The following is a 72,089-nucleotide window of genomic DNA, read 5'->3' as shown; positions in this document are numbered from 1 at the left end:
TAATGAAGTTGGGGACTGGGCAGCACATGTCAATTTTAATTACACGTACCCCGTTTAACTTGGTCTGGCGAGTGGCTAGGGTTGCGAACGTAATGCCCTTCACTTTACCAAACTGGGCTAAGGCGTTGCTAAGGGCCTCGTCTGATAGAAAATCAGGGTAACGGTAAACGTTCACATATGTAACCGGCGGCCCGACTGCCTCTACTGGCACCCTCATCCCGTTCACTTCAAATCCTTCCGCCATCATTAGCCTCGTCGCCTGGACAGCATTGCGGAAATTTTGCGCCCCCCATATGTTGCAGTACTAATACGCTGTCGTCACCAGCTGTCTCTTCAATTGCGTCAATTAACTCATCAACAGAGATATCGCCCTCGGGCGCGGAAAACATGAAACAATTCTCCCTCACCGGGAGTTCAAATGGCGCGGCCATTCTGGCGGGCGGACCCCGCAAGCCGCTGGTTGGGCGTGGCTCGTGAGTGACTTGTAACGTGCAGTCGAGCTGCACTCTGGTAGGAAGCGGCTCAGCCGTGGCGGGCGCCGCGCAGGTCCAGGTGGTACCAGGTGAACCGCAGGGGGACTCCGGGACGGCGGGCGTGAACCGGGGACCTTGCACCTCCTCCTGGCATGGGGTAGGCGGGCTCCAGGCAGCAAGGCCCGAGACCCAGGGGCGGCGGTCGCGCGTACAAGACGCTGGTGCCGCGTAGACTTCTTTTGTCGACTTGAAGCCCTGGCTCGACGTCCGCGTGACGTGACCCCGGGTCTCGCGCGAGGCCTCGAGAAGAGACAGATCGGCGAACGGAGCGTCGGCCGTCGATCAACTACTGACAAGCGCCGAAACGCGTCGGCATTTATACTCTTGCCGACGAATGTTCTAGTGTTATCGCTGGCGGTGGCGTAGGTTCCAGAATAATCTGTACAGTTCGCAGAACGGGCGTAATCTTATCAAAATGATCTATACAGTCCAGAAGCTTCTCGAAAACTGCAGGCGCGGTTTGCGCTGAGAATTGTGTAGTGTTTTGGAACGATAACAAAACTTGGGAAATGGAACGTGGCAATATCTAAAAGTAAGTACACAGTATTCCAGCCTATCAACAAGCCCTACGAGGACGACATTAACATCTTTTTCAAAAAGCGAAGGCTGGAACAGGTTAAATAACAAAAATTTCTCGGAGTGTGGTTCCAAGAAAATTTGTCTGAATACCCGTGTTGAAAGTCTCGCATCCAAACTAAGTAAGACTGGTGGGGTATATTTAAAATAAATCTACTTATACCAATTTGGATAAAAAAGATATACTACGCAATTTTTTATTCGCGTTTGAATTATAGTATGCTAGTATGGGCCGCTACAAGTGAGAAGAATTTAAATAAACTAGAAATCTTACAGAAAAAATTCTCCTCCTATTCGATGGTTTTTATGGCAAACCAAGAGAGATGCCTAGCGTTCCACTATTCATAAAACAAGGTGTACTCAAATCAAGACAGGTGTAAGAATATAAGCTATAACTTTACATTTATAAAAATAAATTCCCCACTATTACAGCACAGGAAGGCGCACTGAAATACTCGCTCCGTAGGCAACAATTTCGCGTTCCTGCTACTAGGACTAGATATGATAGAGCCCTAATTGCATACCGCGCCCCACAGCCTATAAATCATTTATGTGAACAATTGCACTTTAACCTGCTATTAACGCAATTAAAATATCACAAAAAACATCTCCTCATTAATTGAGTAAAGTAAACATCATGTTTCCAATAAACTTCTGGCTAAGTTCCACATATACTCTCACCTTTAGGTACAAAACTCGTGTATATACAGTAGTATGTACGTACATATAGGGAGATGTATGTATGAATATATGAGTGTATTATATGAATATATCAATATGTAAGCATGTGTCTTTTCGAATATGCAATGAAAAGAGCTTCGATGTTTAATTCTGTGTGTCCATGCAGCCAATTTTTTTGTATTTATATGTCACCTATTTTTGCTTTTATGCTATTTCTGGGTTCTGTTATTATGCTTGATTGATCGATTGATTGATATACGGGGTTCAACGTCCCAAAACCAACTAATGATTACGAGAGACACCGTAGTGGAGGGCTCCAGAAATTTCGACCCCCTGGGGTTGTTTAACGTCCACTCAAATCTGAACACACGGGCCTACACCATTTCCGCCTCCATCGAAAATGCAGCCGCCGCCGCCAGGATCTGAACCCGCGACCTGCGGGTCAGCAGCCGATTACGTTAGCCACTAGACCACTGTGGCGGGGCGCTCTGTTAATATGCTGCTGTTTGTGATAATTATTGCTCAATGTAGCACTGTTTGCTTAACTTTTATCATTTCGCGTAGCGAAGCCACGTCAGGCCGCATGGCTTTTACCCTCACTTTGTTTTTCTGTATCTCTCCAGAAATAAAATCTGTTCATTCATTCATTCATATGGGGCAGGGTGTTTTTCTGATTTTATTTTTCGATGACTGTCAGTTACAGCACTGACTAAAATAGCGATGGTGACTGCTTGACGCAGGAATGGGCGCTTACTTGCTACGCTCTTGGAACAAGTCGCAGGAATGCCCATCACGCAGTATTTTGGACGACAAAATCTGCCTTACACGTTTACCACAGTGTTTACTATTTATTGTCCCAGAAATAGAAATGATGTTTGATATGTGGGGTGTAACGTCCCAAAACCATTATATGATTATGAGAGACGCCGTAGTGGAGGGCGCTGGAAATTTAGACCACCTGGGGTTCTTTATCGTGCACCCAAATCTGAGCACACGGGCCTACAACATTTCCGCCTCGATCGGAAATGCAGCCGCCGCAGCCGGGATTCGAACCCGCGCCCTGCGGGTCAGCAGCCGAGTACCTTAGCCACTAGACCACCACGGCGGGGCGTCCCAAAAAAAATTGCCCGCAGCTTCCCTCGGGGGAACACTGAGGAGGATGCGGAGCATATAATTGGTTAACGGGGTGTTAAAGTGCGACTTACTTGGGTCGATGGCTAAATTGGTTAACGTGGTTGTGAAATGGGGTGTTAAATTGCGACTTACTTGGGTCGATGGCTAAATTGGTTAATGTGGTTGTAGGAGGGGGTGTTAAATGAGTGAACACGTACACACGTATGCGAAAGGGCGGCGCTGGTCGAGGGGACGTCGATCATTCTGTTTGTGGATTCGTTGGCATTCATTTCACGGCGACTTCGGACGTCGACGCGCCGTACAAACCAACGGACGAGCGGCAACTGAGCGAGCGAGCGCCGACCTTGAGTATATATACAGCGCGACGGCGCATGCGCTGTCAGCTGTCGAATGTTCTCGTAGGAGAAGCGCGCGCGCGGCACAGATGGCGACGGCGCGACGGCGCATGCGCTGTCAGCTGTCGAATGTTCTCGAAGGAGAAGCGCGCGCGGCACAGATGGTGGGCGACGGCGCGACGGCGCATGCGCGCGCGTCAGCTGTCGAATGTTCGAGAAACGGTGCGGACGGCGCGGACGGCGCACTACAAGGCGCGAGTATAAGATGCTTCCGCATCTAATAGAAAAGATTGGTGGTTTAGGGCTCCTGTTTCATTCATCAGTTGCCGGGTCAGGCATGCTATGGCTGTCATTGTAACCAAGATGACCGGAATGCTTGGCTACCTCTTCTTAGTTGGAACCCCCAAACTTTTTTCGCCCACAGCTGTCACTCTCCCACACAAAAAAATTTTAATGGTAGTCCCATTCAGCAGCAATTTACACATGACACAAACACATGTGTATGTTTAGAGTGCATACAGAAGTAATGCAGGAGCGACAATTTAGATCTTAGTTATTAAGTAGAAATTTATAGTATATTGCCGCGAACCATGCATTGGGTTTGTTTATTGTGTTTCGTTTTTTCGGCCTGGCTGCACGGGCCTGTGCTATCACTGTTTTCACAACGTTTCAAACGAACGCTATCACAGCGTTTCGAACAAACGCTATCGAACAGCGCTTCGAGCGTTCCGAATCACTGTTTTCACAGCGTTTCGAACAAACGCTACCGAAGAGCGCTTCGAGCGTTCCGAACGAACAGCGTTTCGAACAAACGCTATCCCGGCGTTCTCGATAAAATTCAACTATTCGAGAAACCCTCGCGCCGAGGGATATCAATTCCCGTACAGCCGATGCCACGACATTTGATCGCCGACGCTCACTAGCGTGCCCGTCGTTTTGCCGGCCGCTGCTTTGCCACCTGTGTATTCTTTCAGTTATTAGGGGAGCACTGGTTCGCTCCAATAAACTTGTTTTCCTCATAGACAACTGTGTCGTCCTTTGCTGCGTGACATCTGGTGGAGGTGCGGGGTACACGAACCCTAAGCCATTGCCAAGCCGACAAGCAAGCCCAACACGACAAGCACGCCCAACTCGTGTCAGCCGCCGACAGTAAGGCCTTCAGCCAGAGTGTGGACTGCTCCCGGATAAAAAAAGAAAAGAAGACGTAAAAACCACGATGATCAACGCAGGCACCATGACCGGCGCTGCCGACCCTCCCGTCGTTCTGCAACAACCTCGTGAGCCCCCATCATTCCGAGGATCTCCTGGTGAAGACCCGGAAGAGTGGCTGGATAAGCTGGAGCGCGTCCGCATCTTTAACAGGTGGGATGACGAAGAAACGTTTCGTCATGTCTTCTTCTATTTGGAGGATGCAGCTCGAACGTGGTTTGAGAACCATGAAGGCTCCCTAGCCGACTGGACTGTCTTTAAGAGCGAATTCCTCAAAACATTCGCTACGGTTGTGCGGAAAGAACGAGCCGCCCTTTTGTTGGAGACGCGAATGCAACACCCTAACAAAGGTGTTGTACTTTTCGCTGAGGAGATGAAGATGCTGTTCCGGAGAGCTCACCCCGAAATGGCAGAAGAGAAGAAGGTGCGCTTTCTGATGCGGGGTGTTAAACAAGAGCTCTTTGCTGGACTCATCCGCAACCCCCCTAAGACCGTCGCTGAGTTCGTCACCGAGGCTTCGATGATCTAGAGGACCTTGGATATGCGTTCGCGGCAATACGATAGACCACTCAACACCCTTTCGGTGAACCCGGTAAACGCCCCTGGATTGGCGACGGAAGACTTGCGGGAGACCATCCGCGCCGTCGTTCGCGAGGAACTGAGGAAATTGTTCCCAGCAACGCCGCAGCCCCAAGTCGCCTCCCTCACTGACGTCGTCCGCGAGGAGGCTCAGCAAGCACTGGGAAATTCCACGCCGTCGGAAGCATCTTGCGAACCACAAGCGATGACCTACTCCGCTGCTGCTCGTCGACCCCGACCCGTCCCAACCCGTTATCAAGAGGCCCCGCCGTATCGCCTCCCAATGTCGTCCGCCCGACCCCCTGTAACCCGAAACCATGCGCCCAGGAAGACCGAAGTGTGGCGAACGCCAGATAATCGTCTGCTGTGCTACCACTGCGGAGAGGCCGACCACGTCTACCGCCGCTGCCCGTACAAGAGGCTTGGTTTGCGTGGGTTCTCCGTCGACGCACCCCGCCTGCGATCTGGCCAGCGCCCATTTGAGATCGAAGAATACCTGTCGAACACCAGCCGTGGACCATCCCGTTTCAACCATTCGCCGTCGCCCTACCCGTACCAATCCCCCAACCGTCGCAGCCATGCTGACATCGCCCGTGGAAGGTCCCCCAGCCCACGAGGAGGAAACTAAAAGGAGCAACTTCTGGAGGTGAAGTTGCACAACGGTGAGAAAATGAAAACGCTCCAACGACGCAAGACCGTGACTCACGACATGCCCTAATCCCGACGACCCGACGACACCATGACGAGACCCCCGAAAACGACGACAGTTACGCTTCGCGACGCGTACCCGAAATGACGAAGCCTGCCGCTGAGAAGACGACGATGACGACGCATAGTGCCCTACCACCAACACGCGCAAGCCGCGATACGACGCCCCGACGCACCCGAAATTTGAGGAAAGCGGCATCCGACGTCCAGTTGTCCATCGACGGCCTTGACGTAGTCGCCCTCATCGACACGGGAGACGACTACTCGGTCATGAGTGGGTCATTCGCGTCCAAGGTAAAGAAAGTTACGACCAGATGGGACGGTCCGCACATACGCACAGCAGAAGGCCACCTCGCGACCCCAAGTGGAATGTGCACATCGCGCGTCACCATAGACGGTACTACGTACCCTTCGGAGTTCGTCATTTTGCCAAACTGCTCCCGTGACTTAATTCTCGGAATGGACTTTTTGACGTACAATGGTGCAACAATTGATCTGCAGACCAGGTCAATAACGTTTTCTTCCGATCACTCCACGACGCCGCAGCCGAAACTCAGACACCGTGCTGCTGTAAGGATCGCCGTCGATCACGTCACCCTGCCACCCCGCGCGAGCGTGATGATCGCCGTCTATTGTGAAGGTGCTGCTCCTGACGTCGACGCTATCGTGGAGACTGACCAAAGGTTGCTTCTAGACCGCGGTGTGTCTGTCGCAAGAGGCATTGCGCGGTTTAAGCAACGCAGATCCCACGTTTTGGTCACCAATTTCACCGAGGAGTACCAGCATCTAAACAAGGGCGCTGCGATTGCGTTCCTCGAAGAAACGCAAGAAGCGAGTCAAGTGATCGCGGTCGCCACCTTTGAACGCGCACGCGCAGATGCACCAGGCTGCCACATCCTTTCGACGTGAACCCGGCGCTGTCGCGAGAAAATCGGGACAGATTACTGGAGTTGCTCCATCGCTACAGCGAGTGTTTTTCCTCGAACTTGAAGTTACGTCAGACACATTTGGCGAAGCACCGGATAATAACCGAAGATGAAGCCCGACCTACCAGACAGACACCGTACCGCGTTTCTTCACACGAGCGCGAAGCAATCCGGACTCAAGTAGATGACATGCTCAGCGACGACATAATACAGCCATCGAAAAGTCCGTGGGCTGCGCCGGTTGTACTCGTGAAGAAAAAAGATGGCACTTTAAGATTCTGCTTTGACTACCAGAGACTAAACAAAATCACCAAAAGGGACGTGTACCCCCTGCCACGAATCGACGACGCCCTCGACCACCTCTGCCACGCCAAGTACTTCTCATCCATGGGTCTGGAGACCGGCTACTGGCAAATCGAAGTGGACAAGAGAGACCGAGAGAAGACTGCATTTATAACCCCGGACGGTCTATACGAGTTCAAGGTGATGCCGTTTGGGCTGCGCACGGCGCCCGCAACGTTTCAGAGAGTCATGGACACTGTGCTAGCAGGCCTGAAGTGGTACACTTGCCTCGTATACCTCGACGACGTTGTCGTATTCGCCTGGACTTTCGACGAACATCTCACAAGGTTGGAATCTGTACTCGAGGCCATTCGTACGTCGGGGTTAACGCTGAAGCCTGAGAAGTGCCGTTTCGCGTACGAGGAACTCAAGTTCTTGGGTCACGTCGTGAACGCCGCGGGAGTCCTACCTGACCTGGCAAAAACATCAGCCATTGCGAACTTCCCAAGGCCGAAAGATAAGAAGGGTGTGCGAAGATTTCTCGGATTGTGCGCATACTACCGGCGCTTCGTCGCAAACTTCGCACGCATTGCAGAGCCACTCACGCGCCTGACGAAACAAAGCACCCCTTTCAGCTGGGAAAACGAGCAAGAAAAGGCATTCTGCGAGCTGCAACAACGCCTGCAAAACCCGCCCGTACTCGCTCATTTCGACGAAAACGCCGAAACGGAAATGCACACGGACGCCAGTGATATCGGTTTTGGTGCCGTCCTCGTCCAAAAGCAAAGCGGTTACGAAAAAGTAATCGCCTATGCAAGCCGTGGTTTGTCGAAGGAGGAGAGAAACTACTCTGCCTCCGAGAAAGAGTGCCTGGCTATCATATGGGCCATTTCAAAATTTCGCCCATACGTCTATGTTAGACCGTTTAAGGTTGTGACAGACCATCCTGCGCTGTGTTGGCTCGCCAATTTGAAGGACCCCTCTGGCCGTCTTGGGTGGTGGAGCTTGCGCCTGCAAGAGTTCGACGTTACAATATTCTACAAATCCGGCAGGAAACACTCCGACGCCGACTGCCTGTCCCGCGCCCCCGTTGACCCACCCCCACAGGACTCTGATGAAGACAGCGCGTTCTTCGGAGTCGTGACAGAGAGCGACCTAGCCGCCCAGCAGCATGCAGACCCTGACATCCGCGCCATGATCGACTACCTCGAAGGACGCAACGTCGCCGTGCCTAGGGTGTTCAAGCGCAACTTACCAGCGTTTAGCCTCAAAACCTCCATCCTAGTGAAGAAGAATTTCAACCCCGGAACGAGAACGAATTGTTTACTTGTCATCCCCGCAGACCTTCGTGTCGAAATTTTGGAAACGTGCCACGACGACCCGTCTTCCGGACATCTCGGAACAGCTCGCACGATTACAAAAATCAAGGCTAAATACTTCTGGCCCCGCCTTACATCCGATGTGACCCACTACGTCCGGAGCTGCCGTGACTGCCAGCGACGAAAAACACCACCGACGAGACCCGCCGGACTTCTGCAGCCGATCGCCGTCCCAACGAGGCCCTTCCAACAGATCAGAATGGACCTTCTGGGCCCGTTCCCTACATCCCGATCCGCGAACAAATGGATTGTCGTAGCGACACACTACATGACGCGCCACGCAGAGACCACCGCTCTTCCTAGGGGAACTGCACAAGAAGTTGCAAAGTTCTGTATTAACCAAATTGTGCTGCGACATGGAACCCCTGAGGTCCTAATCACGGACCGCGGAACGACCTTCACTGCGGAGCTCATGCAAGGAATCTTACGCTACAGCAACACAGATCACCGAAGAACGACGGCGTACCACCCCCAAACGAACGGACTAACAGAACGGCTGAATAAGACAATCGCGGATATTCTGTCTATGTACGTCGACGTTGAACATAAGACGTGGGACGAAGTCCTCCCGTACGTCACGTTTGCGTACAACACGGCTATCCAAGAAACCAGGCAGATGACACCGTTCGAGCTCGTCTACAGAAGACGGCCGACTACGATGCTCGACGCCATGCTTCCGCACGTCCTCAACGCCGACGACCTCAACGCCGACGTTCAAGGATACCTCCAACGTGCGGAGGAGGCCCGCAAGCTCGCTCGAGTTCGTATAACGGACCAGCAACTGGTGGATGCCGGATGCTACAGTCACCGACCCCGAGACGCCGAGTACCATCCTGGAGATCGTGTGTGGGTTTGGACTCCCATTCGACGACGTGGACTCAGTGAGAAACTTCTACGACGCTATTCCGGACCCTACCAGATTCTACGACGTGTTGGCGAACTAACGTACGAAGTGATCCCCGATGGTGACTCCCGTACATCACGACGACGCATGCGGCCCGAAGTCGTCCATGTGGTTCGCTTAAAATCTTTCTACGGACGATGACAAACTTTTATTTAAATTTGTTTGGACTGTCCCTTATGCAAGCATCGGGTCTATGCACTCTTAGAGGGGGGGGGGGGGGGTAATGCCGCGAACCATGCATTGGGTTTGTTTATTTGTGTTTTGTTTTTTCGGCCTGGCTGCGCCGGCCTGTGCTATCACTGTTTTCACAGCGTTTCGAACAAACGCTATCACAGCGTTTCGAACAAACGCTATCGAACAGCGCTTTGAGCATTCTCAATCACTGTTTTCACAGCGTTTCGAACAAACGCTACCCAACAGCGCTTCGAGCGTTCCGAACGAACAGCGTTTCGAACAAACGCTATCACGGCGTTCTCGATAAAATTCGACTATTCGAGAAACCCTCGCGCCGAGAGATATGAATTCCCGTACAGCCGATGCCACGACATTCGATCGCCGACGCTCACTAGCGTGCCCGTCGTTTTGCCGGCCGCTGCTTCGCCGCCTGTGTATTCTTTCAGTTGTTAGGGAGCACAGGTTTGCTCCAATAAACTTGTTTTCCTTATAGACAACTGTGTCGTCCTTTGCTGCGTGACAATATGCAAGGCTCATTTCATGGAATCCTTCGAGGTGTTGTGCGTCGCTGTCCAAATGATTTGGTACACCGCAGGGTGCATCGTCAAACCACCGGAGCACGTTCCTCCTTTCTTTCGTGAAAGTGATTCTGTTAGCGGTGACTGTGGCGATGTATCTCAGTTAAGAACTTGATAGCAAGTGATCCCCGCATCCTAAGTGATAAATTTTGTCTAAAACGATGACCTAAATACAGAGTATTTTTCAGTCCCCATGTCCCACGCTCACTTGGAAAATATAAGGAAAGAGTGTAGTTACTCGAGTGAATCACTGCGATTTCTGCCACCCGCTGCTTCTGAAGATCATACGCTTTCACTCGGCCACTGAAAATCAAGACATCAATGTGAGTTTTGAGTCATGTGCTCTTTCTTATGGCTTTCAAAAATAAATGCGAGAAAAGTGAAATAAAGTGCACGAAGCTTGCCATCGTTTCCATTGTTTAGTTTCACGTTTTGCTTAAATTTATGTTCGGCAAATTCTTCACTACGTTCGTCCACGTCTTCGTGTGGTAACAAATAATTAATCATGAACAAAAGAGTTTGAGAGAAACTGAAGTGTTGCACTAATGCAACTCGTAACTGCCTTTATCAGATTTTTTTCAAAGCGTAAGGGCTGCATCATCTCGCATCTCTACAGAAATAACTCAGAAATGAGGAAGAATAGCCAGATAATGTAGGGACGTCACCAAGGCACATGCCTGGTCGGCTATTATGCACATGGGGAATGCGAAGAAACAACCGCGGTTTACAATAATTGGATAAACCTGGGAGGTGGTTAGAAAGCTGGGCGCGAAATTCAATGAGCATAGGTGACTTCATAAAAACAGCGTTCATCCTTATTTTTCGGATGGGGCACTTCTTGCCTATGCCAGGGTAGCTATTATGCCCTGAGCAACCATTAGTTTCTCCCAGGGCGCGTGAAAACCTATGGTGTCCGTTTAAATACCGGTGCAGCATATTAAAGTACCCTCAAAACCAAAAGTTGAAACTCGAAGTTCTTGTGTTGCTTGAGGGTCATCAATGACGGGGGCACTTCTGACCCATTAGTAGGGACGAGCGTTGGCTTTAAAATGTTTTGTTGTGTTTTAAAGGGTGCGTGCTCGTCGGAGTATTGTGCTGCAATCGACATTTTCTGTGGGTTGACGTAGACAGGAAGTGCCTTCGGGACGTTTCAAAGGACAAGCATGTAATTTTGGCGTCAGAAAACATTCAGGGAGCGCGTAAAGTACCCCGAGTGGCACCCGACGAGTGCTGTTGCTCGTCAACTTTCTCACTATAGGCTATCAAACTGGCCAAAAGGTGATTTAGGGGGCTTAATCTACGAATACGTCTCTTTGTTTTTTGTCGGATTGAAAACTCTCAAAACATCGATATACTTTCATATTTCATCACCCAAAGTACCCCTCTTTGAAAAAAGTGCGTACAGCGTCACCGAAGCTTGCGCGCAAGTAGTTTCGGGGTATTTGCACTTCCACCATGGGGTGTTAGTTTTATGTGTTATATGAGCCAGTATTTTGAAGTGACGCAAAATATTTTTCAATTAAGCACGTTAACATAACTCATACGACGCATTAGAGCATTTAAGATAAAATTAGGGCATTACAACACGCAAAGCTACAAATCACTGTAAGAAAAAGCAGCAAAGAAACCTTTCTCTGGCAGGAGTAACGTAAGACAAAAGCCTTAGATATGCCTCGTCAAATCCGAGAATTGATGCCGTTGTCCACATGTGATATTGGCATTTAACGAAGTCATAATGCATCGCAGGTCTCCATGACTTGTGACGTATATATTTATATGTTTATAATATTGTTACACGACATCGGCGACGAAACAGCATCATACACGACGAAGATGATGAAAGCGACCGTGCTCGTGTTAATGCTGCTGTTCTTCCTATCATTCATCCTATCATGGAATTCGGCTGTGTCTTATTTTCGGGCAGTGCGATATATAAAATGAGACTGCTAATACTATTAGGAAGGGAGGCTTTACGACTGTGCCTTGGACTGCCCAAGTTTATTGCTAACAATGAGCTATACATGGAAGCACGTCTACCGTCATTGTTGAATAGATTCAAAATGCTTACAATCCAAACATTTTTAAAACTATACACTGTGCCCCAGAGAGCATCGTTTTATGCTTTTATTAAAGAACCAAGCTTATTTTTTGAAACGTGGTGGTCACGATTCCACTGCCCACAGATCTTGTTCGTTCAAGCGCTGCTAGAACCACTGAACGCCAATATCAAACATATTTTCTCAACAAGAAACGTTAATTTAGATCTTAAGATAGAATTTGAGAATATCTATCCCTCTAACGCAAAGCAAATGCCATTTCAATATTTATATTACCGACTGCAGGATTACTTGGCACATGTGAACATGAACAACATAATTGCGACTGATGCATCCGTATCAAATGAAAAGGCTGGGGCAGGTATCTTCTCACGTTTCCTTGACTGGTCCTTTTCGATTGGATTCCCAGAGTACACACCAATATTCATAGCAGAATTATTTGCTATTGTACAGGCACTACGGAAAGTTCCTTTGGGCGAATCGGAAGCAGTCGTAATTACAGATTCTTTTTCAGTATGTGCTGCTCTGTCTTCAGGAGCCAACTTAACACTTATGCACATGTTTCGACAACTCATATCGACAAACTTGAAAAAACTGCAGCTCTTATGGGTACCAGGCCATCGTGGCATATATCTCAATGAGATGGCGGATGCACTAGCCACAGTATCTCTTAGCGGTCCCCTTATCCCGATTTTGCCTGATACGGCTTACGCGACAGCAATAAGGTTTAGAAACCTCTGTTTGCATGAATACGACTGCTACTCATTGGATAAATATCGAGATTTCGCACATCTAGGATGCCACTGGAATAGCCAGTGGTGTGCAACACAGCACTTGGAAGTTACTTTTACTAGATTGCGTTGTAGAATTCCGCACCTGAATTATTATTTGCATAAAGTTGGTCTAAAGGCGTCACCTTTATGTCAGACTTGCGAAGAAATGGAAACGATAGATCACTTCTTTTTGTTCTGTCGCCGATATTCTCATCAGCGGAAAAGATACCTGGTAGCTCCACTTGAAAAATTGGATTAAAATTAAATGTGGCAGTAATTTTGTCGTTTGGCAGCATTAAATTCGGTTATAGCCACAAGGACGTCTGCTCTGCGGTATTTGAATACATAATTGAAACAAAGTGATTGCCATGTTAATCTGCCTGTATATATATATAAATATATATGTATATATATATATATATATATATATATATATATATATAATAAATGAGGGAAAGAAGTGTATACCTAAGGGCTCGTTTTTCCGTGTTTTAACACAATATTATATATATATATATATATATATATATATATATATATATATATATATATATATATATATATATATATATATATATATGATTGAAGAGAAGGACGCACGTACGAAATGTGGATTTATTAACGTTTCGGCTGGTGGACCAGCCTTCGTCAGAATGATTGCAGTATGTTACAGGCACTTAATATATAGGTAGGCGGATGTATACACAGGAACAGTGCACCACTGCCAGATGCTATGCGCAATGAAAGCAAGGTACATGCGCATGGTGGACACAACACCGCACTGTGACTCACAATCACAAAAACAAAGATATCGCGTAAAAAATAATAATAATCGCGTCACTGGCCAGTGAGATACCACGAGCACAGAACATATAAGAAATATAGGCAATGCGCCGAGCGTACATAGCACAAGATTGACTCTACAAAATAATAATAATAACGATACATAATGCACTTTTACGAAGGATTAAACATCCATTCACACACACACGAACGAGATAAGTTTGTCGCCGCATGAGGCCGAGCACGCACTGTATTCTACGCAATTATGCTAGCCAGTTTGCCCGCGTTTTCGTTTAAACCCCTAGAAGCCGTTCCGAACTTATGAATTAGAAATGATTCGCGTATCTCACGCTTATAATGCGACGTGAATCCCGCCTCCAATACAGTTGCCCTAAATGATTCAAAACTATGTCCGGTAGTGGCGACGTGCCTTGAAATCGGCAGATGAGGCATGGAGTGCACATGGGCCTTGTGATTGTTGAAACGGTAGCGAAATGAATTTTCAGTATGACCGATATACTGCAAGTGACAAAAGGAGCACTCAAGCAGGTAAACCGCATTATCTGTGTCACAGGTGAAATCGCCACGAATTTTTAAAGTGAAATTGTTTGCGGAGCTTTTAGCCACAGCGGTGGTTGTCATCTGTTTGCATAACTTGCATCGAGGTTTGCGGCATGGATGGCAACCAACGTGTGAAATGTAATTGTTAGTCCGTACTTTGGAGGACGTGAGGATGTCCTGCAAGTTCCTACAGCGACGAAACACGGCGCGGGGTGGCTCTGAAAAAACTTCTTTTAGGTGATCGCTTTGCGTCAATATGTTGTGATGTTTCCTAAGAATGGCTGCTACATTGGGTGCGGAAGCGCTATGCGTGAGTACTAGGTTAGCATTATTGAGGCTATGGGAATGTTTCTCTGCATTGATCAGTGTTTTTCGGTCAAGCATATCAGCACGTGCCACTGCGTCATCAATCATCGGTGCCGGGTATTTCTGCTTTAGAAGAGAAGCACGCAGTTTATCACAACTAGCGATGAAGTCTGCTTGCTCGGAGCAAAGGCGTTTAAAACGAACAGCTTGGCTATATGGTATGCTGGATTTACAATGTTTGGCGTGACTGCTGTTGAAATGTAGGTATTGTTGTCGGTCAGTAGGCTTTTGATAAAGCTTGGTGATTAGGTTGCCGTTTATTAGGCTAATAGATACGTCTAAGAAGTTTATGGTTTCAGTCGAGTAGACGTGCGTAAAAGAGATGGATGGGTGAACGTTATTGAAATCTGATATGAATGAGAGAAGGTGCGATTCACCATGAGGCCAAATAAAGAAAATATCGTCAATGAATCTTTTATAGCATAGCGGTTTTAATAGGCGACTGCGTAAAAACTCCTCTTCAAGCTTCCCCATAAAAATGTTGGCATAATTTGGCCCAATCTTAGTCCCCATCGAAGTGCCGCTGACCTGTACATAATGGACTTCATTGAATATAAAATTGTTCATGTGGAGAATCATTTCAAGTAGCACCGCAATGGTAGTGCTGTTTACTGGCTTATCATCGGAACATTTCTCATACGCTTCTACAACCGCGAAGATGCCATCCGAGTGAGGGATGTTTGTGTAGAGTGACGATACGTCCAGCGTTACCAGAAAGGAACCATTAGGCACGGTAATGTCGTTAACCACCGACAAAAAGTGGTTCGTGTCCCTCAAGAAAGACTGATACGTGGCGGGAAGGTGACGAATCAACGAGTCTACATAACAAGACAAGTCTTCTGTCACCGTTCCGTTTGCAGAGACTATGGGGCGGCCTGGGTTGTTCGGCTTATGAATTTTTGGCAGCATGTAAAATCGGCCAGCAGACGGACTTAGCGGGACTAGTGTTGTGGCTGCCTTATCACATATTTTTTTATCTCGCCAGAGTGCATATATCTTTTGTTTTAGAGTTTCTTTGAAGTCCATTGTGGGGTCTGCATCAAGTCGTTTGTAAAATGAAGTGTCATTGAGCTGCCGAAGAGCCTCCTTAATATAGTCTGCTGTGTTCATAACCACGATGGCACCACCCTTGTCGGCTGGCTTAATAGTGATGTCGTTGCGCTTCCTTAATAATTCGATCGCTTTCAGTTCTCCGTCGCGCAGATTTCGACGGAACGAAGTTTTCTGCCTATATGCTTGAATTACATCGCGCTGAACAGCATCAATATATAGATCAAGGTATTTATCGCGTTGTAATGGTGGTGTCCAACGTTTAGCTGACGGCAGCACCCCGGAAGCATGGCTACTGTTATTTCTACCGTGAAAGAACTCCCTCAATCTCAGGTTGCGTGCGAAATTATCTAAGTCACTGAGTAGCTGGAATTCATCGCAATGACCCGTTGCGGGGCAAAACTTCAAACCACGCGATAATACAGACATTTCATCTTTGGACAGACTACAGTTCGATATGTTGACTACGTTTGAAACATCATCCGAACGGGGTGTATTTTCGAAACGGGACGGCGCCGTACTTAAATTTTTAAGGAGTTGCGCGGGTGTGCAATGAGACATCACGCCGTCCCTGAGTAACTTCTTACATTTGACAGCACATATTTCATTGCGTTTCTTTTCTTCGAATATGCACAGCGAGTTAACCTCCAGAGTACTAAGCGGGGTTTGATTACACATATTCTTCTCTTCGTTCATCAGAGATTTCAAAGACGAGCGGTAATGATTAACAGTAATACGCAGAAGTTCTAGCGAAGACTTCTGTAGGGTGTCTTGCCACCTTTTTGCGTTATTATTTGACAATTGAGAAGTGGCAGGGCGTAGGAAAAGGTTCAGACCTTTTGGTGCAATAGAAGCAGCGAGGTAAGTTTCTAAAGTGGCAGTGTGTAGCTCGTAACGAACTCGTTTTTCCACTGCCCTTCTCATCTTTTGAAATCCCTTGGAACAAAGGTGCGAGGTAAAGTTCTCATTGGCATGCGTCGAAGCTAGTCAATTCTTCGAATTACTTTTTACAGCATCGGAAAATTTTTTTCGAAGTGGATACCTTGGGTGAGCAGTAGGACCAACTGCTTTCGTAGTGGGTCCTGCTTGAGTAGTGGCGATGTCTTCTGTAGCAGTTGATGCCGCGGCGCCAGTAAAGCGTCCCTCACTTTGTTGCAAAGAATGACCACGGCGGGACAGGATGACGGAAGAACTTGCAGTGGAACCACTCACGCGAGGGGCTGTATCCGCTGTGTGTCGTGATGTGTCGAAGGTCGGGTAGTGTTCCTTACCCCTCTGCGAAGGACAATGGCCAGCGGGTGGCTGGCATTCGGGGGTGGGATTGTTTCGGATCACTCTCGAAGTACACCCACCGTCATCAGTACGATCACCACGATTCTTGTTTTTGCCCGTTGGTTTCTTTAGCAGGGACACGGCTGTGGACGGCTCAGGACCTACCCCTCTAGTAGACGGCGTATGGTGCTGTATAGCTGGGGCACAATCTTGCCAAGATGCAGTGGTTGCTTGACTCGGAGACTCGAAGCACAGTTGTCGGATATGACATGCCACGAGAGCAACGCCTTCAAAGCTGAGATGTACGCCATCCGCTGCTAGGACTCGTGCGGGGGGAAAACATTCGAGTGCATGGTCCAAAAGGTGCGCCGTACTGGAACGTCTGCAATAACGGCGTAAGAGACTGTTGAAAAGGCTGGCTTCACGGTTGAACCGGTGAATAAACCTTTGATTCTTGTATCCACGGCGGCGGTTGGCAGCCCTCGGCAAAATAAGTGTGGCGTAAATATTCCGTATACCTTGATACTCCTTTTGGATGCAGGTAAGCATGTGAATGTAGTTTTCGAAGACGGCACGTGCATTGTTCTTCGTTAAGTCATTGGTGCCAATGTGCACAATCAACGTAGACGTCGTTGGAGGGACAAAATCGATCAGCAAAGGCATGTCAGCTATAACAGCGCCATTATGTGAAACAAAAGCTGGCGTACCTGCCAATAGAGGGTCAAAGTGCTGGAACAAATATTTGGTTTGTGAGTCACCCACGACGACAGTGGAAGGTGGTGCCTTTGGGAATTTCCATGAAATATATTTCGACGTGGTCCTCCGGGAATCCATAGTTGTATAATATTTTAGGAATGAAGATCGATGGTCCGGTGTAATAGATGATTGAAGAGAAGGACGCACGTACGAAATGTGGATTTATTAACGTTTCGGCTGGTGGACCAGCCTTCGTCAGAAGGATATATATATATATATATATATATATATATATATATATATATATATATATATATATATATATATATATATATATATATATATATATATATATATATACATATATATATATATATCTATATATTATATACATATATATATATCATTTTAGACCCACCATTACCTCTGTCTCAAATCGCATCTGATAGCCTGCATCGCTCCCTGCTCAGATATACTCCTTTTTCGATTTTCAGCTTTTCTTTCTATATTTTTTTTTCAGCCCAAAATTACGTTTTCTTTGAAAAACCATTAGCCCTTCTGTTAAGATCCTGCCGCCCGGTTCTTGGCCAATCCCCTTTGTGGGTGTGCGCCAGAGCATCATCATCATCATCATCTTCCATCTTGGCTGCAGCTGCCTCTGACTCTTCGTGTATATATTGTAAATATATCTATTTCATTCATTCTCTCACCCCCGTAACATTTGGTGGTGGTGCGGGGTACAGCACGATATAACGTAGCTCCACAGTGGCCGACGCTTGGATTTTTCCACCATGGCAAACCAGAGACCGGCCCCCGCCGAGGCGACTACAACAACAACTGTTATCCTTCCACAGCTAAAAGATCCTGGCACGTTCTGTGGCACGGATGATGTCGACATCGAAGAATGGTTGCCGTTGTACGAATGTACAAGTAAGAATTATCACTGGGACGAAACTGTTATGTTAGCCAATATCCTGTTCTACTTGAAAGAAACTGCAAAAGTGTGGTTCGAGAACCACGAAGATGACATTGGAAGCTGGGATGCGTGCAAAGAAAAGATGCGCGCCCTTTTCGGCAAGTCTGTGGGTTGAAAGGCAGCGGCCAAGAAGGAGTTGGCATCTCGTGCGCAAACATCATCAGAGTCCTACGTGACTTACATACAGGACGTGCTTGCCCTTTGTCGAAAGGCAGACAACGTTATAGAAGAAACCGAAAAAGTAGCCCACATATTGAAAGGCATTGCAGATGATGCATTCAACCTTCTCATATGCAAGGACTGCAACACGGTCGATGCCATCATCAAGGAGTGCCAGCGTTTTGAGGCCGCAAAAAGTCGACGCATCGCCCATAATTTCACTCGACTACCAAACACAGCAGCAACCTGGTCGTGCGAAGACAGGCCTGCGCTACAGACGCCGTTAACTGCAGAGCACGTGACCAAAATCATCAGACGTGAACTTGAAGCTCTGTCTCCTGCGTCCACGTGCTTCCATGCCTGTGACTCTAGCCCTCAGATGGTGCCACTGGTACACGTCATTGTGCGACAAGAGCTTTCCAATGCTGGACTGGCCTCTGAGTGCACTACAGCTCCCTCTCAGCCGATCAACCGTCGTCGACCCCATGTTCGTATGCCCAAAGCCAAAACCTTCCAGCGTGCCCTCACAATCCAGCCGAGTGGAGGACTGCTGATGATCGCACGATTTGTTTCAACTGCCACCGTATCGGACACGTGGCCCGCCATTGTAACACTCGCTGGTATTGGCATCAGGCATCCTATGGGTACTCCCATCGGCCAGAGAAGGATCATGGACGCTTTCAAACTTACCGGGAGTCACCTTAGGCCACCAGTGAAGACGTTCCTTCTATGCCGCCATATCGTCGTCGCTCTCCTTCTCCGCATGTCCACCAGTCCCGTTCACCGCTCTCCCGTCGCCCATCGTCTCGCTCGCCCCGATTTCGCCGACCGACGTCGCCGACTGACCACCTGCCGCGGGAAAAGTAGATGATGCAGCTTCCGGAGGTGATGCTGCATCGACCACTTGCCCGCCAAATCTTCTGACCATGCCGCCACGTTGGCCTCTCTTCGAAGCTCCTGTCTCGCTACTCGGGGCCTTACAATGTTTTACGCCGGCTTACCGATGTCACATACGAGATTGCTCCGTTCGACAGTCAGTCAGCGTCGTCCGCGCCCGCTACTGACGTCATCCACGTGACCCGCCTCGAACCGTACATATCCGCATATGACCCTACTCTCCTTTAGGCGCCGAGACGGTGCTGCCAGCAGCGGGGGGTTATATGTTACACGACATCGGCAACGAAAGAGTATCATAGACGACGAAGATGATGAAAGCGACCGTGGTCGTGTTGTTGTTGCTGCTGTTCTTCCATCTTGCCTGCAGCTGCCTCTGACTCTCCCTGTATATTTTGTAAATATATCTATTTCATTCATTCTCTCACCCCCGTAACAATATCATCTCAGGAACACCATACCACATGAAAACTCCATCACACGCACCTTAGCTTGGTCGACTGTGGGCCGGCCACGCATGTGGCCGAGAACCAGGGGAGGTGCCTTGGATCCTGGGGGGGAAGGCAAAACCACATTAGGTGCAGATGGCTTTTCGGAGGGTGGTGGGGAAGACAGAATACTTTAATCGAAAAAAAAGTGACTTTTACAGGCATATTTGGTATGTGCGTAAGGGACCACGTGAGTTTTTGCTGTACCAGAGCAAGTTACGAATAACAACTTCAATCGGTCACAATTTGTCCTGAACTGGTGGAGTAGCGTCTGCGAGTCACGTCTGACGCTTGTGTTTTGACCTTCCTGATTTTCGTAGGTGGATCTACTGGTTATCGTAGGCAGCGATAAAATGTACGTGTGAATTTAGATATTCACGCCTGAAGCGTGCTACGTGTTTTTTTTTCGTAAGGTTCACACCAGTGTCAGATGTCTCTAAAAACAATAACGCATAAGGTTTAGACTACTTACAAATGCGAAAATTGACTACCGTTGTCACCCGCGGGCATCTACGTGTGTGATGCAAAAAAGCACGATGACGCGATTATGTCGTCATAAGGTGCCGTTGCTGGTGTATCACATAACTTCAAGAGCCCCAGGTTTAAATGAACACACATATTTAACAATGTGGACGGGAGGAGTAACGCCACACTGACTCAATTGGTTGAACATCTGTTACGTTGTTCCAAGGTTAGAGATTCCGATCCTGCCAGCGAGAACTTGTCGTTGCTTAGGCAATGATACCTGGAATCATATAACACAAACTACAAATCACATGTATAGAATCGTTCAGGGATTTTAAAGACGAGAGGCTTTCTTGGGGACCTTCGACGCAAGAATTTCTGTCTGTCTGTCTGTCTGTCTGTCTGTCTGTCTGTCTGTCTGTCTGTCTGTCTGTCTGTCTGTCTGTCTGTCTGTACATTTGTCTGTTTGTCCATGCTGCTACAAAAGACGACGACGCCAACACGGTCCTGAAGGCGCCGCTGCTCCGATCTCCGCCGAAACTGTCACCAGCCGTTTGGTAGCGTAGGTTTCTCAGCTCGCGATTGCTTCTGCGCAGAGCTGATAGACGAGCGGACGAGACGACGGTGACATAAACAAGGTTTATGTACAGCATATATACAGAGGCGTTACGAATTCGGCACTGGGGCTGACAAATTAGAGACTCGAAGAGCCGAGCTCTCTTCTCTCACACATAGGTCTACTGCTCGCGACGCGCCGCAGGGCTTATTTTATACGCACCGGGTAGATTCTTCAGTCACCAAATGTCCAACCAGAAGCACCACTGGTCGTTAGGTCGGAATCCTCCAGTGGGGTCACCGCTGGGCCACGTTATCCACGCATCGAATCCGGAGCCGCTGCGCGTGGTTGCAGCTAAGGACGAGTGACGTCGCCACGCATTCCGTAAGACTCATCAGACTGGAAGACACGGATTGCTTCGACGGGCTCGTGGGTTGAGGGGGCTCGCTGTGCGTCGTGTGACAGAGCGGCGCCGCCGCGTGATGACGCCGTTGAGTTGTTCGCGTCAGGTGAGCTCACGTGCGGACATTGACACAGATTGCCTTTTTTCAGAGGCATGGACGTTCGGTGTGGACTCGCAGGTGTAACAATGCTTAACGGTACCGGGTAGACTGAAAGACACCAGCTGATACCTGACGATGGCTGACCCCATCTGCAGCGCCCACCAATGTTGCTCAAGGTTGAGCGTTCATATTTGTACGATTGTCCATTAAAGAACAAATATTGCGCATACCTGAGGCACCATAACAACATGTATATATTCTGTATGTGCGTCTTTTACTAGAAATGGCATGCATAGGTAATTCTAAGAACTGGAGTGTTTATCACGCTGCGCTGACCATGCAACAGTTTCACGAAAACGCGAGTGTTTCCAACGTTCCGAAGGGCAAGTGTTTCCAACCAGCATTTTCAACCTACCCATCGCCTTGCGTTCTACACCTTATCCATTCTGAGATGGGCGCGCACGCCCGTCTCGGAGCAACGCGCTTTGTTTTCTCAGGTGGGTGGGGGTGAAGTGTTTATGTTTAGAAGAAGGAAAAGAAAAGAAAAGTGAGCCCCGCAACTGTCTTCATCAGGGTGCGACACCTCAGCAGTAGCTCACAAGGGATGGGGGTGAGGAGGGATTAAAATGATAGGAATAAAGGAGTAGAGAGAGAGATGACGAAAACCAGAGAGAGCAATGACAAATCGAGGGTATAGAAGAGATAGGAAAGATGGAAACACGGTCACAGGAGTGTGAGGACGGGGCACCACTTGCGAGAGCTGTTGTCGACGTCAGGAGATGGCGTAGAGCAAGTCCAGTCGGTCAGAGCTACACTGTCGTCGGAGGTCGGCGCCAGGTGATGACGTAGGGCGAGCCCAGTTGGCCAGAGCTACGCTGACACCGGAGATCGCGAGGGCACAGCCGGTCGGCACAGAATCCAGCAAGCGAGTCTTTGTTTTCTCAGAAAACTGCCAGATAGCGCACATGTATCGTGTTTGACGTGACTTGATGTGCTCGTTCGCCTGCGCTGCACGCTCGAGGCACTGTAACGCTGCGTCTCCAGAATACCATTCACTAATTTCTTGCGTAGAACATCAAATATATGTTTTCTTCACTCTCTCCACACGCAAGACTATCGTCTTTCGGCAGCATTTGCAGATTAGCATGCAGATACGGGGCCATTTTTTTGCGTTGGTTCTCACTGGAGTCGTAAATAATATTGATTCGCATGATGAAGTCATCACGCAGCATCATCATGCCTTTCTTTCCGTGATTCAATTCTTCCCGATGACTGGCGTACGGCGCGTGTTACTAGTGTTTTCAAGATAGCTGATCGCCTGAATTTTGAAACTACCACCCTATATCATTCACTTCCTGTTCATGTAAACTTCTTGGGCACATCATCACGCATTACATAATGTCATTTCTTTAAAAAACGATATTATGGCGCCTTTTTAGCATGGTTTTAGGAAAGGCCTCTCGACTACCACCAAACTCGTCACCACTATTCATGACTTCGCAGTAGCACTTGATAAGGGTGACCAAATAGACGCACTATTGTTAAATTTTAGAAAAAGCATTTGATTGTATCTGTCACGGTAAACTACTGATGAAACTTTCAAACATTAGCCTACATATTAAGATAATTCAGCAGATTCACCCTTACCTCCCCAGCTGCAAGTAGTTTGTTCAGGTCGAATGTTGCAGCTCCGCGGTTTTGCCTGTAATTTCGGTAGTTCCCAAGGGCACCACCCTACGCCCTGTTTTGTTTCTCATCTTTATTAATAATATAATTTCATCAATTTATACCTCTGCCATAAGCCTAAAATTTTTTGCAGGTGACTGCATTCTTTACAAGCCAAATAAAAGTGACAGGGATCAGGAGGGCTTGCTGAACAACCTAAGTTCTCTCTCCAATTGGTGCAATTCTTGATCGATGTAGTTAAACATTAGTAAATTGGTCTTTATGCAAAATTCAAATAAAATTGTTCATTTTATGTTGCGTTACACCTTAAATATTAATCACTTGATCGAAGTGAACAATTTCAAGTATTTAGGAGTAAAGATTAATATGGACGACGCTTGTTCCTCTGCCTCTAGAAAACTAGCGTTTCTACGACACTGATTAAAAAAAAGGCACCATTACAAGTGAAATATTTTGCGCACAGTTCATTTATACCACTCCGCCTAGAGTATGCATGCGGGACCTGGGACCCATATTTAAAAAAAGACATTCATAAACTTTATATGGTCCAGAGAAGGGTGGTAATATTCATTTATAAAGCCTATCACAATCTTCATTCACCTTCATCGCTTATGGCTACGAACAACATTCGACTTTTGAAACAGCGTAGCACTATCGCCAGACTCAAGTTTCATTTCCTGCTCCGAAATTGTCAGTTTAATATCAATGCTCATGAATACCTATCTTCGTCTTCTTCCAGGCAAACGAGTTATAATCACAATCATGATCTGACACCATACTTTGCACGTACTAACCTTTTCAAAAAATCCTTATTTCCACGTATAATTAGCGAATGAAATACATTGGCTACATAAGCTTCTCCTGAAAATGGCCATTCCTGAATAAAAAAATTCATGCATCTTTTTGCTCCCTCAACATTGTCGATACGATACTATATAACGTCATCTCATGAGTTCAGTTGCGTTGCGTTACTTCTTGAATTAAGACTGTTTCAAGCAATTTGAGCACTTTTTTCTTTATAGTGGTGTGTGTTTAATTCACTCTACTTAGTATGTACTTGTTTTTGAGTTATTGCGTAAGATAGAAAATTTTGCTGTACAAACCTGTTCCCTTTGTTTCCATAGTGTTTCCTTTCTTCACCCCTCTTGCTTGGTCTACGGACTGCAGTAATTACTAAATAAATAAATAAATAAAAATAAATGAACAAATATTACTATATATGTGGTCAAAGGTGAACCTACCACAGAGTCAATATAAAAGCTGATAAAATGCAGAAACGTTGCAACGCTCCAATCGCGTGTTGCGCACAGCTTTTCGAGCAGAATGATAAGTATTTACGCTAAGAGAACAAAAGACAGAAGTCGGCATTCACAGTCCAGTCTTCTTAGGTTAATTCACCTGCGACCCTGTCAGTTTTTGCGTATGTGAGTGAGTATTTGAAACGTCATATTTATACATGTTGCCCACACTTAATTCTATATGCTGGTTTAGGTATGGGTGACTTAAGTCTGTTTTATCGAGAACGAACAGAAATTTGAATGAAAGTTTTATATAAATGTCAAAACTAAAACAAATATGACAACTTCATGCGAGTGGTGTGAAACTTGAACAAAGAGTGGAGCTATGCGGTCTTTTCGTTTCACCTTTTTTCCTTCTGTCATCTTCTCTCAGTTTCTCGTTTCATCTGATTGCTGGTTTGTATGAACATAACTAATTACGCTGCCTTGTGAAAGGCTTTTCAACGTTCTTTGTTTCTTCGCTAATAACTGAGTTCAATGTCATAATGTAGCAGTGACGGGAATAATTAAAAGTGTCAGATAAAACAAATAATTTTGTGCTTATAATTGCCTCATACAGCGAACAACACAATAATATAAGGTTATGTGCCTAATTTTAAGCACTGCGTACTTAGCTAATGGGACCGTACTCTGACCCCGAATGCTTTGAAGCATAGCATTAGGCGCCCGTTCAAAAAATGGCAGCATATCCACGGGGTGAATGATGGAGAGTGGGGCAAAATATCCATCCGTCCATTCGTTCTTGCTTCCGTCCGTTCAAGCGTCTGTCTGTGTGAGGATTCGTGCGTCCTTACGCCCGTCCGTGCGCGCGTATGTTTGTGCGTCCGTCCCTGCATTCGTCCATCCATCCGCCCCTGCATCCGTCCACGCATTCATCCGTTCGTGCAGCCATTCATGCGTCCGTCCATGCATCTCTCTGTGTGTCGGTTCATCCATGTAGTCAACACTCCAAGTACCACCATCTCGCATCTTTTCAAATAAATTCTGCATATAGGAGCACCGCCATCCAGCGGAAATTCCAAGGACTAAACGAGAGGTGGCACACGCGCACTTTCTTGCGGCTTGCGCTTCGTGTCTACTTCCCGCCTTTAACCACTTCGAGTTCATGGTATATACTAGTTCACTGTATTCCTGGCACTGTGGCCTAACGCTCGCTAAACCTTTCTAAAACAAAGGCGGTTACGCCCAGCGAGTATAGCGTAGCAACCCTTTCTTGTCAGATAGGGCTCAATGTACATGCCAATGGCTGCTAATGGGGAATGAGCGGCAGGAGAACTCATCTTGTAGTTAACACGCACGCTGCCAATTTTTTATTGTTCAACAATGCACAGGAGAAATCTCCCACCGGCACCACCTTGCAGGTCAAAGCGTAAGACATGTTACGTATTACGATGAGGGACGTCCGGGTGCCGCTTTAAGAAGCTTCGCCCCTGAAAAAGATAAGCAAATGGGTTGTGGGAGTATTACCGGTGTGTGCACTAGCTCGCAGCATAGTGATGTGTAATGGTGATAGACTGGTGCAATGCGTAACTATCCTTCCATAATCAGAGTTTACGCTTCGAAGAGACGACCAAGTACTCATGTTGTTAAGACTAATTGAGGGAAGCAAAACTAGGGCTTCCAGAATGTGGGCCCTAGTTTTGCTCAGGAAGCAGAACTATGGCTCAAAAACTCCCCGTCAGTCTTCGCGGACTTGTCATTTTTCTGTCTACGTGACGACGTCGTCTATAAGCGCGGCATTCATTCCATGCAAACCGTTTACCTGCTAAAAGTTCCTACTCTTCTCTGCGATGACGTTTTACGTGCATGACACGACGAGCCATCATCCGAGCATCTTGGCTTGACACGCTATTTGGCGAGCATTAAACATAAATTCTACTGGCGGAAACTCACAAAAACCGTCAAGCAGTAGGTCAAAACTCGTACTGCTTGCCAACTCCACAAAGTTCTACCTATGACATACTTGTGAAATCAGCTGGTCTATTCCAGCCTGTCAGACCTCCGCACGCGCCTTTCAAACTGGTTGGCAAATATTTGATCAGACCGTTTGCGAAGTCTACTGCTAGCAAACGCTGTATTGTTGCCGCTACAGATTGTATGACTACATTCTGCGAAACTCAAGCCTCTCAGCGCACTACTGCTTTTGATGTGGCCAACATCTTTGTCAGAAACATCATTCTCCGCCTTGATGCTCCACTGTTGTCATCACAGATCGTGGGGCAGCCTTGATGGCGTTGTTGCTCCGCGACATCTTGCAGCTGAGTGGTACCACACACCGAACAGCAACAGCGTATCACCCGCAGAACAATGGGTTAACAGAGCGCCTCATCAAACTGATTGCAAATATGCTTACAGTGTATGTAGCCTCGGATCACAAATGTTGGTGCTACGTCCATACATGCATAGCAATTGCCTACACCATGGCTCTCCAGAAAACTACCAGATTTGCACCTTTTAGTCTCGTTTACGGGCGCGTGTCAGCACGATGCTTGACGTAATGTTCCACCAACTCTCGCTACCACCTGGCCAAGGCCCTCCCATGGAGTGTGTCTCCTGCCTCAACATCAATTCGCCTGAAGGTTCAAATGATGAATTTTCGGACATGTCTGAATCTTTTTCCAGTGTTGCATACATGCATGCTACCGCACCTTCTTCCCATGGCTTGGAAAAACAAAATGTACCACCTAACAAACGCTGCCACGGATGGAAGAGGTCGCGCAAGCTGCCTAACTCTCTGCCAGCAGAAAACACACCTAAGCCAAACTAGACTATTATATTTAAACCAGAAATCCAGAGCATGTTATCACACATATAAAACCACTTGCGTTGAATGCAGCCTTCGAAGAGGCAGCTCCAGATGGAGTATTGCAAGTACGGCTTAATGAATGCCTGATTCATTACACTGTGTACGGCCTAATGAATGCCAAGACACTGTGTTAATGGGTTTGAAGGTCGCACAATAGCAGTAGACTTTGACCTTCACGGCAGACGAGTAAGGGCGCTCGTAATATATGCCTCAGCCCAACGTGGGGGCACGGCCGATTTTTTCAATTCACTCGACTCATTTATGTTTGAGAGCTACCCCACTTTTTAGTAGGGGATTTTAAGTGTGTTGAGGACACCGACAGAGATGCGCGCGGACGCGGAGGAAACAGAAATTATAGCGGAGTTAGCGCATTGCGACAACTCATCCGCAACTTCAAGCTCAGGGGTGCGTGGGTCGACACTCACGGAAATGTCTTCGTTGTACCATGGCAACGGGGTTACAACATGACCAGGCTGGATTGTTACTATTTTCCTGAAGTTCTAGCCACACATGTCCTTAGTTGTGAGGTCCTACATTTCCCACCGGACGTTCCATGCATTACAGACCACTTTCCAGTGTCTGTAAAGCTTTTCTTTGAACAGTCCACTACCTTTATAAACCGTAGGAAAATGAACACCACACTCGTGCACGACCCGGAAAGCATAGCATTACTGCCCAATGCACTAGAGCAAGCGTGCGATAGGCCGCCTGAACCCCGCAGCTGGGCCGCTATGAAAGACAGTTGGCGCGCCGAGCTTATCAAAGCGGTGCGCGAAAGGAAAGCGCGCCTGACGACAGAGATAAACGACACGCTACGAAAAGCCCGCATTATACGCAGAGGCAAGACGCTGTCATTCGCAATGCACGACTATCTCGTACGGTAAGAACTTTTGCTACGTATTAGTTCGCGCACGGCTGCGCAGTCTTTTATCAACAAACGACCGGTATCAGAACCACCGGTTCTTCAAGGTGTTCGCATCGCAACGGCTCCTTGGTGAACAAATTCATGTTCCTTTCGTTCAGTTGCCGAATGGCGAACAGTCTACACGAGCAGAAGACATAATGAGGGTCTTTGAAAAACGTTTTTCGAATCTTTTCAGGGCGGAGAACGCGAGCGACGTGAACTACACCACCATAGTTAACGAGTTTTGCGCGGGAATTTGCCGCGTACCGGAGGAGCTGCGCGATGGTCTGTGCAGCCCAGTGACGCTGGATGAATTACGTTTTGTGCTTCAGCACATGAATGCAACCACCGCCGCTGGCCCTGACGGGATATCTTTGAGTTTCTACAAAACTTTCGTTGAAACAATACAAGTCCACCTCTTGACAATGCTAAATGGGCTTCTTGCTGACGGAATCAGACCGAATACGTTTCGAGAGAGCAGAGTGATACTCTTACTTAAAAGCGAGGGAGAGCCGTCTTATGCAAAAGCGTGGAGGCCCATTTTCCTACTTAACTCGGAATATAAGATATTGACAGCCATCCTTGCAAACCGCATAACTACCATTTTACCGGAAATAGTAAGTGACATACAAACATGCTGTGTCCCAGGTCGCACGATGTATTCCTCGCTTGCGCGGACTTGCGATCTTTTCACGTACGCTACAAGAACACAAATATCTGGCATTTTTGTTTCCGTGGATCAGGAAAAAGCTTTTGATCGCGTAGAATGGAACTATCTCTTCGCTGTGCTTGAGTGTTAGGGCTTCCCAGCGCATTTAACTGACATCCTCCGCTTACTCTACACAGACTTAGAAACGTCATTAGTAGTGAATGGCTGTACATCTGAACCTATTGCAGTAAGTAGGGGCATTTGACAAGGCTGTCCCCTCTCCGCAATCCTCTTTGTAGTATGCATAGATCCATTATTGAAGCAAATCCAGAACTGCACTTCGACATGCGGTTTTCCTCTCCCAGTCTTGGGCGAAGTGAAAGTAGCGGCATCCGGCGATGACATCTCACTGTTTATTCGGAACATAGATAGCTACAGAGCCTTCCTGAGAATATTCCACACGTATAGTTACCTGTCAGCAGCACGTCTTAATCCTGGAAAAAGCAAGGCATTGTGCTTTGGAATGCACATTGAAGAGCTCCCTGATGGCGTCGAAATCGTCCAAGGCGTTAAAGTCTTAGGTGTGACTTTCCTCTCGACTGGCGAGGTAGCCCGCAACACATGGAAAGAAATCCAACACAAAGTGGGCAGACGCATTGAAGTTGCCAGAACGTTCCAACTACCTTTTACTGAAAGAGCTTATCTAATTAAATCCAGCATAACAGCCCCACTGTTTTATGTAGCCAGAATTCCTCGACCACCTCGTCGGGTTCTGCTGAGAGTGGCTACTGCATGCGGCTCCTTTTTTTGGGATGGCCACGCCGAAGCTGTTGCCAGAGCCTTGGTCCGCCTACCAGTAAAATGGGGAGGGCTCAGTGTACCCAACCTTGATGTATTGTGCCACATGTTGGCTCTCAAAAACACCTGGGCACTCTTACAGAACTCATCGTATTGAGGCTGGCAACTCCTAGTGTATCTTCTAGGAACCTCCAGAAGATTTTTCGGTTTAGCAAACCACACGGGACCAGCTGCCGAACAGCCACCGGCGTATTACACACATGTTATAAAATCTTTGCAACAATGGCGAAACGACTTTCCAGTTCAAAAACTTATGGAAATGTCCCCCACCAACATGAGTGAATTATAGCATTTAAAAGCCTATCTGAAGAACAACGCCATAAATTCCGGGCGAAAAGACCTTGGACTTTTACAAACACATCTCTCCCCTCCAAGGTCCGTGACCTAAACTGGCTAAGGGAATGGGAGGGTTTACCAACGGCCGACCGCCTTGCGGCGTGGGGCGCGGTGCCCTCCGCCACATGCCCGCAATGCGGTCGCGTCGAAACACTGAACCATGTCTTTCATGAATGTATAGTAGCACGCATCTTTTGGCGCATGGTTACCAAAATGTTCCAAACAAGTATGCAGTAGAAGTCTAGCTACAGGGATAACTTTGTCGTACTCTTAATGGCTATCGGAGCCTTCGTCTTAAGGAAACGAAGGGGACTAGCCCGTCTGAGGGGACGCCCCCAGAGAGCTACGTTTCCCCTACTACATCGGCTAAGAAAAATAATGCTTATGCATCTTAACACAGAACTAGTCGTGCTGGGAGAGGAGGCTTTTCTCCGACGTTGGTCTACGCGATTCATTATCGTAAAAAACAACAGAGTTTCCATGCCTTTCCTCCCCTATTGAGGACGTGGGCTAGAGCTTGTACCACTGTGACATTAAAGTGTGTATTTTTCTTTTCTTCCTTAGAAACATGTCCTTTTGGGCAGTATTTTTCTTGAGCGCGAGAGAATTGTCCTCACAGGTGATGCAACACATCACCCTTCACTGTGAATGACCTCCCCTTGTTTTTTCATAGATAACTGTGTATTTAAGTTTAACCATCTCGATTGCAAGAATACCCTGTCTTTGTTGAAGAATTTTTGTATTGTACGTCGCTGCATACGCTATAAGTTCTTTCGCTGTATATAACACCTTGCATTGTACATACGCATTGTTCACCATTGTCCATTTTTATGTGTACACATAGGCTGTGTATGATATATCAGGAAATAAAATTTTCTTAAACCCAGTCTGTGCAAGACTGCTACTGTAATCGAACTTTCCGTGTACTGGGCACAGGTTCGCCCAAATGAACAGTCTATTATTCGACTCGCAGTGTGTTCAATTTGTCGACGTCGTGACCCCGTGGTATCTGGTGGCCCATGTACCGAACGCCCAACTCCAGCCGTGAGCCAAGCCCCCACCGTGACGAGGACGTTTATACCAACCTTGATAAGCGAGATAGCCACCAGTAGCGAGAACTACAGCAAGAGTATGGGGCTGGCTCCACATGATAACATTTGCAAGACCAAGGCCACCATCACTGCAGGGATCACTATGACCGCCCCTACGCCAACGCCCGCCACGGTCGTAATGCGACAGCGACGAACGACACTGCTGACTAGGCCAGCCGGACTCCTCTTGCCCATTGAGCCACCTCGCTGACTGTTCCAGCAAATCGACATGCACTTACTTGGGTCGTTCCCGACGTTGAATTCCTGGAATAAAATGATCGTCGTAACTCTTGACTACCTCACATGCTACGCCGAGATAAAGGCCCTGCCCAAACGCAGTTCCTCTGAGGTAGCAAGGTTTTTCGAGAACATCGTTATGCGTCACGGAGCTCTACAGATCCTCATTACTGGTGTAAGTATGGCCTTAACGGCGGGCCTAATTTAGGGGATCCTGAGCTACAGCCACACAAGTAACCGCCGGACCACTGCCTGCCATCCAAAGACCATCGGCCTATCCAAACGTCTCTTGCTAAAGCATCGGGTCGGTGCCTTTTTCAAAGGGGGGCAATGCCAAGTTACTTTCCGCAAGTTCTTTTATCATGCCGTTAGACTACATTCAGTGCCAAACGCACCTGCGATGTTCGACATGCTTCGATGCTGCATCAGATCGTTTTAAGATTACGCCCACGTTGTGAACATTACAGATTATACAGGAACTTACGTCAACGCTGGCGATAACGCTAGAATAGTCGATAACAAGGGTATAAATGCTGACATGGTTCGCCGCTTGTCAGTTGATTGACGGCTGACTATCTGTTCGCCGCTATCAATGCAAGACTGCTACTGTAATCGGACTTTCATTTTACTGGGCACAGGTTCACCTACATTAAGTTTAATATTTGACTCGCCATGTGCTCCAATTCATCCACGTCACGAACCCATGACAATATCATGAATTGCTATGTCGGTGTGTCAAAGATGTATATCCACCTCCGCAACAAGCCAGTCGGAAGCCGCTGAACTCCTTCACTAATTCTTCTGCACTCTCTGTCAAAGAAAAATAAAGTTGGTACAGTGTGTTGGGTAGCTACTGATTGTACCGTCTAGTAAGTAATGAGACAAGGTTAAAGCGTTCACGCACCAAACATACCCCTTTTCTATTTTACAAATGTTGCGTCTGCAAGTGACACACATTGGATGCCTGACTGAGCACCAAGTTCACTGACTTGGCACTCAGTTGTTTCTGGGTGCTCATTTTGAAAAGTAGCCCCATGAGCTTCTGCGAAGGCCCCTGAGTGCACCTGATTTCTCCACATTCTTGGCGAAAAAGTTGACCACACGCCGCTCCTGTAGAAAGCAGAGACTTGCTGCCGCCCGACACCTACTGGCTCAATAGGTACATGTGCACTTCTGACCTAATGTTCGGCAGAACGAAGTTCATAGTCGCTAGTGAAGGCACCAATCCTGTGGGAAACTTGCGACGTGAAACCAACCGACCTAAAATGAGGGCAATCTCCTTTTTGAAATAGAATAATATTGCAATATGATCGGCAATAGCTGGTGCGACAGAAATGTAGCAGAAGAACAGCAGTTAGTTGTAATGTTTGTTCCACTTCACCCTAAGGCACATAACACTTCTTTAGGTTTACTTTTTTCTGCCTTTCTAATATGCACGATAAAAAACATCACAATTCTTATCTCAAGTGTTCTCGCTCTCGTAAATGACAGTCTTCTGGTCAAGGGCATGGCGTGTGTTGTAGGAGTCATAATTAGAGACCGGAACTTTAGGCATAAAAAATTCATGTTTCAGGTGCCTCTATTTGACCATAAAATTTGCTGTTTAGGCCTAAATAGGCATCTAAAAGTATCGTTCAGGTCTATTTTAGCACAATTTATAAATACTTCCGTATCGTGCTCAGGAAAAATATTCAACTTCTAACGAACACAGCAGGCACATTCGGTGCTATATGGAAGCTTAATGTATAGTTTCCGTGAAAATAAAAGTGGCATAATCCACGTACAGTAGGAATCGATGATATGCGAAGCACGCATGAGAAATGTTGATATGTCACTTTAAAATAGGCACAACGTTACGAGGTGGAGGTAAACGATGTCATTCATGACTTCCGTGTAATGATTATCATGTTTGAAGTGTCGTTTACCTTCACCATCTACACACGTCACGTGATACCAAAAGTAGTATATGTGCTGCTAGCGAAACGGCCGCGAGCACGCTATGAGCGTGGTATGTTATCATGTTCTTACATGACACGCGTGGCAGGATTATCATGTTAACATTCGTCATATAATTCGTCGTCCATTGACATCCAGTAACACAATCTTTGGCATATGTGGTGGTAGCGAAATCACCGCGAGCGCATCTTGAATGGCCCAATATACTCCTACGTAGTGTTGACGCGCGTGCACGCTGGGCACAGCGACGGTACGTTAGCAAAACGCGAGCACTGTATAGTCTGATGCCAGGAGCGACGAGCGTCCGTCGGCTCGGCCTGACGGCAACCACCGCGAAATGTGACATGCTGCATTTCGCGCCGATGCGTTAAGGCCAAACCACATAAGCGCGAAAATGCACGCGACAGCGACGAGCGACGCGACGTAGATCGTGTCCGCGCGATCAGTCGCTAGCGCAGGCAAACCTCATTTACGCGATGGCTTCGGCGAGCGAACTTCACTGTTACTGGCATGAGGCCGTCTACTCGCACCAAGAAAACCGCGTAGCGAGCGGTATGCAATTTAAAAATAAGATATATTGTTGTGTAATGAAACGGAAAGTGTTTATTATTGCCTTGCAGCACTTTTTATATGCACATGCGTAATAAACATTGCGTTATTTTTTGTTGCGCATACGTGACTCGGGCAGGGTCACGTGCACCTACGTAGACTTTGTCTTTTAAGGTTTTTGGCTATTGGCTGCTTGAGCCCAGCACTTCCGGGCGATGAGCGACGGTTTCCAAATCGGGAGAACCGAGCGATTGCTCGAAAACGAGCACGCGACACGTCGCGCGAACGCCCTGTTTCGTCGCTCATAGCGTCGCTCGTCGCTGTCGCGTGCATTTTCGCGCTTATGAGGTTTGGCCCTTACCCAGACAACACTGCGTCTTTTTCTTTTCATGACGGAGGGATGCCGGATGCGCTGAAACATGCATACATCGAAGCAACGCAGCGCGGTGCGCGCCTGCGAGTATATGGCAGGAGCGGTGCCTGGCTTGGCCACGCCGGCGTGACGCGACAAAATGAACGCCGGTAATCACGCGCACCGCGTCACGTCGAAATTTATTGGTGCCTTTACCGTGGCATGTAGTCATGTTCTCATATGGCACGCGTCTCTTGATTATCATGTTTGCATCAGTCACATACCTTGGTCATCCATTGGCGTCACGTGATACCGAATGGCATATGCAAAGCTAGCGAAACGGCCACGAGCCCATCATCAGTGTGACATGTATATTGTCATGTTGTTACATGACACGTACGTCGGGATTATCAGGTTCGTATGAGTCATTTACCTATGTCGTCCGTTCAAGTCACGTAATACCGAGTTTGGTACATGTGAAGCTACGAAACGGCCACAAGCGTATCATGAGCGTAGCATGTAGTCATGTTGTTACATGACACGCATCTCATGTTTATTATGCTTGCACAAGTATCATACTTCGTCATCCATTCACGTTCCTTATTGCAAAATTTGTTATAATTGAAGCTAGTGAAACAGCCGCGAGCACATTATGAGCATGGCGTGTAGTCATGTTGTGACACGACGCGCATGTCATGATTTTCATGTGAGGGTTTGTCGCTTTCGTTAACCATAAAATTTAGCCATACCAAACCAGTTTTGCAATGTGCCATCTGAAGGAAACCACCGCGAGAGCCGCAGGACCATAAAATGTAAATCATAACATTCATGGTATACACATCACAATCTTCATGTTATGACAAGTCAAATACGTTCATTATACAGTCATATTATGTCATACCGAGTTTGGTATTGATACCATGCAAGGTCATTTGACTGGTAATGAAACGCGCACGGCTGCATTCCATCCCCAGTCAAATGGCCTTCCAGAGAGAGCTGTTCGAACCGTGAAAGATGGGCTGAAGAAGATTAACCAGCCCCGTTTAGAACATTGCCTTTGCAGACTACTCTTCAATTACCGGAGAACACCCCTCACATCAGGCAAGTCTCCTTCGGAGCTTCTCCTGGGCTACCGAATTCGATCTCGTCTGGACACGTGCTTTCCCCCTTTATTGCAGGAAGATCAGGTGAATCAGATGAGTGGACCCTGGCACCGGACACTAAAGTATACATCCGCAACTTCGGCAAGGGTGAAAAGTGGAAGACTGGCACGGTAAAGTCATTTGACGGAGCGAGGATGGTGACAGTCGAGACGCCAGATGGTCTTGTTCAGAGACATGTGGATCAAGTTCACAAGGAGAGACTCGTTTGAACCCCACCGTGAAAAGAAAGGGGAAAGTATGCCGCTGTCGAGAACTACGCAAGAAACTTCTTGATCAAGCCCAAACCTATAGGCGGAACTCCGTGAGCCACCACACCAGCTGCAGTCATCATCCCCCACCCAAGGCCAGAAAAATCAGAAGTCCAGGAAACCTACAGTGACCACAGAACTCCGGCGCTCAACACGACAGCGGAAACCTGCGCAGCTTCTCCAATATTAATGATGGAGAAGTGTTGTAAGTGAAGTGTAGCCTTTATCAGTTTTTGAGTCAGTTCTAGCCAAAGCTTCTATCTCTTGTTCAACTTACCTTGTTTCTCTTTTCCTCTTTACTTTGAGTCGTTATATTGCAACGTACACTGCAAATAAACGCCCCATTCTACCAGCTTGTCGGCTTGTGTCTACTTCGCTTGCGCCAACGCGCAGGGATCGATGAACGACGGAAAACACAGAGCTGGTCTGACACTCTTCCCTACTTGTCCGAACTGCGAAGAATCAGAAACTATTGAACATAATTTTGTCCCATGTAGTAACTATGCAGTAATTAGGAAAAGACTTCTATCTATTTTGTTTGCGAAGCTAGGTTTCAATTTAACCACAGAAACTGTTCTAAGTTTTCGTTCCTCCGTTTGGAGAAATGGCCACAGAGATGTAGTCGATGCAGTTTGTAATTTCATTCAATTCTCTAAACATTCTTCGACACAAGGCCTACTTTAACAAATACTCAGACAAAACAAGCAGGTAAAGCAGTAATTTTCGAAATGTGGATAAATCTGAGATATACATACAAAATAATCGGGTTTGGCAAACTCATCTGTCTGGTTGGCTCCCAAAATCAAGGTATATATAATATATTACTGTCTTTTGTCTTGTTGTTTTTACTCTCAATCCCTTAATCTTTCTTTTCTTTTTTTATACTGTCTTTCTTCTACTTTTTTTTTCTTTTTTGTAAGCAATAGGGCAGTTATCGTCCACATGGGACTAAATGTTTTTTGGCCTATCCCCAGAGTGGGTATGAGCCATGAGCTCTAGGCAACAAACAAACAAATATGACGTTGGTCTTGTTTCTTTACATAAGGTGCCGTGGAACCTGGGACCACGACTCCGGCTGGAACTAAGACCACTAGGATCATTCATGAACTGACGTGAGTGCATGCGTCGTCTAGTGGCTCACGAGACGCCAGCTCTCACACGCACTTCACTTTCGTCTTGACTCGCCCTTCACGATAACGGCTCAATATTACGAAGGCAAGAAAGTCCATCAAGGTCAACGTCGACGTACATCTCGACAGCACTGCCACGTTAGTGCAATCATCTGCAGGCTCGCGAGACGGGAGCCCTCACATCTACTTCAGCTCGGTACTGACTCGCCCTTCACGACGACGGCCTGGTGTTAGCAAGGCACGTCGAGATCAGTGACGTACATTTTGACAGCACAGCCACGTGTGTGCACGCATCGTCTGGAGGCCCGCGAGACGGGACCCCTCACGTCCACCTCGGCTCCGTCCTGACTCGCCCTTCACGACGATGGCCTTACATTCGCAAGGTTTGCACACAAACGTAGAATGGAAAACACCGAAAGCCCACTGACTACTCAATTGTATACCTCCGCCTGTCGCAACAGTTCCCTGACAATGGCACCTTTCCGTCCCGTGAAGCCAGCGCGACCAACTTTTTTCCCGACACACCCATCCTGCACGCACAGCCTTCGAAGCAGCAGGAACATGGCATAAGATGGTTCAGGGGCGGATGTCGGTTGCCCCACCGCGAAGCGAGGCTTCTCTCGTACGTCTTAATGATACTACAATAACTGCAGCAATTATAGTGCTAAGCTGAGCTACTAGGCTAATAGTTACAACAATGACATCATAATATCATAGAGTAATAAAAAGAAACGAAAGCAACACATGCATCTGCTCGGGATTTTCAGCTCGCCAGTGTTTCACCGTTTATCGGACGTAATTGTATTCGAAAACTGATGTTTGTGCATCCATCTCGCCATACCCGATTGCCTTTCGGCTTGGTAGAACACTGTGCATTGTAGCCACCTTGCGATGCAGGCCATTTTATAGCCTGTATCTAACACAAACATGTGAGTAAGGCAAACAAAGAATCCGAAGCTGGAAACACTCCGCGCTTGGTGCTGTCATATGCAAATACTAGCAGCAGTATTGTTTCTTTTTTTGGTAGTGCTTAAAGGAAACAATAACGGCATATGAGAAATATATTTGCCGTTATTGCTGTTATCAGCCAGCGAAAGGGAAATGGGAAATCCATTTGACTTTCGGTGGCTTATTTTGCAATAAAAGAGACGCAAATCGGCAGCTCGGCATAAAACACTCTGAAGCTATTTGGGACGCCCTCACATTCCACGCAGTTGTGCACGTGCCAGAAAGGAAGAAAGCACTTGTTGCCAGACCGTTCCTCGCCGGATGCGAAGGTACATACGTCTGATCCGCCATGGTGCACTAGTGGTTAAGGTACTCGGCGGCTGACTAGCAGGTGGCAGGATCTACTCCCGGCTGCGGCGTATGGATTTTCGATGGAGGTGAAAACGCTGTAGGCCCGTGTGCTCAGATTTGTATGCAGGTTAAAGAACCCTAGGCAGTCAAATTTTGAGGAGTCCTCCACTATGGCATCCCTTATGAACATATGGGTGTTTTGGGACGTTAAACCCCACATATCAATCAACCAATCAATCGAGGTACATACGTCGGCCGCCCCACCGTTCCTTGTGCTAGCTGGCACATTGCCACACAGTTTCTTCCGTTTCCATTTTGCTGTGCTGCGCGATCATTTTAGGTCGGTAAAAACAGCACACGACTAATGGAGAATTGCTGTGAGGTTCTAAAGCAGCACTCATATAATTGGTTTTAAAAAATAAGTAACTGAACCTTATCAATTTTATTTTTATTTAGGCTGAAGCAATCAGGAACTTTTTAAGCGTTATCGTTTACTGGCATATAGCCACATTATGAGGCACGTCTTGTTAGGCTTATGGGAGCTATGATCTATTTGTTGCTTGCCACACGCCTTGAAGTAATGAAAGTGTTATACAAGTAGATGTTTTCTAACTGCTGTTTCACACTCCGAAATCAACGTATTTGAAGGAGCGCCAGTGGTATGTGGTTAAACACTAAAACCTAATATTTTGTTTAACACGTCTTGAAATCAATCACTGTGTCTGGCCAAATCTTGCGTTTGGTCTTGACGCAGGAACTGGCATTCATCGCGTCCAGCATTATCAGAGAATCATTGCGCATGACATTGGACATGAAAGAGAAGGCCGATGAGCAACTGTCGGACTGAGCTAAGCCCACATAAGTCTGAGTTATTATGCGCCTCGAGAAGACTGATTAGATGACACGCAAGAGCGCGCAATGGTGGTATGTTATTTCTTCTAGTTGTTCAGCGATCCAAGTGATCGCGAACACTTTATACAGATGAATGCACTGGTAGGAACTTCCTCACCAATAGGCGTGGGCACTCACGAGGGTGGGTCGTAATAGGAGGGGGGGGGGGGGGGCTCCCTATTTATTGACGGGCGGCGCCATCTCACGCGAACCTGCGAAACATAGATTGATGCCATCATAGGTTCCACTGTGAAGCCATCACACGTTTAAATGGTCATTAATGTTCAATTTTCTACTGTTTCAAACGCTAATATTATGCATGTGAGGGGGTGGGGTTCACAGCAGTGAATCTTGCAGCCTCCTATGCAGAACGTTGAAGGCGCCTATGTCCACGCCATATTTCTCTACTCACATGTTCAAGAGAGATTAGTGGGAGTATTAGTGGGAGATCACTATCGAAAATCCTGGGTCGGTGGATGCTGAAATTGTTGGTGGATACGGTGGAAAGAATAGTGGATATGGTGGAAAAATTAGTGGATATGGTGAAAACTGTAGTGTGCATATTGGCTGATGTGGGCGAGCATAGCAAAATGATGGCAGATGGTGGTGGTAGTGGCGAGCTAATGGTAGTGACGGTGGGAAATGCCGGCTAATGACGGCTAGAGTGGAAAATATGGTGCAGGTGGTGGTGGTGGTAGCGAGCCAATGGTGGTGACGGTAGAAAATGCCGGCTGATGGTGGCGAGGCAAAATGTGTTTGGTGGAAGGCAAGGTGGATGACGGTGGCGTGATGGAAGCTTAAAGATGATTGTGGCATGATGAAAAAGCACATGACAGTTTGTGAAATCACCTATTTGCAGTGTTTCATTCTTGATTGCGCAGAAATATATTGTTGCGGTTAAAATCGAAGGGTGTTAATTAGCAGGGCGGAGTTGATGGTTCGGTAGTAATGGCGTCGGTCTCTGCGCTAGTTCACGTCTTATTCCTCTTCTCCTCTCTCGGCTCATATCCGTTGCATTTCCCGGCTCCGAGACGTAGCCCGCTGGGCGAGTATTTATTTATTACATACTGCAGTCCTATAAGGACCAAGCAGGAGGGCAGATGGGAAAGTTACATGTATCGCATGGTAGCGGTGAATACATATCAAATAGCATGTTTTGGTCATACACACGAACAGTATAGAATAGATATATAAACAAATACACACATACATACATTTATACACACATTTCCAGGTAAAAAAAAACGTTGCACAGTGAGTATGAATTATTCTGAATGTGGAGGGTGAAAACGTTTAAGGTGGGTGACATGTATTAGTTGGGTCCGGTTTGACCGACGGCCAGCCTATATCAGCCGTTCTACCACGTATGTCAAATCGCTCAAGCGATCAACAATGACGAATGGGCCACTGTACTGAGAAAAAAACTTTTCGCGTAGCCCCTGTTTACGTTGTGGCGTCCACAACCACACAAAGTCTCCTTTGCAGTATTATACAGACTGATGGCGGCTGTCATAGCTTTCCTTTGATCGGTGTTGCGAAGCCACAGTACGAATACGAGCAATACGCCGGGCTTCTTCGGCTAGGCAGAGTGTCCTGGAGACAGAGTAGTCGCTATGGAAGTCAAATGGTAGAAACGTGTCGATGCAGCTTAACCGTGAACGTGCGTAAAGGAGGTAAAAAGTGCTGTAATTGGTTGTCTCATGTTTGGCCGTGTTATATACATAGGTAATGAAGGGGAGAACGTCGTCCCAGTCCTTGTGGTCAGACGATACGTACTTGGTCAACATGTTAGTCAGAGTTCTGTTCGTACGTTCTACGAGCCCATTCGTCTGAGGGTGCTACGGGTATGACTGGCGGAACTGCGAATCGCACAGATGAACGAGGTCTTCAACGGCGTCCGCAACGAACTGACGATCAAGATCACTAATGATCACTCTAGGAGCACCGTGCCGAAGAATAATGAACCTAAGCAAAAACGTGGCCACGCATGCCGCTGTCGAGGATGGTATCGCTGCCGTTTCTGCGTAACGAGTTAGATGGTCGGCGCACACTATCACCCATAGATTTTTGTTAGACGAGCGTGGAAACGGGTCCAAAAGGTCGATACCAACTTAATCAAATGGTAGAGGAGGAGGCGGCAGCGGATGGAGAAGACCTGGTGGAGGAGTCGTAGGCCGCTTTTAGCGTTGGCATTGTTCGCAAGTTGCGACATGGTGCTTGACTGTGTCCTGCATTTTGAGCCAGTAAAAGCGCTCTTGTGTCCTATTCAAAGTTCTGATGAACCCCCAAATGACCAGCTGTCGCATCGTTGTGCATAGCCTCTAGTATGTCAAATTGTAGGCTCTGTGGTACGACTAGAAGGAAGCGTGCGCCTTTAGCCGAATAATTTGTCTTGTATAGAAGGCCGTCACGGACACAAAAAGCGGCCGTTGGTTTGAGGACGCGATGCCGCGGCAAGTAATGGCTCCAAGCTAATATCAGCCTCTTGTTCTTTTTTGAAAGTACTCAAGTCTGGGAATGTGGAAGAAATGGAGGCAAAACAGTCGTCAAAAACTGTCTTCTTGACACTCACTCGTCTTCAGGGGAAGGCGGGAGAGACAGTCGGCATCTGTGTGGCGGCGTCCAGACTTGAACGAGATGACGAAGTCGTACTCCTGAAGTCGAAGAGCCTAACGTGCCAGTCGACCATTCGGGTCATGAAGATTCACCAGCCAGCATAAAGCGTGATGGTCGGTAACGATAGCCCCGCCGCGGTGGTCTAGTGGCTAAGGTACTCGGCTGCTGACCCGGAGGTCGCGGGTTCGAATCCCGGCTGCGGCGGCTGCATTTCCGATGGAGGCGGAAATGTTGTAAGCCCGTGTGCTCAGATTTGGGTGCACGTTAAAGAACCCCAGGTGGTCGAAATTTCCGGAGCCCTCCACTACGGCGTCTCTCATAGTCATATAGTGGTTTTGGGACGTTAAACCCCACATATCAATCAATCAATCGGTAACGATAGTGAACGGACGTCCATAGACATAAGGTCGAAATTTGTGTACCGCAAAAACAGCTGCCGAGCATTCTTGTTCTGTTACGGTATAGTTGCGTTCAGCTTTGTTGAAAGAGCGACTGGCATAAGCCACTACGTGCTCAGCTCCTTGATGACGCTGCACAAGTACAGCAGCAATGCCGATGCCACTAGCATCAGCATGCACTTCCGCAGGCAAGGACGCATCGAAGTGACACAGTATGGGCCCCGACGTTAGGAGAAACTTTAGCTGGCGGAACGCATCGTCGCAAGCTGAAGTCCAGTTGAAAGGCACATCCTTTTGAATCAGACATGTTAGGGGATGCACCCCGTCAGTGAACCTCAGAACGAAACGACAAAAATATGAGCATAGGCCCAAGAACCTTCTCGATTCCGGCACTGATTTTGGTGATTCGAAAGAGCTGACAGCCTCGATTTTTGTGGGTCTGGCCTTACTCCATTTTGGTTAACGAGATGTCCAAGTACTATTGTCTCCGTTTCACCAAAACGACATTTCTTAGAGTTTAGGTTCAAGCCGGCCTTTTGTATGCAATCCAAAACAAGACTGTGACGTCTGTTATGCTCGTTCAGTGTGCTGCCAAAAATCACCACATCATCTAGGTAGCACAAATGAATTTCCCACTTAAGTCCTCGAAGTATTGTGTTCATAAATCTTTCGAATGTTGAAGGGGCATTACAAAGACCGAACGGCATAACATTAAATTCATGAAGGCCATCAGGTGTCACAAAGGCCGTTTTTTTTGTCGTTTGGGTGCATGAGTATTTGCCAATACCATGATCGCAAATCCAGCGACGAAAAGTAGGCAGCAGAATGCAGGCAGTTAATGACGTCATCAATTATAGGAAGCAGATACACATCTTTTTTGCGACCGTATTTAGTTTTCTCTAATCAAGGCAAAAGCGCCATGTTCTACCCTTTTTACTTACTAAGGTCACAGGCGCTGCCCACGTACTAGATTACTCTTGGACAACACCTTTCCGCAACATATCGGCGATCTGTTCAGCTATCACTGCCCTCTTTGTCGACGAAACGCAGTAAGGTTTTTGACGAACGGGGTGTGCAGATCCGGTGTCAATTCTGTGATGAGCACGAGAACGCGGTAGTGAAGTCTCTGTGTCACCTTTTGTGAAATCGAACACCGAAAGATGTGTCATAAGGACACGTGCAAGAGCGTGGCGTTCTTGGGAGGGTAGCGACTTGTTGATCATTCTTAAGATCTCTTCTTCAGAACTGCTTCTCTGGGGTTCGCTTGTTTCGGACTGCTGATCTTCGCTTAAAATGGTGATAGTGCCGTACGCGATTTTGTCGAACTCGGCAAGCTTCATGTCACGTGGAAGAACAGCAGGCACCGAAGAACAATTGAAAGCCCATAAGCTTAAGGCGCCATTCACAACTGTCACGAGAGAACGAGGCACAAGTACATTTTTCTTCACGCTACCCGTCGCAAGTGTTTGAATTTGCGCGTCAAACACTAAAAGGTCGGCAACAGCAAGATCAACAGGAACACGTGATAAAGACCACGGCGCTAAAAGAGAATCATTCGACACGACGAAACAGTTTTTCCCCCGTGAAGATGAATCAGCAAGCATACACAAAATACGTTATTGACCGTAATTTCGCCTGTGCCACAATTAACGGAAGCACCACAATCCTGAAGAAAGTCGATCCCGAAAACCACATCATAAGTACCCCACGGTAATACCAAAAATTCCGTGACAAGATATTCAGCACCAAACAAAACACTTGCAACACAAATACCTAGAGAAACGAGGCATTCTACACTGGCACCACGAAACGTCACACCACCATTCCACGGAAACATAACCTTCCGACCAAATCTTTTCTTGAATGTGGCACTCATGACGGAAACCGTAGTACCAGTATCCACTAACGCAGTTGCAGGCACACTATCAATTAACACACACACTTTCTTTTGGAACATCATAATCGGAAAAGGAGCAGTTTGCAGAGACAGATACTGGCCGGCGACCTTTCCATCGGCCGCACCGGCTAGTTTCTCGATGGATGCGGTGGTGTAGAACGTCGCCGTGGGGATGGTGAACGGCGTGAGCGACTGGTTGGTGGTGTCAAGCTGCGGTCTGATTCTGGTGAGTCACTCCTTCTGTTAAAATGGCGGAAGAAATTCCTGGGTGGCGAGCCTATAGCGTTTGTTGCGCGATGCTCTGCCGGCCAATAATCATCGTTGACGCCTTCAAAGTTAGGCCAAGTCGGTGGTGGGCCATACCTCGTCGGGCGGCGATGGCGACAAAAACGAGTAGTGTGTCCTGTCGCACCGCAACTGTAGCAAACAGGTGAAGGGCGACCGACATTGTAGACTTCGGCATAAGCCGCCCTCAGACGCTGCGTGTAGTAGATACGATCTTCCAAGTGCCGATTCGTCATCGTACCCCGATAAGTGCGTCGGTCATGCGTCACGTCGTCAGGAGACGTATGGTGGGGCTGTTGTAGGGGATCGGTTCGACTGTCTGCAATGCCCGACGTAGCTGACATAGAAGAAATCACTCGTGCAGCTTCGCGAGGTTGATTGAAAACGCAATCGAGCTGGTAGACCTTCACGGTGTTCATTGATTTGCTGTGTCGCTCGAGTTCCTCACGGACGATTTGCCTCACAGTGGTAACAAGGTCCCTATGGATACTGCAGCTCTCCTCAATGCTTGCAACAGTCGCAACATTAACAAACCTGCCCAACTTTGGCGTGATACGGTGTAGCTTCAAGCTCTCAAACGTGCGGCAATGATGGATCACGTCAGCTACCAAATGGAGGCTCTCTTTACCAATCAAGTAGGTATACACGTCTTCGGTGATACCTTTCAGAAGGTGCCCGACTTTGTCCTCTTCGGACATACGAAGATTCGTCATCTTACACAGCTTCAGGATCGTCTCAATGTACGTGGTACAAGTCTCACCTGGCACTTGAGCACGCTGAAGTAATGTCTGCTCGGCTCGCTTATTTTTCACAGTGGAATCCCCAAAGCACTCTGTGAGTTTGATAGCGAAGTGATCCCAGGTTTTTAGTGACTCTTCGTGGTTCTCGAACCACACAAGAGCAGTGTCTGTCAGGATGAGAACAACATACTCCAGCTGAGCCGTAGCATCCTAGCCGTTGCACTTGCTCACGCATTTGTAGTGTGTCAGCCATTCTTCCACGTCCTCGCTGGGTTTCCCTAAGAAAGCGCGTTGCTCCAACTGACGCCTCCAGGCACCGGGTGTCCGTGCCAAAGGAGTTAAAGATGAATGTAAGTCACCGTTGTTTGACATCGCGAGTTCCGGTAGTGTTGGAGGCAGTCGCGCGAGGCGTCGACTTCGGCGAGGACCTAGCGGCAATGGACCCGTTGTCTTGGGCGAGTACCCAGCACCTCCACCACAAAACTGTTGCGGTTAATGTCGAAGGGTGTTTATTAGCAGGGCGAATTGGATGGTTCGGTTGTAATGGCGTCGGTCTCTGCACCAGTTCACGTCTACCTCCTCTTCTCCTCTCTCGGCTCATATTCGTTGCAATATGTTTACAGTCAAAAGAAACCAATGCTGCTCCTTACACATTCTGGCAGGTTTATCGTTTTTATTCCTGAGGTGTCAACAACACGTCAATTTTCCTGGAGGGCAGAATACGCAGCCGTGTGTTTTTTTGTTGTGATGTTTAAGAGACTAGAATTGTCACTGTGAACAGTGACAATAAATGTTTTACATAGGCGTACAGTTGTCGAGAAATAAATGAGCTCCAGTTCGCAATTGCCCCTTTTAATAATACAACAAAACACAGCGATCACTTGATGTCGCCATGCTAGAAACACAACACTGGCAATTCTTGCACGCTCCATTGCTTATGCCGCACTTTTGAGTCAAAGTGCGTGCGAATATGCGTGAACTTTCGCTTTCAGCATGCGTCGAGACGAGCTACAGCGAATTTGACTTACACCATTCTTTTATACCGCCATGATTTTCACCTAATGTTAGTCCTACTGACCGAGCCAGTACAAGTGTTATCGGTGCTTCTGGGATTCAGAATTCAGAATATGCAATTTGGACGAGTAAAAATGACAATACAGCACAGCTGTGGCATCATTTAACTTAAATGAAACCTTTTTTTATTGTGTACGGTGTCCGCGCAAGAAGCGACAAACATCGATGCGACGCGATTACAGCACTTCCACCAAATGGACGCCTCGTTCCCCCACCGACAGCGCCAGTCGCACTGGCGGGCCCTTCACTGTCTCTTATGAGAGAACACACACTCGTCCATTCGTATGCTTACTTAATCGATATGATAGCATAATGTTTCTGGTGCACTGAATTCGTCGTTATGTAGTTGTTCCAAACGACAGAGCAACAGTGGTGCACTGGCACGACTGCGCTGTGCGTCACACGAAAATCATCACAATCAATTGTGTGGGCGTATCTATCAAATTAGCATAAAAGTGTCATAAAGCCTTAGCAAATATCGCCCTTTGGAAGATGCGAGAAACAGAAGATCTAAACTTGGCAGTAACCACCGATAAACTTTACCTGCTCCTCATTCCACTGACTTGCTTTGGCCTTCAAATAACACACACACAAAGTAAAGAAACACTCAACAACAAGCACAAGCTTTGTGTGTGTGTTATATGCGGCCAAAGCATGTCATTAAGCAAGTAGCAACTAGGCCAATAATCAGTATCAGTCCACTCACTTGTTTTTTTCTTCCGGTTGTAAATTGTAACACAAAGCGCTGTTCCATTATCACCGTGGCAATTGTTACAAGCAGCAGTAGTTCGTGTTTATCAAATATGCAAACTTCAGTAGCAGGTGCAGATCCCGTTCATATCGAGTAAAGAACGAGCATAACTGAAGGTAAACAGTGGGTTCGTGAGTCGGCACCTTCTTTAATACCGAAGTTGCCAACTCGCGACGTGGCGTAGTGGTGAGTGTGCTAAGGTTGGAATCCGATGATGGGAGGTTTCATTCCGCGCTGTGGCACGTTTTTGTTTTTACGGTTGTCTACTAAATCTTTTTTTAATTCAACTATGTTTAATATTTCTTCAGTGGGCAGCTTGTCACGGTGGTTCTCAGGCTGCTTCGCGCTCTAGCATTGCCGGCTGGAGCGCGCGATCTACAATCCGCTCCACCATACGCCACCATACACCATGTGCCACGAACATTTCCAGCACCATAATCCACCAAAATAGTGGATGGTTGAAGCCACCATTCCTATGGTGGATGTTTTTTCAATAAGGATGTTTTACCTAGCGCCACTAATCGCCTATCAACGCTTTATTTCAATCGTGAGCATGCACAAAGCAGTAAAAGATGGCCTAGAAAAAGCAATTGATAATTGACAGCCCGGCAAGGTGTCGTAGTTGGCAACCATGAGCACTTGGGGGACTCAAATATTTTTGCTCTGTTGAGTCATCCCACGTCCGCACCACGACAAGCAGACCCTGGTCTCTCCAACAACTGGTAATGTGACTAGCGTCGACCATCATGGCCGAAGACATGGACACGCGAGTCAGCAGGCCGCAGTGGAAGCAGCTTTGGTAGATTCACTCAGCGGTCAACGCCACCAGATGCCTGCCGAGTTTCCTGTTGCTTGGCCTTGAGCACTTCACATCAGCGTATGGCCAGGCGGAAGGCCACCAGACCAGTTCCTTAACGAGGGTTTTCTTATATCTTTCCAGCGCGAAAAAAAAACAGTGGACTGGACGATACCACCACGACTCGTCGGGACATGTCTAGCTACCAGCGGAAGAGAGCTGATGAAGTTAGCCGCGCGGACGTCGTGATCGTCGACATTCAACATGAGACTGACGTCATGGCGCTGAAGGCTCCAGAAAATCTCTTCCACCTTTGTCGAATTTGTGGCAGCGGAGGAGGTCCCAGTTGACGGCACCCTCGATAGGGAGGTCAAGATCAATTCACATTCATTGGGCACCCACCCGCTTCGCTTTCCAGACGAGTTCTAGAAGTTATATTGGTCAGTCGCGCATTCCGTCGAAGTGCAGGAGTACAGGCGGTAGCCTTCCCTCGTCCTCTCATTAGTCTCCGAGGAGAACCTCGGCAGCCAATGCTTTGTCGGTGGACTGGGCAAACACAGCATCATGAGCAACAGCGCTAAAAGCGTAACGGAAGCAGATGTCACCATCTGGGACACCATGACGGCCTTCGATAATACAGAGTGTGCCTTGCGTTTGAGGTTATCTCGCCGTATACGTCGTCAGCAGCGGTCTTACCATCTCGGCTCGTTTTTATCTTCTTTTGTAATCGGCAGGGACACGAGTGAAGGGCCAGCTGTTCAGAAGAGCGCTGAGGCCTCGCCTGTTTCGTTTGTTTCCTTGTAAATATGGCAAATACCAGCTCTGGCGTATTGGCCACGAAAGCGTACAGATGTTTTCTTATGAGTATTAAAACTACGCTTGGAATGATTTCATAATAAGGTACAAATAACGCAAGAAAACCAAACAGAGAGAGTGAAAACTAGAAAAAAACTAAAAGTGAAATTGAGAGATTTCGAGATGATAACGAAGCTGCGTTTTTCTCGTAACCATTCAGAATCTACGTCTTAAAACCTTTTTGATGTGACCCAACATTACTTATTAGATTGGAATTTGCGATAGAATACGTTTGGATACCTGAATAAAATCGGAAACCGCATTGAATGCGTCCCTCTCGCAGTTTCTCACAACTGAGGCCCAAAAGTTCGCAACAATTTCTACCGTAAACCCAAAATTTATCTTTAAAAAGGGAATAACTAGAACCCTTTTTTCAAGTAAAGAGTATCGGCCACAAGATATAAAATAATGTGCAATGGATTGTATTTATCCGCAGAATGCACAAATGTTTGATATCACCTGACCAGCTGTTTGCAAGTTTATATTTATAGTCAGCCACGGCACAAAAATCCAGAAATCATAACTTCGAGCTTGCTAGATTCACCTCTGAGGTCGCAATATAGGTTGAGGGAGGTGTGAGGAAGAAGACAGACACGTGCAGAAGTGCATCGCCATCGGCTGACTCACTGGGTTCTACAATATTCAATATAGCAAGCTCTCTTTCTTTTGCCGCACAGTCTGCAGAGTCGCGGGGTGTGCCTCTTTACATAAGCAGCACCACTGTTTCTTAGAGCTGCACTCGTGGCGGTCAATGTTTTCTCCACACAGGCGGCATCTAAGAACTCATCGGCCACCTTTGACGCTATGTTCATATCGCCAACATTCCGAACACTGTAGAGGTTAGGGGGAGAGTGGCTCTATCTAATAGAGTAGTGACGATGCCTTTAATTCTCAAGGTCGGACTGTTCCTAAAAAGGTCCCTATCACTGATTTCAATGGAGGTTTTTTCTTGTCAATCGTACGGGTGATCCTGTTCACTGACTGTAATTACGCTCGGCACCAAAAAGAAATCCAGTATTTCTGCAGGTGTCAGGCTTGTGTAAATACCATGGACTAATCATTTCGAGCCTGTAAGATGTGCTGGAGTGAATGGGCTCGCTGGATGCGCTGCCAGCTCTGAACATTACAGAAGCTCACGAATGCATTCCTGATATGCGGAACAGCACAGGATGCCTCAGTGACCAAACTGGTGGACATCACTGATCTGCTCGAAATGCGAAGTGGCTTTTCGAAGCTCCACTTGAATTGCCTCTGGGTTCTTCATCGGGATAGTGCCCCCATCGCAGGTACCAAAGCCACAGGGACACTGCTCGCCCCACTGTATAGCAAATGGTCACTTGGACAATCCTTGTTTGGAGTGCAAGCTAACCGAGAGTAATGCCTCTGCTCGGGAGATCAAAATGACAGATAGATTGAATGACTCACTTCAGCTCAGAAGGACCGATACAGTTAACAAAAAAATAACAAACTGTCATAGAGGAATCAGTATACTGCCGCCCAATCTTAAGCCTGGGCTGCTTCTTCACAGTCGAGCTTTTTTACGGCCGTGAACGACGTGTCCGGCGAAGAACTGGAAGGTAGGAAAGAAGTGCCTCGAATCTGTGGCACACATGCCACGCTGGGGAATTGACGAAGAACCGGGTTGTTCTGATGAAATACTGTTAATTCTTTGGCACACGGTCTTAAACTAATGAAAATGGCAAAAATAGATTAGAACAGAGAACCAGGAAGCAGCGTTTTTGATTATGATGATGGACGATGACGGATCCAGTATGGCTCTCGCCCACTCAAGGGGATTAGCCAATAATTGAGGATAAAATTTTTAAGGTCTTTCAGGTAATGTATACGTAATCCTGACAAAGGAGCTTGAAGCAAACATAAAAACAAAAAGAGTGCAATATTTCCTTTTTGCCATTGCAACCAAACAAATTGATATAGTATATATTGAATTGAAATTGCTGTAATTACGAACACGTTTAAAATTGATGTTTAGAACTTGCCTCATACTCTAATAACAAATATAAAAGAAGAATTTAGAGGCACATTAGTTTTGTTTCATGAACATAACTGCATAACTTGTTCTTGCTTCGTTCTTCATTCTCCACCCACTCCAGGCATAATTCTTCGTCGTCAGCCACTGCATGAAAATTGCACAAATTCCCAACAAATGTGTAGCGGATATTACGCTTCTTCAAGGAATGACGAAGGATAACATAGTGAATGCTTGCCTACTACACAAAAATTAATATTTATGGCGTAGTCGGCATTCAGCAAGTGTCATTATAGCAGTTACCTAAAGAGTGTTTAGAAAAGGCACTGAAAGGCCACTTTTCTAGCTTTCGCTGCGAGTACTGCATAGTCCGCGCAGGCCTCGCGTTTTACTTCACCTCTATCGAACTTGCATGCAACCAGTGCTGTGTAGCAATCATGGGTGATCACGTTCAATGTTGGCTACTAAGTTACATCACGAGAGAGCGTGGTCCAGAGCCCCTCAAGTTTTTACAATGGTGCCTATCCTGACATCTTTTTTTAAATTATCGGACAAGACTTTGCTGGTTATAGTGGGCGTGCATTGCTCCCAAATGGATGCGTTCATCCACGCCCTCCTGTTACTTGAAAGACCCTCTTGCTAACAAAGTAATTCAAAGGTTCGTCGGGAAGCGACGCAGGCAGTGTTCATTTTCGACGCTATTATCACGACCGGCGAGTGGTAAAGCAAATAGCACACTTGTAGGTGTCCTCACCTGATACTGAGGAAAGATGTCACGGTCAGCATGACTGTATTTCAGGGCAGTGGGCATGGCCGCACACACGCTCGCGCGATGTCGCGTATACTGAACGTAACAGTGCCTAACAGTTTGTATGCGATATAGCCAACACATCTGTCTGTATTCAATATTATTGAACTGAGAGCACGCTAACTGCACAGTTTTATTGCACATGCACCTAGCAAGTGAGTTTGCAGCAGTTACCCAAAGAGCGTTTAGAAAAAGCTCTGAAGGGCCGCTCTTCTAGCTTTCACTGCGAGTGCTGTGCGTTGCGCGCCAGCCTAGCGTTTTCCTTGAACCTCTAACGAAATTGCGTGAAACCAATGCGGTATAGCAATCACGCACGATCACGTTCATTGTAGGCTGCTTAGCTACACCATGAGAGGGCGTATCCAACGCCCTCAAGTTTGTACAATGATGCCTATTATGACACTCTTTAAAACTATCGCAAAAGATTTTACTACCGGATTTTACCGTTGCCTATCAGATTCAGGCAACTGCCTATTTTGCTTTTTGCGTTCCTATTGTGCCATTTTGATATGAGCATGAATCGTATAATATATATATATATATATATATATATATATATATATATATATATATATATATATATATATATATATATATATATATATATATATATATATATAGTGGGAGTAATAATTCAATGGGCCAGTTAGTCTTCGTGAAGGTATGGGATATGGCACAACGGGAGCGTTGTCAACAAGGATAAATATATTTATTTCCCAACAGTTTCGGGAGGGGACCTCCCTTCATCAGGGGATGAACTCATCTCCTGATGAAGGGAGGTCCCCTCCCGAAACTGTTGGGAAATAAATATATTTATCCTTGTTGACAACGCTCCCGTTGTGCCATATCCTATATATATATATATATATATATATATATATATATATATATATATATATATATATATATATATATATATATATATATATATATATATATATATATATATATATATATATATATATATATATATATATATATATATATATATATATATTTGCATAATATATGAGCATGAAGGTTAATAAGGGCTTTATGGTGTGTTTATATTGCCTATAACTGCGTATTTTGGTTGCTCGTGCCCAAAAGCTTATAAGTACCTATAAATGCCTATTTTCCCAATGAGCGCGTATGAGCACTATTCAAGTCCAAATTTTGTTTTCGGGCGTGTTTTGAAACTGCTATTCATGTAAAAAAAGTAGCATTGACATTTTCAAACTATATAAGGCTCAACTAAGACGAAGCTTACAGGCTGCGAGTGATTGCAGGAGGAGCATGAACAGTGCAAAAGACGCTACTTCTGTAGCAATAAGTGGAAGAATGTCACAGCGTTTCTAGAGGAAGAAGGAGAGAGAACTAAAGATGGGGTAAGAAAATGAAAGCGACACCTATGGCGAAGGACTTCGCGACCACCTTCCACAAATTGCTGTCCAGTGCATTGAAGGAACTGAAAATCCCCCGGAAAACTTGGGTGTTGTGGTGGGAAAATAAAAGCAGGTTGTTCTTGGCAGCAGCGGGTAGTTGGAAAACAAATGTAAAACCATGGAGGGCCACTCATGGAATGATATTGTTGATTCAGTGATGGCGAAGGTCGCCACATTGTTATACTTTTTAAAGCAACACCTGAGACAGGCGTCGGCATGTTTACAATCAACCGTGTACTTAGCATACGTTCACCGTATTTATTTATTTATTTCAAAGTACCTTACAGGCCCCATGGGGGGCATTGAGTAAGGGGGACTTTACATATATACAAATAAACTGGAAAAAATATACAAGACAGACAATTGAGCAAGGGGGGAAATACATATAGACACCTCAAAATGAAAAAAAAGTACAAAAGAAACAATTGCGTAAGGGGCGCAATACTTATATACATCTCAAACTAAAACAAATACAAAAGAAACAATTGGAAAATAATAAGTCAAACAAAAAGCACCAACATGTACAAAAGTTCAACATGTACAAAAGATACACGCATAGTAACCGTGGGCTAAACACTGTATTTCCTGCGCATGCAGCGGCCACAAGGCAGAATCCTCGCGCACATGAATGTGACAATCACAAAAATGAACCAATACGGACCAATGAATTATGATACGGCATCTACTTGCTGAGGCATGTGAAGTGGCTTGATAAGATATGACGGAACGTGTCAAAGTTTGTCTGCGATGCAATGTCGTCAGGCAAACTGTTCCACAGACCGATAGCACGTGGAAGTGCGGACTGATTGAACGCGTTTGTTGAGCCGTATACACGGGAATAGCTAAGATGATTGTGTAGTCTACGTGAAGTGAGATATGGTTTTTGCAGAGCAGTAACGGTGATTCGGGAAGAATGGGTAATTTTATGAAAGAATGACAGCAGGGCAATGTCGCGACGAATGTTCAAGAGTGGGAGTGAAAGTTCCTGTTTTATTTGTGATATACTAGAATGCGGACTGTAGTTATTGGCAATGAAACGGCTTGCTCTATTCTGGATTCTTTCCAATGAGTCAATTAAGTATTTTTGATGGGGAGACCAAATCGAACAGGCATATTCTAGTTGAGGGCGAACCAGTGTCAAGTAAGATAATTTGCGAATGCCTGATGGTGCAGCTTTCAAGTTACGTCTCAAGAAACCTAGTGATTTCGAGGCGCTGGCAGAGATTGCCGTAATGTGGTCGAACCAGGATACATTAGGTGTCAGTATTACGCCGAAGTACCGATATTGTGTTGCAGTCGATAGAATGGAATGATTAATACTGTAAAAGAATTCGGATATGCTAGGTTTACGTGTGAACGACATTACTTTGCATTTTGAGACATTTAGTGTGATCAGCCATGCACTACACCAACCATTAATTACGTCGAGGTCGTTTTGGAGTGACAGGTGATCTTCACTGTTGTTGATTGGACGGTAAATAATGCAGTCGTCAGCGAAAACCCTGATGCAAGAATAGACATGTTGCGGAAGGTCATTGATGAATATGAGGAAAAGTAATGGCGCGAGTACACTGCCCTGTGGTACACCTGAAGAAACGTCAGATAGGGAAGAAGACAAATTGTTAACTGTTGTGTATTGCTGACGATTCGACAGGAAATTGCGAAGCCATGATAATGTACGGGAGTCTAATTTCAGGGCGGAAAGTTTCGATATCAGGCGACAAATTGCAACCCTGTCAAACGCCTTCGAATAGTCAAGGAACACGCAATCAGTTTGATAATTATTGTCCATATCCATATTTGCATGAAGCTCTGTGGTAAATTCAAACAACTGAGTCTCACACGAAAAGCCCTTTCTGAAACCATGCTGATTTTTGAAAAAGAAATGATTGGATTCCAGATGCCTGTAAATATGTGAAGCGATGATGTGTTCTAGAATTTTACAACAAATACACGTAAGGGAAATAGGACGGTAATGCTTAAATATGCTTGTTCCGTAAGAGATCTCTAGTCATTTGTCTTCAGTAACGAACAATAAAAAATACAGAACAGTGATTCGAATTGGTTGCTAAGTCATTACTCAAAAATTACCGCTGTCACAATATCAAAATGTAATTAGGATGGTAATTACTATCATCGCGTCCAATTTAACTGCAGTTGAAGCTCCTATGTCAAGCGTTTCATGCTAAACTCATGTTAGAAAATGTTTGTTTGTTTGTAGCCTTGAATCCATGGCTTATACCGACTCTGGGGGATTGGTCAAGAGAACATATAGTCTCATATGGACCAAAACTGCACTATTGCTTACAACAAAAGGGGGGGGGTGAAGTTGTAGAAAAAAAGACACTATATTAAAAAAAAAAAACCAAAGATTCTGATAGTGAGAAAAAAATCAACAAGAAAGTAGAGACTCATAGCCATCATAGCCATACCTTGATTTTGGGAGCCGACCAGACAGCTGGTTTTGCCAAAGCCGATTAATTTGGTATGCCACAGATTTATTCAGATGTGAAAATTACTTTTCGACCCGTTTTTTTTTCCTTTCTTTGGAAACCAGTTAACGTGGGCTTTATGTTGAAAAACGTTTAGAGTCTTGAATATAATTACACACCGCATCGAATGCATCTCTGTGGCAATTTCCCAAAGCAGAGGACGAAAACTTAGAACGTTTTCTGGGGTTCAATTAAACCTAGCTTCGCAAATGGAATATCTAGAAGTTGTTTCCTAATTAATGCATAGTTCCAACATTAGCTAAAATAACGTTCAATAGTTTCTGATTCTTCGCACAACAGACAAAGGGGGGGGGGGAGTGTCAGACCAGCTCTGGGTAAATAAAAATTTAATGGGGGGACACAGCACCAGAGTCTGGAGATTATAACTTCAAGCTTTTTTGACAGACTCCACTGGGCTTTCCATAGAAATTCGAGGTGCTGATAATCTGTTTATTGTGTGATATTTTCTTAACTATCTCTAAAAATAGCAAATTTCCTATATCTAACCCCTGATAAGTATTTTAACTCGGAAAGTACTGAAATTACTGGTCCATTAAGTGATGATCGTGCCAAAGCATCTGCCAAATATTTAATTGTAATCTGCAGTGACCTGAGACCCACACTAATTTGAGGAGTTTTAAATGTGGTGGTGCTAATGCGTGGAACGCTGTTAAAGCACGAGATTGTTCGGAGGTAGTCAGAGCTGCACACATACAAAGTGAGTCTGTTAGGATAATTGCATTGGTCTCAGTCGTAAGAATTTTTCGAAGAGCTGAAATAATAGCTACTAGCTCGCCTTCAAATATAGGAGTGAAATCTGAAAGCCTCACTGAAAAAGACCAGCCGAGGAAATCAGACGCAATTCCTACGCCTGCTTTTTCATTGTTGACAGAAGCATCTGTAGCTATTACATTTTTTTGTTCCTGCGTGTACCAAGTAATCTTTTAATGTAGTGGACAAAAATCTAAAAGATTGCAACTTGGCTTGTGGGGGGAAGATTTCATCGTACTATATCCTAACGTTTAGGGTTGAGGAATTAGTTTCAATTACTGTTAATGTCTACATTTATGCAATCCAGTTTCTCTTTAATGAAAATTATCTGAGGGGTATGAAATCGAGGCCGATGTGCAAGAATGAAAGAGTCAAGGTCGCTGATAAACGCGTACTCTGATCTTCGCGCCGGTAAACTGTAGAACTTTAAGAAGGTTTGAACAGTTAGAAGGAATCGACAGAGGAGTGTTGGCAGTCGTGCTTCTTGGTACAATATAATATTCGCCACGAACCTGGAAAGTCCCAGGCATAATCGCAGGGCTTCTCGCTCTAACAATACTACTGGTTTAATTTTATAACCGGCGGCCCCCGATAATAATACACACCCAAATTCCAATATTGGTCGCACATACATTTTATGTATCTATAACATCGTCTGTCTGCGCAGTCCGTATTTTCTGTTGCTTAACCTGCGTAATAAACCTAACGCCCGCTGTGCCTTTGCTGTTATACATTCTATGTGTGAGCTCCAATTCAGCTTTTCATTATAAATCATTCCTAAGTACTTGACTGAATCTACTTGTGGAATAGGGTCCCGACTATATATAATACAGAAATTGAAACTGTATCTGCTATAGAAAACACCAAAAGCGCACTTTTACTGATGTTCAATGACAATGAAATGAATTGCAACCAAATTTCTAGAGTATTAACTTATCTTTGCAATTTTGATGTAGTGAGTAAATGTTGCTCTTTTCAGCGAAGAACACAATATCATCTGCATAAATGTAGACACTGACATCCTGAACAATTAGAATAGAGCTCATCAGTATATTGAATAATGCTGGAGATAGGTCGATCCCTTGGGGAACACCACGTTTCTGTTTGAATTTATGCGAACAACAGCCCTCCTTCACGCAGTACAATTTCCTCGATTTTAAGAATTCTGCTATCCAGTCAGTACTATGATGAGGAAACTTTAGGCTCTGCAAGGTGTTCAGTAGAATAGAGTGCTCGACACTGTCATGCGCTTTAGCTATGTCGAGAGTTACTTATACGGCGTACTGTTTCCTGTTACGAGCAAGCTGTATTCGGCTCTCTAAATCTGCATGGGCGCACCAAATTGAGCATTCACTGGGAAAACTAATTTGGTATGGCTTTAATACAAACTTATTCGTCATCAAGGAGTTTATTCGGTCATTTAAAACCCTCTCTATGAGTTTCACGATGTTTGAAGTTAGCGAGATGGGTCTGATATTTTCTATGGTAAAACCTAATCCTTGCTTTTTTATTAATAGGATTATCTTAGCTATTTGCCAGTTATACGGTATCCAGGCATTCTTTAAAGCGCATTTTATAAAATTGAGGACGTCGCCGGGGGAAAGCTTGAATAAAATTTTACTTATAGGAACTGTGATTCTATCTGGACCAGGAGCTGATGAGGGTAGATCTCGAATTACTTTTGATGCTTCAGACAGGATTACGTTCTTGAAGTTAGTGCTTATGCCAGACTTTTGCCAGTTGAAAGACATAGTTGAAAAAAATCTAATTTCTAGACCTCTGCCAATTGACACTAAAGAGTTCTTCGTTTCTTCCAATGATAGTTTTTCATAATCAGTATTTACTGTAGACGGCAGGATTTTGCGAGATCGCATATAATTAAATAAAGCTTTTTTATTTTTAGGTTTCTAGAGAAAATCGAAATGTCTTTTATCATATTCCCTTTTAGCTTCGGCCACCGTGTGTTTGAATACAGCGGCAAAAAATTTATAATCTGACCAGTTCTTAGGCGACTAATTATGTATTAGCTTCTTCCAAGCTGCCTGTCGTCGTCTGTAATCTCGTGAACAGTTAGAATTCCACCAGGGACTATAGGGTACTCTCTTCGCCGATTGAACATCAAATTCAGCGTTTTTGTATGCCCTTTTACTTACTGCGCTTAATTTTATAACTTTAGTGTCATCTTAATCCTGAGAGGGATAGTCTAAAGCAGTTTTTAGGCCATGTTGAAATTTTTCATAATTTATAATGGTCCGGGCATGGAAGCATGATGGTTTGACGGGTCAAGCGATCTTGAACATTATAGGAAAGTGGTCACTGTTGAAGTAGATATCAAGGGCTGTCCACGGTGTACTAATATTAGTCGAGCTTACAAAGCTTAAATCCAAGGCGGAGCGTGAATGACCTCGAATAAATGTGGGAGTTCTAGCGTTAAGGCACAATAAGTTGTTGTCTACCGACCACTCTCACAACCGTTGTCCACACTGATCTGTTCTAAAACCCCAGCGTGTATGGTGATAATTGAAGTCGCCAACTATAATCTTTCTTTACAGCCTGAATTAGCAGCCATATCTAACAATCTCGTGTCTTGGACGCTTACAGGAAAGTAGACGTTTATTAGCGAGAAAGGCCAGTATCTTAGCAAGGTAATATCTAACGCGAAACTTTTGCACTCAGAAGACATACATTTGTATGAGTTTTTTACTTTTAAACAAGTTTTATTGTTTATAAAGAAAGCTAAACCTCCACCTTTGGATGGACGGTCTAGACGAAAGGTTTGGAAGTTGGGTAGGTGAAATAATTGATGTGTGGAAAGCCAAGTTTCTTGTATTGCAATAATAGCCGGATCGAATTTGGAAGAGAGGTATAACAGATCTGTTATATTTGAGTGAAGAGATCGGCAATTCCAATGTATAATTTCAGAAGACCCTATGATTTCGTTAGAATGGTTTCGGCAACTACCTTATCTAAAATATTTTCTTTTAGCAAATTGGTTTTTGAAAGGTTGTCTTTCTGGTATTTCTTGCTTTTTACATGTTACGGTGAGCCAGGTTTTTGATACAGGGGGATCTAGAACGCTTTAGTCATTTGACATCCATGTCCATATCTTGTGTGCACCCTCGCTTCGCCTCTGAACGCCTTCCCCAGAAGGCTCTGCAGACTGTGCATTCGGTGGAGTTATCTCAGATTCTGCCGCACTTGTCAGGTGTGCAGACTAAACAATGTCTACAGCCGTACTTATATCTATCTGTGCTCCATAGACTTATGCGATTTGGTTATTTACAATGTGCGACAGCGACTCACACAGGGTGGTAGCACTGCGTTGCACAGCCTTATCCACAGCCTTCTCGATCATGACCGCAATTGATAGGGAAACGGATGCTTCTATTGCTAGGTTACGGCGGGCAGCTGCTCCTGCGTACCCTTGATTTCTGGCCTGAATTTCAATAATGGCATACTTTCGGGAGCATTGCCTTTTGTCTAAAATTTCAAGGATTTTGATTTCACGTGCCTTGTTTAAACAATTTGGGTTATCAGCACACTGTGCTTCATGGCAAAGACAGCGCTTTTCTTCTTTACTTTTACAGTCGTTTGAGTTGTGCGTCTCACCACAAATTTTGCATCTAGGTACTGACCTGCATCCTTTCACTATGTGCCCATAATGCCAACACTTAATACACTGTAGGGGACGAGATGATAGCGGCTACACTCTGTATATTAAAGGCCACGCTTTGATTTCAATTGGGCGATTCGACCCGGCAATTGTAGCAATCACGGACTCCGTTGGGACCTTGTTCTTGTCCGCAACTCGACTACATCTACAGTACGCTATCACTCCTGCTTCTGAAAACATATCTAATATCTCAGTAGGGGTCAAGTTGACATCGACACCCCGAATGAGGCTTTAACACAACCTAGGTGTAGTAAACGAGTGACGTGCCTTACACTCACGGGTAGCGGTTGCATACTCTCCTTTTTATTAGACGTTCCACAAATATATACAATCACAAGGACCCACTGTTGCCAACTCAAACACAGAAACTGAAACTACAGGTACTATATACAGGATACAACATTTTCCCTCCCTCATTTTTTTTTGATTTTGGGAAGGTGTTAGTACGTTAGGGTTAATCGCGCACAGTATGTGGAACGAGAAATACACAACAAGAAATTCTCAGCAATATATATACACACAAAACTATCTATACACATGCCAAAAATATTGAATACATTAGGTAACAGGTACACCAAACTAAGGAATATTTACACATTCACACTTTATAACCATATCTGTCCGGTCGCCATCTCTCTCGGTGCAGCTGAATGCGACGACCAGGTGGGCACGACACCACAGGTTCTTCTGTAGTGTTCACGGGCGGGCGTGCAACACTTTCTGAAGCAGGAAACTGTCCGGCGGCTGGTCTCGTGGACGAGCGGAAATCGTAGTCTGCACTAGGCACAGGTTTCACTGCGGGAGCACTTGCCTCGGCGGACGCTGGCTGCCATGATGCAGCGAGAAGCGCCGCGTCAACGGGATCGTGATGGAACGAATATTCACGCCCTGCAGAATGTTGCTGCAGGCCATTGTCGCCAGGGCGCCGAGCAGACACCTTGCACAGCTTTGCCGCGTTCCATGTTTTGCCGTCGTCGAGAATGAAGGGTGCTGGGCCGCATTGCTCGACGACTTTCCTTGGCTTCGAGAAAGATGTCACCTTTGAATGAAACCGATGGTTTTTTCACCCGCACCATGTCTTCTACTGCCACTGTTGTCGGTTTTGCCGCTCGCCTCCTGTCGGTTTAGGCTTTGCTGTACTCTTGCCTGCGCTTGACACGTTGCCGCAGCCTGTCCAGCTCCTGGTAGGGTGCGTTTGCGAAGGACTTGGGCGATAAGCCGAAGATGTCAAGCTTCGTTGTTGGCAGCCTTCCATGTAAAAGTACCGCAGGGGCCACTCCTGTTGTGGCGTGTGGTGTACACCTGTATGCGGCGGGGTAATCCCGCACAGCAGTTCGCAGTGGACATTGTTCTAGATGGGCCAGTTGCAGGTAAGTCTGGAACGTGCGGTTGAACCGCTCGATCAGTCCGTTTGCCCGCGGGTAATTAACAGATGAGTGCGACAGGCGGATCGCTCGTTCTTATAGCAAGTTGACAAATTCCTTTGACGTGAATTGGGGCCCATTATCACAGATTATCGCTTCAGAATAACCTTCCCGTGCAAATACGTTGAGCAGGAACTCGGTCATGGTTCTTGCAGAAATTTCTCTTGAAAACTGTACTTCAGGCCATTCTGAGAAGTAATCTACGAGTGTCAGCACAAATCTGCAATCTGGAGGCGCCCTCTCCAGGGGACCAACGATATCCATTGCAAGTTTCTGCCATGGTCTCTCTGATAGCTCGACAGGTTGCAACGAGGCAGGCGACGTCTTTGCCGATTTCTCTGCTGCTTGACAGATCCTACAATTGTGGACTGCTTCTTCCATGTGACTGTCTATGCGGGACCACCAAAATTGCTCCCTAAGTCGGGCTTTGGTGCGTCCGATACCCTGATGAGTTTCATGTGCTGTTGCCACAAGTTGAGCCACAAGAGATGATGCAACTACAAGCCTCTCTGCACGCAACAACAATTCGCTCACCACTGACAATTCGTCTCGAACTCTGAAATAAGGTTCCAGACCTTCCGGCAAGTCTGTGTGTGACGGCCAAGACCCATTTACAAACTCCTTCACCTTTTGAAAAGTGGCGTCAGCAAGAACCGCTTGTTCAAACTGCTCTTTGGTCAGGCAACTTGGTTGAACCATGGAAACATTTTCCTCCTCAAAAGTCAGCTCTCCATCTGCCATATGAACGGGTAACCGCGAAAAAGCATAGGCTACTCATAGATGGGCCTTTCTGGTACTCCACCGTGAAATTGTAACGTAGTAGCCTTGTGCACCAACGTGCAATTCTAAGTGGGCGTCGGCCTGAGCCCTGTGAAGACAGAAGCGAAACGAGGGCCTGGTGGTCTGTTCGGAGAGTGAAGCTTCGTCCCCACAGGTATGCATGCCAATGCTCGCATGCCCAAATGCATGCAAGTGCTTCCTTCTCGCCAAATGCGTACTTTCTTTCAGCCGGAGATAGCATGCGTGATGCAAAAGCAACAGTACGAAGCTTATTATCGGCGTGCTGCTGAAGGACTGCTCCAAGACCACATTCGGATGCATCAGTGGAAATGATAATTGGAAGTTCAGGATCAAACATGTGCAAGACAAGATCTGACAATATTATCTCCTTTACCGCGCGGAAACTGTTATCCACCTCATCAGACCAGGTGAAGGTTTCGCCTTTCCTAAGAAGAGCCCTCATTGGTTCTACCATCTCGGCCAAGTGTGGCACAAACTTGGCGTAGTATTCCACCAACCCAAGAAAAGAGCGGAGTTCAGCGGCATTTCTTGGAACTGGGGTTTCCACAATTGCGTCCACTTTTCCTGACAGTGGCGAAATACCGCAAGGTGTCACCTTGTGGCTCAAGAAATCGAGCTCCTGAACTCCAAACACACATTTGCTGTTGAGCTTCATACCTGCGTCTTTGATACGCTGCAACACTGCCTCCAAGTTCTTGAGGTGCTCCTCAGCTGATTTACCAAAAATAATTACATCGTCGATGTAAAAGAGGACAACCGCACAATTGCGAAGGATTCGAGACATGATACTCTGAAAAGCAGCAGGCGCTGAGGCTAGCCCAAAACAAACGCGTTTGAACCAGTACAGCCCTTCATGTGTTATAAAAGCTGTCAAGTCCCTGCTCTCAGGATCCAGCGGAACTTGCTGGTAGGCAGACGCTAAAGTCGAGTTTGGAAAAGTGCGTGGCACCCACCAAGGCTTGAAGCAACTCACCCATGTGAGGCAGCTGAAAGCTGTCCGGAACGATTACCTTGTTAGGTTCGCGTAAATCTACACAAAGCCTAATACTTCCACCTTTCTTCTGAATGACTACAATAGGGGACACCCATCCTGACGCATCGATACGTTCAATGATGTCCAAGTTTCCAGGCGCTGCAGGTCGGAAGACACACGTGGTCGTAACATGAAAGGAAGCCGGCGAAGTTTTGATGCTACTGGCTGAACACCCGCACGTGTCTTAATCCTGTGAACAAAACCTTTTGCAAGGCCCAGCTCATTTGTGAAGAGCGAGCAAAACTTTTGCTGAAGTGCTGACGGCAGTTGCATGCACGGCTCTATGGGACATGTCCGAGCTACTTCGGCGTTCGGTACCGTGCTGGTTTTAATACACTGCAGCTGAAAGCCTTCAATACACAGATTCGAGGCCTTAATACCATCCAAGCCAACGAGAGAAGTACCCTCTTAGACGACATAAAACAAAAGCGGTGCGCTGCGATTTTCGAAAAATACCTCAGAAAAGAAGCAGCCTCGAACCGAAATTGGTCTTTTGGAATAATCCGGAAGCGTCACACTAGGAACAGGAAGAAGCGGCACACCAGAGAAATGTTGGTCAAACACCTTGCCTGAAAGAATGGAAACGGAAGAGCCAGAATCGACTAACAGCTTCATAGCGACCTGCCCGATTTGAATGTTAATGTGAATTCCGGATGCAAGAGGCTGTTTAACTACAGGAACCTCGACGGTTTCTTCCTGCAACGGGCTATGTACTGAAACCTCGCGGACAGCTGCTTGCGACCGCTTCTGGTTACAAACGTTTTCAAAATGTCCGATACGGCCACAAAAGAAGTATTTTTTTTTTCTTTAGCTGGGCACCGTTTCCAAGAAGCGTGATGCTGTTTAGAACCACACCTGAAGCAATACGAGGAATTCGCGTGTTGCTGCGAGTTCGATGGAGAGCGCTGTCGAGATGGAGGGCGGTTCCCCGATGTAGCTGCCTTATCGCGTTGATTGAAAGTGCGAGCACGCGGCAGTGAATTCCGTGACTGCAACGATGAACCACCTTTTGTGCCAGACTGCGCAGATACTGGTTGCACAGAGACGGAAAATTCTTTCATTTCTACTGCTGCCTGCTCGATTTGACTCGCGAGAGCAACTGCCTTATTGAACGAAAGCGAAGATCCTTCTAACAGAAGACGTTCCCGAATACGATGCGAAGACACACCGGCAACAAACTGGTCACGTAGCGACTCTTCTTGCGACATAAATGAGCACATCGCGGCAAGCTCTGTTAGCGCGGTCACGTATTCTTGAATATACTCGCCTGGGAACTGAATTCGACGGTGAAATTGGGTGCGCTCGACGACCAGGTTGCAGGTGGCATCGAAGTGCTTAGCCAGTGCCGCTACCGCGGAGTCATACACGTCAGGCGTAGCTCCGGTCCCTTCCTCCTCAGTCTTTTCGGCCGCCTGCGAAATAGAGTATTGAAGATACGTTGACCTTCGGGTCCCAAGGAATGTAGTAGAAGAGCCTTGCGTCGCTCTGGGGAGAACTCTGAAGCACTGGACGCCAGCAGATAGACCTTGAACATGTCGTACCATCGGAACCATGGCTGCATGGGACGACCCGGTGTTGGAAGGAACGGATCCGGAGGGGCGATGTCAGCGGAAGCCATCTGGGGGGCATGGCTGGTTATCCCCCGGGAACTATCTCAGACGGGGTTCAAACACTCGTCGCCATTGTAGTGAACGAGTGACATGCCTCGCACTCACGGGTAGCGGTTGCATACTCTCCTTTTTATTAGATGTTCCACAAATATATACAATCACAAGGACCCACTGTTGCCAACTCAAACACAGAAACTGAAACTACAGGTACTATATACATGATTGATTGATATGTGGGGTTTAACGTCCCAAAACCACTATATGATTATGAGAGACGCCGTAGTGGAGGGCTCCGGAAATTTAGACCACCTGGGGTTCTTTAACGTGCACCCAAATCTGAGCACACGGTTGATTGATTGATTTGTGGGGTTTAACGTCCCAAAACCACCATTTGATTATGAGAGACGCCGTAGTGGAGGGCTCCGGAAATTTCGACCACCTGGGGTTCTTTAACGTGCACCCAAATCTGAGTACACGGGCCTACAACATTTCCGCCTCCATCGGAAATGCAGCCGTCGCAGCCGGGATTCGAACCCGTGCCCTGCGGGTCAGCAGCCGAGTACCTTAGCCACTAGACCACCACGGCGGGGCACAGGTACTATATACAGGATACAACACTAAGTGAGGTGGAATGAATGCGCTCATCGGGTTGGTAGCGAATACTGAGCATTTTTGGAGGTCTCGAACACAGAGCTGGTCAGACGAGAAGCAGAGAATGCCACACTTGCCGAACTGCCTGACCTATGTGCTGCTTTGGTAGTGAGTTGCAGCGGCTCTCAACTTTGTCGTAATCATTTTTGGATTCTTCATTCGTATAATACCATCGTTACTTGGGACCAATGCCACAGGAACGGATGAGATGCTGTTGCGTAAAAACAAGTCGACTGGCGATTCCTAAAAAGGAAGAGAAGCCGACCAGAGGAAAGCCCCTGGTGCAGGTGAGGAAAACGGCATCTGTCTAGTCGTACTATCTGAAAATATACTCGCTAATCAATTAGGACACTGTGGAAGCGCTTATGAAAAAAATAACGATAAACTAAATCAATCACAACTGCTACATTCTTAGGCAAAGCCTCAGAGCAGGCAAACGTCAGTCGCTGATCGCGAGGTTCTTCTTTTCGGTGCATCAGAAAATGAATAGAAAATGAATGTACCGAAAGAGTGCTCTTCGCGCAATGGTAATTAGAATTTTAGAATGTCGTAACAGATATAATTTTTCTAATTTGTTTTTGTTTGTTTCTTGACAGAATGAAATGGCTTACAAATATAAAGAAAACAAAGTGTGTTTTGTCAATGAAGGCATGCTTTCTTTGACCTTGTAGCCCATCTGCTGCAGCACCTTCAGGTCTTTCAGGTAAAAAAATGTGATGTGCACGCAGCTTTTGTTTTGTTTGTAGTTTATTTTGAGCGTCTCTTCCTAGGTGACATAATAAGTTGCATTTAGACACTAGAATTTCTTGCGTGCCCAATGAAAAGCGTTGTCCTATGGTGATTTTTCAAATTGGTTCGCTACGAGCCACCACACCATGATGCGAAGCATCGAATTTGAATTCATTGCCTCTCGTCCCATTTAGTCATCGTGAGCCTTATCCCTTACCTGTTTTCTTCGGCATCCGGACTGGAGAATCACATGACACACGCACCAAGAGCAACATGCGTAAGCAAGGTCACGCGCGCATGACGTGCCCCAGCCTACTCGTGGACGTATGCCATCGATGTTGTTGTTGTTGTTGTTGTTTATTAAAAAATAGATACATGTTTTATGAATACATTTTCTGCATGCCGAATGAGCAATCGGAGGTCCCAAAGTAAAAACTGTCAGGGGGACCTCATAACAAAAAGTAAAAAGAGGATTAGCTTTTTAGTCAGCAAACAGCGACGAAATCACAGCAATATTTAAAAGGAAATGGTGCAAAAAGGTAGGGCCACATGAGCAAGAGTGACAATGTGCTTGAAACAAAGAAACCCAAAAGAAAACATTCAAGCCATAAGTCATTTAACAATAAGACCTTTAAGCGCTTACTAAAGGAGTACATTGAGCATGATTCGAGATCGACAGGCAGCAGTTCCCCAGTGTTATGCATGAAAATCTTGCCATCGTTTGACCATAGTTAGTACGTACATTAGGCAGAAGTAGATTACGGTTAGCTGAAAACCTCGTGTTGTTAGTATTTACAAGAGTAACTCCCGATAAACTGGAAATGTGTAATTCATTATTAGGGATACGAAACATGATCATTAGAATTTTATAGCTAAAGAGTTTATGCAGAGGTAAAATGTTCATGTTGCTAAAAAGGGGGGCTGATGGAGATGAAAATGGTTTGAAAGTAATGAGTCTCAAAGCTTGCTTCTGTAATCGTTCTGGATGATTTACATGTGAGCAATATGTATTTCCCCATGATGATATGCAGTATGACAGGTGACTATGAATGAATGCGTAATATAAAGTTAAAAGGATTTCAGTGGAGAAGTAAGGTCGTGTTTTGATGATCACGTGAATACCAAAAGACACCTTTTGAATTAAGGCCTGGGAATGCTCACTGAATTTCACATGCTTATCTAATACCACACCAAGAAATTTAGTAGATGAACATGCATGAATGAAGGGTCCATCAAGCGTCACTGCTAATGAAGCAATGTTTGGAAACAACTGCGGGCAATAGAATACCATGAAATTAGTCTGAGGGATTGATGAGTAACAGATTCGATACACACCATGAATGAACGTTATTTAAGTCGACGTTTAGCGATTGTTGTAGCATGAGTGGATCCTTGTGTGCGGTAAAAATAGTAGTGTCATCGGCGTAGAGAAGAGCGTTAGTGTGATTCAGACGAAGTGGCAAGTCATTTATATATAACAAAACAGAAGGGGTCCCAGGATTGACCCTTGAGGAACGCCAATGTTAGTGGTTTTTGGAGATGAAAAACTCTGGTTTATCTGAACAACCTGCGTACGATCACCAAGATAGCTTTTAATGAGCTGAAGGAGTGGTCCAGATATGCCGTAACAGTCAAGCTTATGAAATAGGATGGCATGGTTAATTGTATCGAAAGCTTTAGTAAAATCAATAAACACCACTCCAAAAAAGAAGACCTTCATCAATTGTCAATTCATTCCTGTCAATGAAAGTTATTAGTGCAACTTCAGTCGAAAGACCTGGACGAAAGCCAAATTGGTGATCAGAAAATATGTCGAACTTAGATAGGTATTTCATTAAACGGTTGCAAATTAGTTTTTCAATGACTTTACTAAAGAAAGGTAAAATGCAAATTGGGCGATAGTTGTTACAGCATTCGCGATCATCTTTCTTAAAACTGGGAATAATTTTCCCTGCTTTAAGGCCTTTAGAAAACACTGCCGCCGCGAAAAGCTTATTTATTAAATAGGCGAAGATTGGGGAAGGTTCTTTTGATACAAGTTTAATTTTAGAAGAGCAGACTTGATCAAGCCCTGGGCCAGTATTCTTTAATGATAAGATGATATTGTTAACTTTATCTGCTACCGTGGGATACAAAAAGAAAGATTGAGGAGTACGTGGAAGACTTGACAGTGAAAGTTCCGACTGAGTGTTTGTATTAGTACTCACAGGGGTGCTAAAATGAGAGCTGAGAACCTCCGCAATGGAATCAGAATCAGTGTATCTGTTTCCGTTAACAGAAATAGCAGTTGGGTGCGATTTAGGCTCATTGCGGTTCAGAAATTTGTTAATTACTTGACACTTCTGCCTTGTGTTGCCACAATTATTTTTAGTATTACTTTGATAGTATTACCGTTTAGCGTGCTTTAGGGCACCTCCCAGAATATTGAAATAAGTTTTTAGCCGGCATTTCAGTGAATGATTGAATGGTTCTGTCTTGACCTTTTCGCGAAGATTGTCCTTTTTTCTTATAGAATGCATTAGTGCTTTAGTAATCCAAGGATTCCTAGGTGCACGGAACCATTGTTTAATTATGGTTTCAGAGCACGACTGACTAATACATTCTCTTACCATAGCTGAAAAAAAGTTGAATGCAGTTTCAGCGTTATTTTCGTTATATATTTCGTTCCAGTTAGTCTTTCGAATGGTGTCTACAAAGGCTTTTGAATCAAAAGTAGTGTGCACGTTAGTTTTACTACGGCGATTCTCTTTAGAAACGAAACACAAAAATATCGGATAATGATCCGTGATAGCAAAATCCAATACTCCTGCTCTAATGTCATCAGTAGACATACTGACCAAAATGTGATCGATCAGTGTATTGGAGTCGTACCAAGTTGGAGTACGTATTACGGACGAAAAACCGCAACTAAGAAAACAACGTACGTATTCAGAACAGGATTGGCTCTGTTGATCAGCGATATTAATGTTTATGTCACCACATACAACTACGTTCTTGTTCTCTTCGATTAGTTTGTTTAACAATAGCTCAAGTTCGGCGCAAAACTCTGCATATGGTGAAGAAGGGGATCGGTAAAGTGATATAATGATGGTGTTACGGTTGGTCATCGACAAATAACGACAGTCAGTTTCAATGCAAACGTATTTGCGAAGTATTGTGCTTAAGGACAAATCAAGTCGCTGCCGGTAAGGCACAGAAGATTCAACCAAAATAGCTGAACCGCCTCCACGACTACCCTTACGATGACAATATTCTGATGTGTAGCCAGGGATTTCATACAGGGCGCCGTCGTGTGAATTCAACCAAGTTCCTGTGAAAACGCATGATCGACAACTGAAAAGAAAGCGCTAAGGTCATCGTAGTGTCTACGAAGGCTTCTGATAAAATAATTCAGGGACAATGCAGACGTATTGTCCTTGAGAAGTTCTTTGGTTCGTTCGAGTGAAAATGTGGTGGCGTCTATTTTGAACGGTGACTATAGTATAGTAAAATGGGGCTTACAATCACAAGTTGTTTAAATACGGCAAGATCTCCCACGCCAGAGATGCGGTGTACTCGACTAGCTTCCGATTTCCTGGCCTTGATAATGCAGTTATCTGTCCAGAGAAATTTCCATCCCTTGGCTCTCTTCAGCTCAAGGGTTTGCGCAAAAAGTCGCTTATTCTCTGGTGTCAGGTGGTCATTGGCGTAGATCGGTGCAACTGAATTCCTCGAAAGCCCAATAGCTGTTGTATTAAGTCTTGCCTTTCTTGATTTAGCAGCGAAAACTGTTTTTTTCGACCTTGAACAGAACCTCGCAATAATATGCGTGTCCTACCTTCCCGGTACACGGTGCGCTATATCTACATAACTCAGGGCAATCACACAGCCAACTTTTTCGCCAATGGCCTGCACAATAGCGAGGCAGCTCTTTCCATCTGTCTTTGGAATACCTTTTATTTCGACATTGTTCGTCCATGAATACTGCTCAACGTCAGAAAGCTGCTGTGAGAACAGCCTGCAGTCATCTTTCAGTGATTTGTTTTAATCCCTCAACTTCTTTTTTTCTTTCGCGAGAGCTTCATTTCTTGTCTTGACTGATTCATAATGTTGTGTCGATTCGGCGCTCTCTGTTGTGTGTTATCAGATTCTGTGGGATGTATCAAACAGTGCGCGTAACTTAGAAGAGGCTGGCAAAGATGATGTATTGTGACCGCGATAGATCACGTCGCTTCGCTGAAAGTGCGGTCAGAGACGACGCACCAAACAGAAGCTAAGCGTTGACAGGGTTGGCGAAGGCGCAATGCAGTAAAGACGAGAACACAAACGCAAGCGAAATGGGGTAGTAGAAGTAGTAGAAGTAGTAGTAGTAGTAGTAGTAGTAGTAGTAGTAGTAGTAGTAGTAGTGACATTGCACACCACATGGGCATCTACGTTTTCGCATCCATCTAGATGTGACCGCCGCGGCCACAATCAAACCCGCTGCATTTGGGTCAGCAGCAGCACCCTATATACCGTCTGCTCCTCTGAGGCGGACGCTAAACGAGGGCTGATTAGTGAATAGCATCTCTAGGCTATTCAAAACAAAAATATACTAACAAGCTGAGATGCTATTTGCATGTTTTATTATTTTTCTCAGCGTTCATTCACTATACTGATTTTGAAAGGGCAGGGCAGAGACACAGGGAAAAGAAAGACATAGCGACGAAGAGTGCTGTTTTTCTTTTCCCATTGTCTTTGCGCTTCCCTTTTGATTGATTTGTGGGGTTTAACGTCCCAAAAGCACCACATGATTATGAGAGACGCCTTAGTGGAGGGCTCCGGAAATTTCGACCACCTGGGGATCTTTAACGTGCACCCAAATCTGAGTACATGGGCCTACAACATTTCCGCCTCCATCGGAAATGCAGCCGCCGCAGCCGGGATATGAACCCGCGACCTGCGGGTCAGCAGCCGAGTACCTTAGCCACTAGACCACCGCGGCGGGGCTCCCTTTCAAATTGATATGAAGCAGCTAGCCCAAATCAAAGTACTCCTCGTTCATGCTACACTACAGCACGCATAAATTACACATGCATGGTAGAATAATGCCACGTGAAACACTCCTAATGAGGTACCGTTTAAAATGCGACATATAATCAGGAGTTGCAGCTTTTTTCGTCTGCTTTCATATATACAGCTAGCATTTAACGAAGTTCTGATCAACAGCGTAGAGTATGCGACGTCCGCCCACCAATGTCAGCGTAAAGGAGCGATGTAAAAACGGGACCGTTCCTTGTTGTGCGTCACTTTGTAGATCTTGGGGCGAGTGCGTTTATTAGAAATTGAGCGTTTTAGGAGCGAAGCTCCTTAAGGCGTGGGCTGTGCGTCCCCTGTATGTAGCCACCTCTCGTTCAGTTCTATTACGCTAGCCACCGCCCGATCTAAAGGGTACAGCCATATCCATCCGTCCATCCGTCCGTTCGTCCGTCCGTCCATCCATCCATCCATCCATCCATCCGTCCATCCGTCCGTCCGTCCGTCCGTCCGTCCATCCGTCCGTCAGTCCGCCACTCCGCCAGTCCGTCCGTCCGTCCGTCCGTTCATTCATCCATCCATCCGTCCGTCCGTCCGTCCGTCCATCCGTCCATCTGTCCATCTGTCCATCCGTCCGTCCATCCATCCATTCGTCCATCCGTCCTTTCGTCCATCCGTCCGTCCATCCATCCGTCCGTCCGTCCGTCCAAAAGATGCAAGATGTTATAAACTGGACGGCGGTACGTGTAGTTGATTATGAAAGATGCGAGGTGTTATAAAATAGGAATGATGCCACATATGGCGCGTGTCATCGTTCGATATAGTGCGGCGACGTACGCTAGGGGGAGCGTTGCAATAAAATCGAGTGGGCAAAATGTATGGAGGATTCATGGTTTACCAGGTTTACCTCCGGAGCTTCGCCCACCCATCATCATTCACTTCGTGGATATCGCGGCATTTTTTTCCGCGACATGTAATTTTTCAAATCTTAACAGGAATTATCCGAAGCGCCCAGTGCACTAACATGCTTGTCAGATCGAAATGCTCAAACATAATGAGGGGCCCTTTAAGATGTTCACCGATAGTGGAGAAATTGGTCCTAAGTGATAATACCTAGCATGCCTCTCTTCTGGGGTATGAGTGCTCTGGTTATTTGCTCCTGCGCTGCACTTCTCAGCCACAACAAAACGTAAGAGACCCATGAGACTGTTATTTGAATGGTGTAC

General features: G+C 46.1%; 1 non-coding gene across 1 annotated transcript; it reads left to right on the top strand.

Moving 5' to 3' along the window:
* Positions 1-41,797: 41,797 nt before the first annotated feature.
* On the top strand, positions 41,798-41,870 carry TRNAS-GCU (transfer RNA serine (anticodon GCU)). The gene has a single exon. It is a non-coding gene; the product is annotated as a tRNA-Ser (tRNA).
* The last annotated feature ends 30,219 nt before the right edge of the window (positions 41,871-72,089 follow it).

This window comes from Rhipicephalus microplus, unplaced genomic scaffold, assembly GCF_043290135.1.
Source record: "Rhipicephalus microplus isolate Deutch F79 unplaced genomic scaffold, USDA_Rmic scaffold_20, whole genome shotgun sequence".
Lineage (NCBI taxonomy): Eukaryota > Metazoa > Arthropoda > Arachnida > Ixodida > Ixodidae > Rhipicephalus > Rhipicephalus microplus.
The sequence above is the reverse complement of the archived record's forward strand: the minus strand, read 5'-3'. Positions and strand labels throughout refer to the sequence as shown.